At 38.5% G+C, this 60752-nt stretch overlaps 2 protein-coding genes and 2 long non-coding RNA genes across 5 annotated transcripts; 1 reads left to right on the forward strand and 3 right to left on the reverse strand.

Annotated features, from left to right (window-relative positions):
- Positions 1 to 298: 298 nt before the first annotated feature.
- LOC110016058 (uncharacterized) lies at positions 299 to 3341 on the reverse strand. The gene is made up of 3 exons (XR_002874902.2): positions 3132 to 3341; positions 2758 to 2885; positions 299 to 421 (listed from the first exon to the last, which is right to left on the reverse strand). It is a non-coding gene; the product is annotated as an uncharacterized LOC110016058 (long non-coding RNA).
- Positions 3342 to 3722: 381 nt separating this feature from the next.
- Positions 3723 to 17110, forward strand: calcrlb (calcitonin receptor-like b). 2 transcript variants are annotated; one of them, XM_011481346.3, is made up of 13 exons: positions 3723 to 3885; positions 7753 to 7828; positions 9945 to 10074; positions 11212 to 11322; positions 12745 to 12857; positions 12937 to 13031; positions 13111 to 13216; positions 13285 to 13438; positions 13523 to 13583; positions 13667 to 13733; positions 14904 to 15122; positions 15252 to 15293; positions 16561 to 17110. In XM_011481346.3, exons 2-13 carry the CDS (start codon positions 7778 to 7780, stop codon positions 16765 to 16767), a joined length of 1356 nt encoding a protein of 451 aa, XP_011479648.1. In that variant the 5' UTR covers positions 3723 to 3885; positions 7753 to 7777; the 3' UTR covers positions 16768 to 17110. The 2 variants fall into 2 exon arrangements, with proteins under 2 accessions (XP_011479648.1, XP_011479652.1); XM_011481350.3 differs by having other exon boundaries at positions 3750 to 3885; positions 12940 to 13031; positions 16561 to 16767.
- On the reverse strand, positions 16905 to 23010 carry LOC144988670 (uncharacterized). The gene is made up of 2 exons (XR_013652641.1): positions 20225 to 23010; positions 16905 to 17084 (listed from the first exon to the last, which is right to left on the reverse strand). It is a non-coding gene; the product is annotated as an uncharacterized LOC144988670 (long non-coding RNA).
- Positions 23011 to 33793: 10783 nt separating this feature from the next.
- On the reverse strand, positions 33794 to 59521 carry LOC101172057 (uncharacterized). Its single transcript, XM_011481336.4, has 55 exons — positions 59221 to 59521; positions 52914 to 53132; positions 48188 to 48412; positions 48090 to 48106; positions 47977 to 48009; positions 47875 to 47907; positions 47654 to 47707; positions 46258 to 46350; positions 46091 to 46165; positions 45970 to 46014; positions 45817 to 45870; positions 45674 to 45727; positions 45529 to 45582; positions 45401 to 45454; positions 45275 to 45328; positions 45047 to 45091; positions 44909 to 44962; positions 44772 to 44816; positions 44059 to 44112; positions 43031 to 43129; positions 42757 to 42801; positions 42540 to 42638; positions 42378 to 42431; positions 42183 to 42290; positions 42053 to 42106; positions 41875 to 41973; positions 41624 to 41677; positions 41462 to 41560; positions 41297 to 41350; positions 41151 to 41204; positions 41014 to 41067; positions 40022 to 40075; positions 39856 to 39900; positions 39667 to 39765; positions 39485 to 39592; positions 39354 to 39407; positions 39220 to 39273; positions 39032 to 39085; positions 38889 to 38942; positions 38696 to 38803; positions 38514 to 38567; positions 38358 to 38411; positions 37280 to 37441; positions 37093 to 37200; positions 36883 to 36990; positions 36573 to 36626; positions 36362 to 36469; positions 36231 to 36284; positions 36014 to 36121; positions 35810 to 35863; positions 35628 to 35735; positions 35112 to 35469; positions 34839 to 35029; positions 34525 to 34767; positions 33794 to 34447 (listed from the first exon to the last, which is right to left on the reverse strand). The coding sequence occupies exons 1-55, from the start codon at positions 59312 to 59314 to the stop codon at positions 34301 to 34303; spliced, it is 4770 nt and encodes a 1589-aa protein (XP_011479638.1). The 5' UTR covers positions 59315 to 59521; the 3' UTR covers positions 33794 to 34300.
- Between the last annotated feature and the right edge of the window lie 1231 nt (positions 59522 to 60752).

The raw sequence follows: 60752 nt of genomic DNA on the forward strand, positions 1-60752 counted from the left end.
CTTATTTTTTTAAATAATTTTATGTCACTTCCTGCGTCTTCTGCTGTCTAATTCCTCAGTGAATGATTGTTTTTCTCCCCACAGTCGCTGACTGCTTTGTTTGACGACGTCAACGTGTCTCTGCCCTTTTTTTTTAACACAAAAGTGTGTATTGGCCTCCAAATTTAAATGGACAAAAACACCAAATGAATGTCTCCATGTAAATAACACATTTCTTTGTGCACCAAACCACAACACTACAACGTACAAAACAAACTATGAAGTACCACAGAAACTACAGCAAAACAGGTGGAGGAGAGCGCCAAGCTGCAGTGGAGACTGGTTGTAGCCCCGCCCCCTTCTCATGGTCTGCTTTTGTGCATTTTGAAGGTCGTCTCCATCAGTGTGGGTCCAACGGCAGCCACGCCTTCATGCACCACACCTGAGAATAGAGGATTCAAGATTCAAAGGGTTTATTGTCATGTGCACAGTAAGAAACCTTAGCTTTTTCTTATTTCCTTTAAATATTTTTACCCTAACTTTTCCTCTAACTTTCCCCTTGCTTTTTTTACCTTATTCTGCCTTAAATTTATTTAATGTTCTTACATTTTTTTTACCTTATCTTAATGTTTTTTAATCTATTTTTTACCTAACTTCATTTTTTTTTACTTTTTTACCTTAACTTTATCTAACCTTAACATATAAGGTAGGGTAAAGAACTATAAGGTAAAGAAATATATTTATTTACCTTAACTTTTCCCTTAACTATTTGTTAACCTTTCTTTACCTTAAATTTTTCCATTTCCCTTAACCTTTTTTTTTTATATTAAAAGTTTTTATTTTATCTTAGATTGTTTTTACCTTACCTTTTCTTTACCTTTCTTTACCTTAACTTTTTCCTTTTCCCCTTAACTTTGTCTTAGCTATTTCTATATATTTTTTTATTTTCATTTTTTCTTACTTTTTTTTAGATTAACTTTATGTAAACGTTCTTTTTTTTCATTTAATTTTCCCTTAACTTTTCTAATTTTTTACCCTTACTTTTTCCTTAACTATTATATTTTATTTTAAAAAAAAATTTTGCCTTAACATTTTTTCCCTGAAACTTTAAACAAAAGTAAGGGTTAATTTTGTTTAACCCTTTTCTTAACTTCATCCTTAACCCCCTTAATTTTTATCTTAAATTTATCTAATCTTTTAACGTTTTTTTAACTTAATCTTTTTTATTTTTTTTACCTTAACTTTCTCTTAAGTATTTTTTTACCCTAACTTTTACCTTGCCCTTTAACTTTTCCCTTGATTCTTCTCTTAACTACAGTGGCCCTAAAGAGCAAACCACTTTTAAAAAATCCCTCAGCGAAAAAATATTGTAAAGATCAAGAAGAACAAACTGGAAAAAAGTAGTGCTGTTGTTTTTCTTTTTCCCCTAACATTTCTGTGAATTTTTTCCCTTCACATTTTTCTTAACTTTTCCCCTTTCATTCAAAAATGATGACTTTACATAAATAGAAAAATGTATGTAAATGCATGTTAAAGGCTTCTGCTTGTAAACCTAACATTTAACCGTTGACGCCATCAAAGTTAATCAGTTGATTCTGACGAGGAGAAAAGCAGCTTTTCGGTTTGGCTTTGCACCGACATGCAGCGCATAAATACGTAAAGTCTTGCTTCACGGTGCAAAGCCACTTTTCTCCACTGAAATGAAGTCCCTTAAAATGGACATTTTACCCTAGCTTGTCCCCTTTAACATTTCCCTTACCCTTTCCCCTTGACATTTTTTTCCTTAACTCTTGATTGTTTTTACCAGATTTTATTGTAATTTATCTTAACTTGTTTTTTACCACATTATTATTTATTAATATTTTATTTATTTATTTTTACTTTAATATTCTTACATTTTTTTACTCATCTTAAAGTTTTTTTATCTATTGTTTTCTTAACTTATTTTTATTAATTTTTTGTACCTTCACTTTATAAGGTAAATAAATAAATAAAACATTTATTCATTTACATTAACTTCTTCCTTTTCCCTTAACTTTTTCTTAGCAATTTTTTCATTTTTTTTACTTTAACCTCTATCTCACTTTTTTTTTTACCTTATCCTTAACTCCCTTAAATTCTACCCTAAATTTATTTAATCTTTTTAAAAAATTTGAACCTTAGCTTTTTCTTATTTTTTTCCCTTAACATTTCCTTTAATTTTTTTTACCTTAACTTTTTCCTTTTCCCCTTAACTTTGTCTTAGCTATTTCTAAATATTGTTCTATTTTTACTTTATCTTACTTTTTTGCCTTGACTTTATGTAAACTTTCTTTTTTTCATTTACTTTTCTCTTAACCTTTCTAATTTTTTACCCTTACTTATTCCTTAACTGTTATATTTACCTTTTTTTATCCTAACTTTATCTAAACTTTTTATATTTGTTTTTTTACCTTTACCTTGTCTAACTTTTAATTTTTTTTTACCAAAATCGTAGTGTTGTCTACTATTTTGAATTGTTTTTAATTGTTTTTAACCTTTTACTTCATCTTAACTTTTTTTTCCCTTTACTTCTCAAATGTTTACCCTTTTCCTTTTTACCATTTTTTAACTTAACTTTCCCCTTAAAGTTTTAAGTTTTTTTTTTTGCCTTAACTTTAGACAAAAATAAGGGTTAATTTTGTTTAACCCTTTTCTTAAATTTATCCTTAACCCCTTAATTTTTATCTTAAATTTATCTAATATTTTAATATTTTTTAACTTAATCTTTTTTACTTTTTAACCTTAACTTTATCTAACCTTAACTAATAAAGTGAAACTGATTGTAGCCCCGCCCCCTTCTCATGGTCTGCAGGTCCACATGGTGCTTTTGAAGGTCGTCTCCATCAGCGTGGGTCCAATGGGGGCCACACCTACATGCACCACACCTGAAAATAGAAGTTAGGACGTGTACAGGATACTGAAATTTCACACATAACATAAATTTACATATAACTATGCAAAATAAAGACGTTGTGCAAATTCTAAATGTGCAAGAACAGTAATAATAAACGATTATTAACAATAAGGATGCAGTTTGTTGTTCCAGACTCCTGTCAGCTGTTAAGGTGTCTGATGGCAGACGAAAGAAAGAGTTCCTAAATCTGGTGGTCCTGCACTTCACACTCCTGTACCTCCGTCCCGAGGGGAGGAGAGTGAACAGTCCTCGTTGCGGGTGGGTGGGGTCCTTTATGATGGAGGCAGCTCTCCTGCAGACTCTGCGTTTGTAGATGCTCTGCAGCGATAACAATCCCAAACAAACAGACACACAAAGATGCACAAGAACACAGAGGTCCCACTCTGATGGAAACCAAATGCACAAAACACAGAATAAACAGAACAAGCAGAACCAAATACGGCCACAGGCGGAACGCTCTGTAACCATGGTAACAGCATTGTTGCAGGGAGGGGTCTTGGCCAGCAGAGGGCGCCGTTGCTTTAGCTTTGAAGCAGACAGCCCCAATAAAGTAAAACATGAAAATGACCAAATTGGTGACTTTTAATTAAACAAAATGAACTTTTTTGATGTGATTATGACAAATATATGCAAAATATAGACATTTAAGTACATTTTTCTGTGTTTTTTTGCTCACCTTCCAGTTTTTATGTCATGTTGTGGCCTGCAGGTGACAACTTCTCATCCCTTTGTGCATCATTTCCTTGTTTTGATGCTGGGCCGTGGGTTGAGCCTCATCATTGGTCCAGTGATGTCATGCACCGCCTCTGTTGGCTTTTTATCAGCTCTCCTCAGGCTCGGCGTCGCCTCTCGCCTCCTGTGTCAAACACACACAGAGGAGCTCCTGCTGAGGAAATCGGCGTCTGCCTGGCGTGATTTCCCCGCAAAGATCACTGACGGAATACTCAACAGGTTTACCCGCTTCTGTGAAGGTAAGCGTATTACAAAAACACAATCAAATCCATGTTTTTGCTGCAGGAAAAATGGCTAAATTTCTGTTTTTGTGTATATTTTTGAGCACAAAAACTGTATCAGGACAATAGTTATCCCACAGCAGAACAGAAAGGCCTCCAGCAACAACATGTTTCTAAAAAAGGGCAACTCAGTTTTTTTATTGTCTCATTTGGGACGCTTCACTCAACGAGGCGGCATTCGTTTCTGTCAGAGCCTTTTGGGAAGTCCAGCGGCGCGTGTTTGGGTGTGTTCGAGTAGATTTAATCTGCAAGAAAAGTGCCAAAAACTTCCTGAATAGGTTTTGGAACAGTTTAAAATAGCCTCTGCGCCAAAAGAACGACTTTTCATACAACTTTACATCATTTCACAAACATTTTCTTTGCATAACTGCACTATTGAACCCTTTTTATGCCCCCAAAACAGCACAGGATTGTTTGCTGAGTAAATAAATGCAGGCTGCAGATCATATCAGACTCTATTCTATCATTAAAGCTCCTTCAGGCCCTTCACCGCCCTGCTTCTGTCAACCTGGTCGGAGCTGCACTTGACAAATTCATGAAAACGGTACTTTTCACAAAATAGCTCCTTTTCTATTGCTTTTATCTCCATAGCAACCATTTCATCTTTTGGTCGCCTGGGGGGGACGAACACGTTGATGTAATTATTAGAGGAATCGGCAAAAGTACATTTTTGGATTTCCTTAGCAACCAAGGTTTTTTGTTGACCACGGCCACATTCCTTATATTTTTATATCGTGTGTCATATTGTTTCATTCAGCTTAAGCCAGGGATTCGAGTATTCAATTTTCAAAATATGTGTAAAAAATGTGCAAGCAACAAGGAAACGCCACTCTTTCAAGCTAGCCGCGCTAACGCTGTTCAAACTGTACAAACTGGAAAACAAAAAGAAGCTTCCTAATGATGCTCAAGGAGTTAGGCAGTGATAGACTGAAATTCTGAGGAGGAGTTTTAATTTGTAGACTGTGCTAAAGGAGATTTTTTTTTTTTTTTTACATTCAAGATGGCGGCCTCTTCTCGGGGTCAAAGGTCAACAAAACTTCAGTTGGGGTTTTAAACTTAACGTGGTGCTGTGTGTGTGTGAAGTTTTGTGAAGATTTCCCAAATGGAGGGTTTTTTTTTTCCATATTGTGGGAAAACATGAAATGAATTTCACAATTTGCAACAAAATAGCAGAAAATTGTATTGTGGCCATCCCATAATAATTCAGTTCTTTTTAAATTCCCTGATAAATATGTTTTGGTTTTGTGAGTGGATTTTTTTTTTTTAAGTGTCCCTTAAGAGATTTTAGCCCCGTTAATTTTTTTTTTTTGATAGTTTCTCCCGCTGTGATGTAATCATTTTTGTAGGGAGGGGTTGTTATCGGTTTCCAAAATTTATTTTCATCAGATACTAGGTGTGTGCAAATTTTGGTCAGTCTTTGACGGGGGTGGAATTTTTGCTCAAAGACGAAAATAGAATTGTGAAAACATAAATATCGTATTTCCGTGATAGCCAACCTCCAACTCTCTTAGCAGTAAAATAAATTATTTCAGATTTTCTTTTTCTTGTTTTTTTTTAAAGCAGGTTTTTGGCTTTATTTACAGCGTGCTCTTTTTTTCTTTTCTTTTTTTTTAACTTCCTGGTTTCTAAAATTGCTGACGGGATAAGTGTTGTGGGGCGATGGGGGAGGGGGCGGGGTTCCCTTTCTGACATGTTGATGCGTTTCGACTAAATCTCAGTGAGACTTGCTCAGCATTCACCGTGCAGGAAGGAAGCTGCGGGGAACAGAGGAAGCTAGTGGTCAAACCGGTGACCCTGACATCCCCAAAAAAAAACCTGCCCCGGAGAGTTAAAAAAGCGCTGACTCGCTTTTGGCATAAATAAACCTATTTTAACGTAAATCATCTGGACGTGTTAGCTGGGCAAAAGTAAACTATAAAAAAAAAATACAGCTATTGCAAACAACTGTAGGGATTTTGCAGTAGGACATAAACGTGAAAAATTACTGAAAAAGAAAAAAAAAAAGCATAATTTGACTATCAGTTACAATAAAAAAACATGAATCAACAAAAATTGTATAAACAATAATTGTGCTCTTAAAAAAGGAATCCCTACCTCATTAAAAAAAATTGTGAAATTCCCAGATTTTTGACAACACATTTACGAGATTCATTTAAAAACACTAAAAATATGATGGTATTGTTTTTTAAAAATGTCTTTAAAAACATTAGAGCACTAGATATATTTATTTTCACTAATCCTGAGATTTTCAATTTAGTCAATCTGAGGTTAGAAAATTATACAAAATGATTAAAGATTTTTTTTAAATCAGTGTGTGACAACTTTATTGCGCTTCTTAAATGAATCGTAAACATTCTCAAATGCACATACTGAAGCAAAAATGTTTTTATGAAAAAAAGTGTCAATAAAAAGTCAGGAGGACCAATATTTTTTCAGGATCTTTAAAAAACTTGACTACAGCATTGCTTTTTGTTGCCACAAAAAAGTGCCTCTACTTACGAACTTACATGGAAAAAGATATTTTGGGGAAAAAAGCTTTACATTCTCTTCTTCCACAAAAATAGACCATCATGTACTACCAAGAATTAGAGTCAAATGTCGATTTACAGGGAAAAATAAAAAATACAAAAAGATACTATAACAGTGTATGTTTTACAGTGGAAGTGATGGCTTAATTAACACCATAGCGATCCAACCCGTTTTTTTAAACATTGTCTTTGTTTTAAGTTATAAAAAAAACGATGAAAAAGTAACTAACCGTTCCGTTTTTGCTTATTTGTTAAATCTTTTTTTCACTGTAGATCAAAAGAATAAAGAATTAAAAAAAAAAAGCAGCCCAGATCAGGTGCCTGGTGGTACGCCATGAGTAATTGGGGTTATTTGGAGGCCACGTGATTCATTGAGAGGAATACACATAAAAATTAAAAAAAACATAACATTTTTATAAATTCATGTGTAAACCAGGACTATATTAAAGTTGAAACATAATTACTGTTCCAGCTGTCTGTGGGAGGGGCCGAGTCTCAGGCTGCAGAGGCGCTGTATATTAAGAAGTGTTAAAGTTGTTGTATTTGTCCAAAAATGTCTGATTCAGGCAGTTACTGTATAGTCAGCCACTTTAAAATATTATTTTTATATTGTGAAAAAGGTGTTCAGTTATAAATAAAACAATAGATTAAAAAACAAAACAGATGAAAGAGACTTCTTTCAAATATAAAATTAAAAAAATTGTTAGGTAACCAGAAATTGCCCAAAACAATCTATTTTAAAGTTTTTGAGGCTTTATCCAACTACACTAATCTTCAAAAATTAATTGATTACCAAAATATTTTTGCTAGGTTAGCATAAATACGAGGCCTTTAGCATTAGCCCAACATTTGTGGTTCTCCTATGTCTGAAAGGTTTTTAAAAGTTCTTTAACAACATAAGTAAGTTAGAGTCAAGAACATAATAAAGTGAGGGAAAAACTGACAAATAAAAGCTTCTAAAAAACACTTTCAGAGATTGCTCTAAGCTAGGCTATTGTTTGTTAGCTCAGTTTTTGTGATGTTATTCTTTAAAAGAAAGTACTACAGTTTTTCTATGTTGCACAATAAAATGGGATTTATTTAATAGAATACAATAGAACTCACAGAGCTGAAATAATATAATATAATATAATATAAAACAAACCCAATTGATTTTAGTACAATCCAAACAGAATCTTGACCGTTTCAAATCTTTTTGGCGGGTGGAAAAAAAAACATTTTTAATTTTAAGAAATTCAACCTGCATTGAGCATTTTAGAGATCTAGAAGTAATTGGATGTTTTTTGTTTTTCTTTAGGACCTGCGTGAAGATCAGAGCACAAATGGATCTGAGCTGCATCGTCTACCTCCTGGTCCTCTGCTCCCTTGATAAGGTAGGTGGTAGCTCCCATTATAGCTTTAAAAGATGTCAAATTTAGTTTATTTATGAAGTTTTGCAAGATTTCAGTTTAGTTTTAATTAAAATGCCTAAATGTCTGTCAACAAAGTCATTATACAAGAGTTCAGGTATATCTATTAAGAAAATTGATACACTCAGAAATAGACTGCAAGAACAAACTGAATTCATTTGTATTAAGAACAAATTGGTAATCTAATGGTTCCATCCATGACTATATACTAACAGGAACGGCTTTGTTTGATTTTTATGGATATTGTTAGTATACTGGTGCAGAAAACACAAGAGTATTTGGTCGCTAACAAAAGTTCATTTCAATATTTTGTAACGGGACCGTAGTTTCAATGATAGAGGTCAGAGGTTTCTTGTACATTTTCAACAGGTATTGCTGGTATTTTGGTCCCTTCTCCCATGCAGATCTTCTCAAGAGCAATCGCCAACTCCCCTGACAATTTGTCTTTTGGATTGAGGTCCAGAGACTGGCTGGAACATTACGATAACTTGAAATGCTTTTTTACCTAGTCACTCCTTGGTTGCCATGGCGACTTGTTTGAGAATAATTTTCTTGCTGGAAGATCCAGTTTCAAAGGTCTCACTGATGGAAGGTGTTTTTTTTTCAAAATCTCTCCATATTTGGCACAATTTATCCTTTGCTTCATAAGGATCACCTTTTCTGCCCCCTTTGTAGAAAACCAGCCCCAAACCATGATGCTTGCACCCCCATGCTTCTCTGTGAGTATGGTGTTCATCTTCCAAACACGGCAAGGGAGGTTTTTATTTAAGAGCTACATTCTGGCCTCATGTGACCACACAACTTCCCAATCCTCCTCTGGATCATCCAGATGGTCTCTGGAGAAGACGGACGTGGACATGTGTTGGCTTAAGCAGGGGGATGTTTGGAGTACTGCAGGACTCATGTTACTGTGGTCCCAGCTCTCTTCAGGTCATTGATCAGTTGTTGGCCCATGTTTGTTCTTGGCTGTTTCTTCATTGTTCACCATATCCTTTGTACACCAGGGAATAACTTTCATGGAGCTCCAGGTGGAGGCAGATTGTCTTCATGCATTCATCTTCTGAACTGTTTTGTCTCTTTCGGGGTCACACTGCTGGAGCCTATCCCGGTCACTTGTGGGCGAAGGCAGCGGACATCTGTCATCAGTCTGCCGCAGGGCAGATTGTCTATGAACTTATATTTCAGTTAATGTCTTCTCTACAATCAGCTTGATTGTTGTCGATTGGTTCATCCCAGTCTTCTGCAGGTCTAAAATCTTGTTTTTGATGTTCTTTGACAGCTCCATCAGGTTGTTTCTGTTGTCCTTTGACAGCTCCATGGTCTGATTTCTAATGTACTTCGGCAGCTCCATGGTCTGATTTCTGGTGTCCTTTGACAGCTCTATGTTTGGTTTCTGGTGTCCTTAAACCCAGCTATATGGTCTTGTCTCTGATGTCCATTGACAGCTCTATGGTCCTTTCTATGGTGTCCTTCGACAGCTATATGGTCTTTTCAATGGTGTCCTTCGACAGCTCTATGTTTAGTTTCTGGTGTCCTTCTACAGCTCTATGGCTCTTTTCTGTGGTGTCCTTCTTTGGTCATGGTGGTGACACTGCAGTATGACTCTTCAAGGGTATTGATAGGTGTCTTTATACAGATACCCAGCTCAAACAGGTAACATTAATAGAGGTAAGTAGATGAGGACAGAAAAACCTCTTGAAGAAAAATCACGGCGCACAGGTCGGATATACAGTGAATACTTATTTTCTCCACCAATATTAATATATTCTTTTAAAAATTTAAACAACAGTTTGGTTTTAATTGTCCTATAGTCATTAAAAGTGAAAAAGAAATTTAAATGAGATTCATAAGTAAATTTGAATCTAACCTAATTTCAACAATGTCAAATAGTTTTGGATTTGTAACTTAATCCATTACAAAGAGACAGATTAACAAAAGTAAAATTATTTGATGATTGAATTCTGTGAAAATTACAGAAATATATTTTATTTCTTTTGAATTTCTATATCTAATCTACAGTCTTTTGTGCATCCTGACATTTATTTTTCTTATTTTGTGTTTGTCAACTTTCCTCCATTAGTTGGTAGAAGCCACACCTCAGGAGCCTCTAACACATTTGACTGAGTGGATGCACAATCGCATTTCTAAAGCGCAGTTCCAGTGCTTCCAGAGGATTGTGAAAGAATCAAACACCAGAGCAAAAAGCAACGGTGAGCAAGCAAATGGACGTACAACCTACACTAACTCTAACGCAGATAACGTGAAGTGATGTTGTGTGTGTGGGTGTGTGTGTAAGTGTTACTAACAAGGTTGTAAGTAAGTAAGTTAAGTTATTTTGTAAATTCTATTTGTACAGCATCTTTCACAGACAGAAGTCACAAGGTGCTTCACAGGTTATACATATATACATATAAAAACATAAAAGACATATAAAACAATCATCTCGAGCTTTGCAAAAATAAAACGTTTTCAGTTGACTTTTAAAAGAAACCAAAGGTTGGGAGTTAGCATAGTCGCAGTAAAAATTGTTCTAGCGTTATGCGTCTGTTTTTTTACATGTCAACACGTTTGGGAGTTAGCATTGTTGCAGTAACATTTGTTTTAGTGTTATCCGTCTGTTTTTTACATGTCAACACGTTTGGGAGTTAGCATTGTTGCAGTAACATTTGTTTTAGTGTTATCCGTCTGTTTTTTACATGTCAACACGTTTGGGAGTTAGCATTGTCGCAGTAACATTTGTTTTAGTGTTATCCGTCTGTTTTTTACATGTCAACACGTTTGGGAGTTAGCATTGTCGCAGTAACACTTGTTTTAGTTTTACCTGTCTGTTTTTTACATGTTAACACATTTGGGAGTTAGCATTGTCGCAGTAACATTTGTTTTAGTGTTACCTGTCTGTTTTTTATATGTTAACACGTTTGGGAGTTAGCATTGTCGCAGTAACTGTCTGGTGTTTTACATGTTACTAACAAGGTTAAGAGTTACAGGTTTTGCAAAAATGCTAAAACAGCTAACAAATTTTTTAACCTGGCTAACATGTTGCGTGTTATAAGCTTTAGAGTTACTCTGAACGTCTGACTGACTCTTTTAACTCGCTTACTGCCCCTTATTGTTTGATGTGTCTAATAAATGACATAAGTTTCAAAATAGACAATTCATTAACGGTGCGAAATGGAATCTGCTGCACCCTTTAGTATGGAAAATGCGATTGTCAACGTGAAACTCTACATTGAAGAAAACACTATATTGTTGTTAAATCAGAAATAAAAGCAAAACAAGCTTAAAGACAGATGGTTATCGGAAAACGTCACTTGGTCTAACTGATCTGTGTGCTTTGTTGCTGGAAGTGGGACCGGTGTGCAACATGACGTGGGATGGATGGTTGTGTTGGGACGAGTCTGAACCTGGAGAAAAAGAACAAAACTGTCCAGGCTACTACAAGGACTTTGACACGCAAGGTGAGCTTCTGTCACTTTGTGCAAAAACGTGCTGCTCTTCTACAGATGCTACTAAATATAACAAAATAAAGTCCAAAAGAATAACTTTTTTTTAAGTAAAAATATAGTTTAGGTTTTGGTTTGTTGACATGATGACATTGTTTCCAATTGACCTGTGTTCATGTTATATTGGCATTTTTAGAAGAGAGAATTTGACCTCTGTGTTGATAAGTAGTTCCTTTGCACATCATTTAGCAGAATTTATCAAGTCTGAAAGTCAAAACGTCACCAAATAATGTTTGGTTTTGCAATATTAGAAGGCACAAGTGAATACCTGTAAGATATTTTTTGTCAAAGGTTTCTTAGCTAGCTGAGCATTAAATTATTTTACAATACAGAATAAATTAAAAAAGTATTCTAAATGAAAATAATGAAGTAGCAGAAAAACATTTCAAAAGCAGTGAAAAGAAGTTTAAAAAAAAACGAGTCTAGCAGTGACAGGTTTTTATGCTAGGCTAGGTTACCTCCTCTTTTAAACATGAGTTAATTAAGTTTTGCCATATTAGATTAAGTCAAAGAATCCCTTCATTTTTTTGTACGAAAGTGGCTAGCTTAGCATTAGATTACAATTATCCCAAAATTACATTTAAACAGTATAAAAAAAATTTGAAAAAAGATTTGACTGAAAAACCAATGATATTTTCATGTTCAAACGACTCTCTATGGCAGGAAAAAGAAGCTTTAAAAAAACGGCTAAACCAACAGTGAAGGGGTTTTATGCTAAGCTAACTCCATCCTCAAAATCTGGTTTTGCTAGATTACTTACAAGATTTAAAAAAAAAATTACTCACAAAAATCCCTTAAAGATTTCTTTCTGGTCAAAGTTTCTTAGTTAGCTTAGCATTATATTATATACATCTAAAAATTACATTTAGAAACAATATTTTGGCTGAAAAACCAAGCTAGCAGTAAAGGGTTTTTATGCTAGGCTAAGCTAACACCTACATCCAAACATAAGTACCAAAAAGCTGGGGGAAAAAATTATTTTGGTCGCAAGTAAAACTTAGCAATATTAAGATATATTTGTACATTTTTGATTCGCACAGCATTTGTATAGTCAAATCTCATTTTTTATTATTCCAAGCGCAAATTACACACTAGCTTTCAAGTTAATGTATTTATCGAAAGTTAAGTAGCAATCCTCCATTTGCAGTTTTGAAAATTATATCAGGACAATTTTACATTTAAATGAGATAAAAACAGTCATGAAAAAATGTGTGAAATAATCATTTAATGTCCAAAAGATTAAAAAATCAAGTAAAATCAAAGGATTTTCAGTTAATCTTGTAACTGTAATTCTTTGTCATTGTTTACGTTTGACTGCAATAAAAAAAAAGTGTGTTTTAATGCTCTTCTAACCTCGAGTTTAAACCTCTTGAGCAGCAATGGCAACCAAGGTCTGCACAGACACTGGAGAGTGGGGGCGCCACCCAACAAGCAACCGAACGTGGACGGACTTTAGGAATTGCCAAGCTAACGTTACACATCACGGGGCCGTAAGAAGAAAACAATCTCAATTTTTTTTTCTACAAATAGTAAATTATTTAGTTGTCTTTAATATTTGTTTTATATTAGCAGGCTGCAATGACTCACTTCTACTTGATCATGATTGGTCATGGACTATCACTTGTATCGCTGCTCATGTCTTTAGGAATCTTCTTCTATTTTAAGTAAGTTAAAATGGCACTAAGACTTTGGTTGCAATGTTAAAAGTAGTCATTTCAATGTTTTCCTCTCTGATGTCCACAGAAGTTTAAGCTGCCAGAGGATAACGCTACACAAAAACCTCTTCTTCTCGTTTGTGCTGAACTCAGTGGTGACCGTAACGTGGTTCTTGGTTCAGAAGGAGGACACTGTGAGTGATCGGGCTAACAGTGGACGTCGTACCAAATTCCGCCGTATCATTTCCTGTTCTCCTTCCAGGCTAGCTGCAAGCTGCTCTCCTTCATCCAGATGTACACCATGAGCTGTAACTACTTCTGGATGCTCTGTGAAGGAATTTACCTGCACACCCTGATCGTCGTGGCGGTGTTCGCCGAAAAACAGCACCTCCTGTGGTATTACCTGCTAGGCTGGGGTTGGTGACGCTTTGTTTCAGTTCAACAATAACAAATAAAACACTTCACACGTCTCACAACCCACTCCAAACGTACTTTTGCAGGTTTCCCACTCGTGCCAGCGGTCATCTATTCTATAGCGCGCCAATGCTACTACAATGACAAGTGAGTCTTTATGACTGACATTTATCCCTGTTTTAATTGATGACTGACTGAGATGAGTCAGCAAATTTCTCGCACTTTTACAGATGCTGGGTCAGCCCTGCTACATCCCTGCTGTACATCATCCACGCTCCCATCTGTGCTGCATTGGTGGTAAGTGGTAAATGGGTTTAGATGATTGGTTATTTTTGGGGCTGGTGCGACCTTACTTTACCTGGGGTTGTGTCAACCCAAACACGGAAACATGAGAAGGAAATCCCTTACTTTTATTGTCTTTAATCAATCAGGTACTTCATTTACAGTGGCTCAAAATCGCAACACACCTAGTCTAGTTATTTCCTGTGCTACATCCCCAAGGCTACGAAAAAGGATGCCACCTTTATTTGTTTTGAAATTGTTAACCCTTTAACACCTAAGTCGTATACGCTTACAGATGTTTACATGATTAAGGTGAATCAATAGGTTGTGGCGCGAAAAAAGCGGCTTTTAACATTGACTTGGAGTTGATATGCGACACTTTACTAGCGGAAAGTGTTGTAACATTGACTTTGCACTGATATGCGACCTGTTACTTGCGTGAAAGGTTCCAGCCTTGACTTGGCGGCGATAGATGACACGTTCCCAACGTCCAGTTTTGTAATGTCGACTTGTTGTCGATGTGCTATACCTGACTAACGTAAAGTGTTGCAAGATCGACTTGGTGCAGATACTCAACACATTGCCAACATTAACTGTTTCAACATTGACTTGGCGCCCACATGCAACACGTTACACACGTAAAGAGTTGTAACAATGACATGGCAACGACGTTAGACACGTTACTAATTTAAAGTGTCGCAACATGGACTTGGCCTTGACATGCGACAACAAACTAATAACCTGATCTTTCATGTCTTCTATACATTGACTTTATATGAGATGTAAAGATAAGCAAGTCTGTGGAGCAATAAGGCTAAAAAATTTTCAAAGTAGCTCCTCCCACACGCATCAAGAGTGTCAAGTTCCTTTTTTTGGACACATCAAGCTCCTAATTTGACACACGCCATAAGACACAAAGTAGACGTAGGTGAATTTAGTATTAGAGATAAATCTATACTTGAAAAGACCAGAAAATATTTCCAAATACCTAGTGACTTTTTTGACACATTTAGTCATCTGTACGACATTTCTATGAATTGAATTTTTGCTGCCGTAATCGTCAACCTCTACTCAGAATGTAGAAATTATAAAATCCCTAGTGTGATCTCATTGAATACCATGTTGGTATCAAAAAATGAATTCCATTTTTTGGTTTGTCATTTTGCTTGTTTATTTTTTTTCCAGGTGAACTTTTTCTTTCTGCTAAACATCGTTCGGATTCTCATCACCAAGCTCAGAGTGACGCACCAGGCGGAGTCCAGTCTGTACATGAGAGCTGTGAGAGCCACCCTCATCCTCATCCCTCTGCTTGGTATCCAGTACGTCCTGCTGGCCTACAAGCCCCACGATCACTGGATCGCAGAGATCTATCTGTACATCATGAACATCCTTATGCACCACCAGGTCAGTACACTCAACGAGAGCAGCTAAAGGACAGGAACGGCTCTGGACGCAACATAGCTACCACAGGGCGATCTTTATTCATAACCTAAATAAAAAGTGTTTACTTTTCTTGCTTTCTTTTAACTACAGGGTCTTTTGGTTTCCACGATATTCTGCTTTTTCAATGGAGAGGTGAGAAATGACTTAATTGGTTGTTTTGTAAAATCTTTTTATTGTCTAGTGCTTAAAGTAGTTAGGCAATTTAAAAGCCCCATATGAAAATATTTGTTGGGTTATTTGCCTCTTATTCTGAAATTTTATTTCAAATGTATGCAAATTTAGCATTTAGGAATCATGGGATGCTAACGCTAATATTCTCATAATCTACTCCGTATTATTGGTTGTGTTGTAAAAGTCTTTACATAATGCTAACATTGTTTTAATTATTCAAAATTTTTCCCCTAATATTGTGCCATTTCAAATCGGACTTATTTAGATTTAGCAGTTAGCTTACATGCTATCATTCTCATAGATCATCCAGTTTCAAATGAATGTTTTCAGTCTAAGTTTGTTGCTGACTTATTTTGTGAAATATTCATATCAACAAGTGCCAAGAAAAAAATTTAAAAATTGTTTTTTATTCTTTATTCTATACTTTTAACTTTGATTTATTAGAATTTAGCATTTAACAACTATGGGATGCTAACACTAACATTCTCATGATACATTTCCGATTTATTATTTTTTGGTCAATTTTTATTTGTCAGATGTGTTATGATGCACTAAGATTGCTTTGATTTTTTTTTTTAAAAGCTCCGTCTGAAAGTGTTGTTAGTGCTTGTTGGGTAATTTTTGTTTTTTTTCTGAACATTTAATTTTAATTGTCAAAATTTGGCAGTTAGTAATATCGGGTTACTAACACTAACATTCTCATGATCTACTAGGGTATTCGATTTTAGTCTAATTTTATTAATGGTTGTGCTGCAAACATCTATGTATTCTACTGCTATACTGTCATTACTGTTCCTGTTTTTTTCTCATATTTTGACCTTTCAACTTTAACTTATTAAGATTTTTTTTTAAATTAGCAGTTAGCTAACATGCTATCATTCTCGTACATCATCAAGTCACTTAATATTTATTTGCTTTAAAAGATACAAAGATGTATTCATTCAAATTTTTAAAATAAGTTTTAAAATAAAAAACGTTTTGTAATTAAAAATACATTTTTATTCCTTTTCTTGTTGGTACAAAAATAATTTATAATAAATTTTACATTTTTTTTAATTCCCTTTTTTTATAATTAAAATAGAAATTTTAAATAATATTAACTAGTTTTGACCACTATTGTGTTTGGATTTTTTTTGCTGTGTCATGATGATTTATTTTAAGAAGTAAAAAACTTTATTAACCATATCAAAAAGTCCAATAGTATTGACAAAACGGCCTTCTCTTTCAGGTTCAGACTGTCCTTCGGAGACACTGGAACCTGCAGCGGATGCAGTTCGCCGGAACGTTCGCCAACGCCGACATCTTCCGCTCGGCCTCTTACGTGGCGTCGTCGCTCACGGAGGTCCACCGCTGCTACAGCATTGAAAGCCACACCGAGCATATAAACGGCAAGAGCTACTCAGACATTTTCCGATCAGATGGCCCTTTCGTGTGAAGAGAGCGGGACGGCGTCTGCCACTTTCGGCACTTTTAAAAATCAGGGCGTTCCCTGATAGGTTTTTCTACTTTCAGAATAATCTCCATATTTGGACAAACATGATCATAAGCAAATGTTTGAAGAGGCGGTATGAATCCAAGGACGTCTATTTTTTTATTTGTTGCTGACATGACAATGCAAAGATGGTTGAGGACTTGACGAACAGGAAGTTGTTGAGTTGAGCATTTCCCGCTGTTTCCGTGTTGTTCGTATCTATGTTTTTTTTGTCATTACTGCGATGTTGGTGTTTGTATCAAAAAGGAAAAAGGGCTAACCTAACGAAACTCTTCTTTCTCTTTCGGCTTTTCCCATCAGGGGTCGCCACAGCGAATCATCCTTTTCCACCTCACTCTATCATGGACATCTTCTACCCTAACATTAGCCAACTTCATGTCCTCTGTTAAGACGTCCATGTATCTCCTCTTTGGCCGTCCTCTTGCCCTCCTGCCAGGCAGCTCCATCTCCAACATCCTTCTACCAATATATCCACTATCCCTCCTCTGAACATGTCCAAACCATCTCAGTCTGGCTTCTCTGACTTTGTCGCTAACACAGGCAACATGAGCCGTCCCTCTGATGTACTCGTTCCTTATCCTGTCTAACCTGGTCACTCCTAAGGAGAACCTCAACATCTTCATCTCCGCTACCTCCATCTCAGCCTCTTGTCTCTGTCTCACTGCTACCGTCTCTAACCCATAGAGCAGAGCTGGTCTCACCACTGTCTTGTACACCTTTCCTTTGAGTCTTGCTGGCACTCTTCTGTCACACAACACTCCTGACACTTTCCTCCAACCGCTCCAACCTGCCTGCACTCGCCTCTTCACCTCTTTTCCACACTCCCCATCACACTGAACTGTTGACCCCAAGTACTTAAACTCCTGCACCTTCTTCACCTCAGCCCCCTGTAGCCTAACGCTTCTGCCTTGATCCCTCTCGTTCAGACACATGTATTCTGTCTTACTACGACTGACCTTCATGCCTCTTCTTTCCAGAGCAAACCTCCACCTCTCTAGCTGTTCCTCCACCTGCTCTCTACTCTCACTGCAAATTACAATGTCATCCGCAAACATCATTGTCCAGGGAGATTCCTGTCTTACCTCATCTGTCAGCCTGTCCATCAGCATAGCAAACAAAAAAGGACTCAAAGCTGATCCTTGGTGTAGTCCCACCTCCACCTTGAACTCCTCTGTCTGACCTACAGCACATCTCACCACCGTCATACTTCTCTCATACATGTCCTGAACTACTCTGACATACTTCTCTGCCACTCCAGACGACCTCATACAGTACCACAGCTCCTCCCTCGGCACCCTGTCATACGCCTTCTCTAAATCTACGAACACACAATGCAGCTCCTTCTGACCTTCTCTGTACTTTTCCATCAACATTCTCAAAGCAAAAATGGCATCAGTGGTGCTCTTACGGGGCATGAAACCATACTGCTGCTCACAGATCTCCACCTTCTTCCTAAGCCTGGCTTCCACTACTCTTTCCCACAGCTTCATTGTGTGGCTCATCAACTTTATTCCTCTATAGTTGCTGCAGTTCTGCGTGTCACCCTTGTTCTTAAAGATCGGGACCAGAACGCTTCTCCTCCATTCCTCAGGCATCTTCTCACTCTCTAAAATCCTATTGAACAACCTTGTTAGAAATTCCACTGCTGCCTCTCCTAAGCACTTCCATACCTCCACAGGAACGTCATCAGGACCAACGGCCTTTCCGCTCTTCATCCTTTTCAGAGCCTTCCTAACCTCATCCTTTCCAATCTCTGCTACTTCCTGCTCCACAACAACCACATCTTCCTCCCTTCTTTCCCTGTCATTTTCCACGTTCATCAGCTCCTCAAAATACTCCTTCCATCTTTTCTGTACACTCTCCTGGGTTGTTAGCACCTTTCCATCTCTGTCCTTAATCACCCTTATCTGTTGCACGTCCTTCCCATCTCTGTCTCTCTGTCTGGCTAGCCTGTACAAGTCCTTCTCTCCTTCCTTTGTGTCTAACCTGTCATATAGCTCATCGTAAGCTTTCTGTTTGGCCTTTGCCACCTCTCTCTTCACTCTACGCTGCGCTTCCTTGTACTCCTGTCTACCTTCCTCAGTCCTTTCTACATCCCACTTCCTTTTAGCCAACCTCTTCCTCTGGACGCATTCCTGTACTTCCTCATTCCACCACCAAGTCTCTTTACCGTCTTTCCTCTTTCCAGATGACACACCTAGCACCTTCCTACCTGTTTCCCTGATAATTTCTGCTGTAGTTTCCCAGTCATCTGGAAGCTCATCCTGACCACCCAGACCCTGTCTCAACTTCTGCCTAAATTCCTCACTAGTTTCTTCATTCTGTAGCTTCCACCACTTGGTCTTCTTTTCTGTTTTCCCTCTCTTCTTCTTCCTGACCTCCAGAGTCATCTTACACACCACCATGCGGTGCTGTCTGGCTACACTCTCTCCTACCACCACTTTGCAGTCAATAACCTCTCTCAAATGACCTCGTCTACATAGGATGTAGTCCACCTGGGTACTCCTACCTCCACTTCTGTATGTCACTCTATGTTCCTCTCTCTTCTGGAAGTAAGTGTTGACTACAGCCATTTCCATCCTCTTCGCAAAGTCCACCACCATCTGTCCCTCCAGATTCCTTTCCTTCACACCAAACCTGCCCATCACCTCCTCATCACCTCTATTGCCCTCCCCAACATGCCCATTAAAGTCTGCTCCAATAACAACTCTCTCTCCTCTGGGAAAACTCTCTATGACCTCATCCAACTCACTCCAGAATCTCTCCTTCACTTCTAACTCACAGCCAACCTGTGGCGCATACCCACTGACTACATTCACCATCACCCCTTCGATTTCTAACTTTAAGCTCATCATCCTGTCTGAGACTCTTTTCACCTCTAGAACACTGTTTACAAACTCCCCCTTCAGAATCACTCCTACCCCGTTTCTCTTCCTATCAACGCCATGATAGAACAGTTTGTATCCTCCTCCAATACTACGTGCCTTGCTGCCCTTCCACCTTGTCTCCTGCACACACAGTACATCTACCTTCCTTCTCTCCATCATGTCTGCCAGCTCTCTGCCTTTCCCTGTCATTGTGCCAACGTTAAGAGTCCCTATTCTCAAACCTATGTTCCTGCCTTTTCCCTTCTCTCTCTGGCCACGGGCCCTTCTGCCTCCCCTCTTTCTTCGACCAACAGTAGTCAAATTTCCACCGACACCCTGTAGGTTAACAGCATCGGTGGCGGTCGTTGTTAACCCGGGCCTCGACCGATCCGGTATGTCTAAAGTGTTGTGGATGATTCGCATGGTTATTTTGGCAATTTTTACGCCGGATGCCCTTCCTGACGCAACCCTCTCTATTTATCCGGGCTTGGGACCGGCACAGAGGCAACTGGCTTGCAACCCCTGTGGCTAACCTAACGAAACTGACCAATAGTTAAGCCGTTAAACTAAAAATTAATTCAACTCGGCTTGACAAAATGTAAAATAAACAAATACAAATGAGGACAAAATATCTTATTTCTAAGTCAAATTTCTTTGGAGACTTAAATTTGTATATGTTTGTACGATTGCGCGACGTTAGCATCAACCTTAACATAGCCTATGTACTATTGCACGAGGAGTAGAGGACTTTTTAATTATTTTTGCCAGTTTTTGGTTTTTGTTTTTTAATTCCCAATGCTGGAGAAACAAAAATGATTCTGGTTTGAATGTTACAGTGGGAAAGACCCGCCATCGCAGCCAATAAAAGTAACCGTGCAAACAAAGCTAAAGTAACTCTACAACTTATAAACAAAATAATGTCGCAACTAGAAAGAAGCGCTGCTGCAAATAAAAACAGCCAAATTCACATTCTTTCAGCTTATTGTTACCCACGCCTTGGATTATTGTTAGCATCATTATTAATGATAAATGGTAATCAGCTGCCATAGGCATTTAGTTGTTGGCTTTTCCAACCTGATGTGTTTTGGTTCTAGGCTCTCACGGAACAGTGTTTTACTCCGATATGCAGCAAAACAGGAAAAGTAGTTGTTTTGAATATCGTTAGCCACAGCTAACAATAAACCGGCATCTTCCAGTTTATCTTCAAGCCTGTGGCTACATGGCCGAACCAAATACACATTAAATAGTGACACTGAATACTAAAGACCGTGTGTCGCACATTTAGAGCATTTTCCATTTATGAAAATTAGGTCTTTTTCGATAAATGCGTGATTAGTGTTTCTTGCTTCTGTCATTCGCCAACGTCCGCAGATGTCCGTCGACGGTTTCGGCCGACGGATCTTTACATGAATTCGGTTTTGAGCTTTTCAAAAAAAAAATCGAAAATTACGCAGCTTAAGCATATTTTACGTAGTTAAACGCAGTCAAATTTGTGTCTTTCCACGACCGTTCCAACTATGTCTAACAGACTTTTCACGGATGTACCACCAATGTATAACTTTTATATCGCGTACACGGCGCACACATTGGTTAAAACTATGTATTTGATGCCCGAATCACTAATGAGTTGCATGTAAACAGCACAATAATCACTTACGGTTCATGTTCTACGTTTACATGTTCTTTGCGTGGTTTATTCGTGATACATCTGGGAAAATTTCACGGAAAGACCACAACTTTTCTGACTTTTTCTACAGAGATGCACGTATGATCAATTTGTGCAATATGCACAAATTTGCGCGATCATTCCTTTTATATTTGCAGTTTCTGTTTACACTGTTACTTTTTTTTTGCCGCTATTCACTGATTTATGTAAATACATAAATATATCTAATTGATTGTGTAAATATGTAAATGGATGAATTGTATGATTTTGTATATAATTTTATTTTATATTTTTCGTAGGTTTTTATCACCTACACTACATTACTAACACATAAACACACATAAGACATATAACAATAGTCCACTGTTATTTTGACCCACTCTTCCCCAAATTATTGATGCAAACTCTAAATGCAAAGTTATTTAATTTTGGAATAAAGTCAAATTGGGAATAAATTGCCTTTTAATGGCCAGCCTTTCTAACCTATAGCATTTTGTAGGTCTTCGGTTGTGTGTAGGGGTGTAAGCAAAGGAGAAAAGAAAATACAATATTAATAATATTAATAAAATGCAGTAATAATACATATAATGGTTTACATTGGGATTAAAAATTACTTTCTAAAGCCGGAAAGTGTCAGTCTGATCTTAATGTTAACCATTACGATCATAAAAGCTAATTGCTAGCCTTCATCCCAGATCCAGGGACCTTAAGCTAGCAACATGCTAAAAACTGTCATATCTTTTTCAACATATATTTATTAAAAATGTTTAGCTTAAGTAGGCTAATGACGCACTTCAAAGATATAGCTAGCAGGATAAGCTAACATAGATAGTGGATATTTGGAAATAACTGCTGTGTCTACATAAAAACATAATTTAAGGATAATTGTTTTATCAGATTTTTTCTAATGTGATGCAGCTATTGTTATGCTAAGCTAACACCAGCTAGCTTAAAATGTTTTTTTTCTAGAAAGTGGGTTTTTGCAAATAACTGCTGTCTCTAAATAAAAATTTCCTCTTGAGCTTTTAATTTTTTCCTTTTTATTCAGACTTTTTTAACATAAGATGTGGCCACCAGGTGTTATGTATAAATGCGATTTCCGCCTCTACAACTGCTTAAAAATCTACTACTGCTTAATCAAGATATTCATATTTTTGCAGAGATACGGCAGGAAGTTATGAAGGAAAGTCACGTCTAAATTCTCATTGTTTGGTAGTAAAATATTGTCAGAATCTCGTTTTTTTTTTTTGTCACAAAATTTTTAGGAACTGTTTTTTGAAAACACAAGTGATAAATTGCTAACTAATTAATCGATAGAAAATATGACTTTTTATTTTCTGTCTTTGGCTGTTCCCCCATGAGACAGGCTGTCTTCATTGTCTCTCCGACATATTTATGGTCATTTAGGGTGGGACTTCCTTCTCTGACCCGAGAAGTTGTTAGCCGGTGTAACGAGGCTAATTTCTACACAAAGCAGGGTGGGTTTGCTCGTCAGCCAGAATCTATATGCCTCTAAGAAGCAGGTACTGCTGGGAAATCCCACAGGAAAACAGCTATCTATATCAGTCAGTTCAAGAGGACGCCAATGAAACTGTTGGCGGATACCACGTGTGGCTTTTCTCCAACACATCTGCCACCAAAACTAATAAAAAATATGCAACGACTGCCATTGCAAGTTAACTTCCCTATCCACTTTTATGGTTTCCAGCCATAACCTCCATCTGCTTGGGACAGTCCTGTCCCCCGTTTTCCCCTTTGTCCTGCTTCATCTGTGTGACAGCTGGCGCCACTTCCTGTGAGGATCACAGTGGCACGGGTTTCCTTTCACAAAAAAGAAGTCGTTCAGCTATCGCAACACCGTCCATCGCCTGTTGTTTACCTCAGCCGAAACCTGGAGCAGTGGACGAATCGCAAGTTTCCTGTTTCTAAGAATACATTCCCATTGAACCCTTGGTCCGTGGACTCCAGTGCACCGGGTTGCAAACACTTCCTCAGCCTGGTGACTAACGTTTGTTTACTGCTTTAGCTTCCGCTGAAAGCCTAAAACGTTTAGCCGATGCCGCCATATCCCAGTGGATTTTAAACAGGCAAGCCGGTAGCAATTCTGTGAAATCTGTCAAGGCTATTTCCACAGGACGCCACAGAATAGGACCAGCCATGTACTCAGCTGCTCAGGGGCAGTCCTACAGATCCCACAAAGAAGTGATATTTTTGACTTTTTTGGAAAGGCTTTAGACACCAGGATGTTTCGTAGACAGATTTTAAGCATATTTATTTCAACTTATTGCTGAATAATAATAATGAGTATTGTGACTTTTTTGGATCAGACGTATAAATCATTATATCATCTACAAACATTTTGCGTTTTTAAGTTTTAAGATTTTGACACATGACATTCATGACATATATATATATATATATATTCGTGGATTTCTGGCTGGCTTGATCGTGTTACAGAAGCATAAAAGAGTTAATGTTAATTTATGAGGCAAACTATCAAAGAAGTTGGTTTTAGATGAAAGATACTTCCAAAGACACAATTAAAGCATAGCTAATTTACATTTCAATTTATGTGCACTAACTTTTGCTTAATTAGGGTATGTTTTGCAACGTAGGACATCTTTAGATCAGTAGAATAAATCATTATTTCATCTGCAAATGTTGACACTTTGAGATTTTTCTGTTCCTGTTACCTTGATGTTTGATACTTAACAAGTTCATCTGTCGCATTTCAAATCTTCATTTTTGTTGACAAATGACATTTATGGATTAGTAAATAAAAACATTTCTGGCTAGCTTGATCATTTTACGAGATCATAAAAGTTGCTTATGATAATTTGTGAGGTAAAATCTTATAGATGTTGGTTTAAGATCAAAGAAGCTTTAAAATAGTCCCAAAGATATATTTTGAGAATATTTAACTTATAAAAATGAATGTATGTGGATTGACATTTGCCGACTATTGACTATAGATCAGAATTATTGTCATATTGTCAGCAAACTTTGACACTTTGAAATTTGCTTGAAGTGTGTTACTTCTCAAATTGAACTATAACTTTTGTTAAGAAGTGACTTTTGTGACTTCGGAAGGAAAAAACCTAATAGATTTGAGTAAAAATAACAATTTTTTAGAGTGCCATTTCTGTATTTTTATTTTAAGTGTTAAAGATGTTGTCATTTCTGGCTAGCTTTATCCTGTTACAAGATCATAAAAGTAATCATAAAATGATAATATTGACTTTGGTTATTTATTGCTAAGTGAGTGTTGTGCTGTCTTTGGATCAGAGATAAATAACTATATCATCTGCAAATGTGGACACTTTGGGACTTTTCTGTTTGCTGAAAGTTTGTGATTTCGCAAATTAGACTTTATCCGTCACATTCGATTTTTTTTTTGTTTGTTTTCCTAACTAATGATATTCATGACTGTGATGAAAAAGGACTGATTTTTTTCATCTCAAACATTAAAGGCGCTTCAGAATTTCTTGATCGCATTACAAGATCATAAAAATGTTTACAACAGTTTACAGGCTAGTATATCAAAGAAGCTGGCTTCAGATGAAGTGGTGTTTGGGTTTGCGGCTCATTCCTTTTGCACTTTTGTATCCTGTGCAGGGAAACTCCCTTTTTCCCCTTTGTCTCTTTTTAGAGCATCCTCAGAAACCTCCTCCTTTTTGGTAGCAAACTCTGAGATCTGTGGACAAAAAGACAAAAATCTGTGATGTGTTCAAACTAATGTAGGAATAATGAGTTGAGCATCTATTTAGAACTGTAGTCAAAGCGAGAGTTTCAGTTCCATACCACATGTGTAGGAGGATCTCTTAGCATTCAGAACAATGGAATGAGCTCTTGGCCGCAGCTGAGGGTGTGGATGGCGAGCGGTTGAAGGGTTCTGCTTGGATTTGACACAGGCTTGGGTGGGACGAGGGGAAGTCTGCGATTCCCTGCACTGTATTTGTGGCCGCTGAGGGGTCGTGAACCATCTGGGCTGCTAATCGTCAACATTCAGCCGTCTGCCTTGGTGGTTTGGTGATGAAACCTGAGGATGCATCACGTGGGATTCAGCCAAAGCCAATACAGGAGAAAGTCCTCAACAGTCCTTCTAAGCTTTCAGTTTATTGCAAAACGTTTAAAAAAAAAAAGATACATTTTTGATGGCTCCTGTTTAGGATGTCTCAAAAAACAAAACGTGGACTTTTCTAAGGACCATGAGAGGATCCATGTATGGAGGGTTGACTAGTGCAGGTGCTTAGAGTTTTTTGGTGGTCCAGGCCTTTGGGGGGCTGTAGACAGGAGTGGCCACATTTTAAGGGGTCTTGCAATTCCCTGGAGGCATGCAGGGACACCTCAAGGGTCTTCACAAAAACGGAGTGTACCACTGTCGCGTGTGTGGTAGGTGTATCGCAAAGTATTCGTGAGGCTAATGAAGTAGTGCTTACTTAAGACATATGGGTGATGCTGTCGTACAGTGTCCTTACACCGCACTCTGGTGGTTAGTAATGATTTAGTCGCGTGGATCCACACGGTGGTTGACGGGGGTGCTGCAGGTTTTGTGGTATTAAGGGGCACACAGGTGTGCTTTGCGGTTCATCGTGAAAATGGAGCGTACCATTGTCGTACGTGTGGTAGGTCTATGGTAGGTATATGATAAAGGATTAGCAAGGCGTAATATAAGACTTATGATGTACGGGTGATGCTGTTGTAGGGTGCCCTTACGCCACACTCTAGTCCAGTGGTTCTCAAACTGGGAGGCGGATTTTTTTTTTTGTGGCGGAACATAAACATACCGCACTTTGCGGGTGTCTTGCGTCACTTACATAAACCTAATCCTAACTGTGACATTTAAAGACAAAATCATTGTTGTTAGGGGTGGTTTTAACGTCTTAAAAGAACGGTAATGCCGCCGTTAACAGCAATAATTAAGTCTTCAGACGGTAATCCCGTCCGGACGTTGACGCATGCGACCGGTACGGATTGGATACCTACACCTGCCTTTCTCTGCAACTGTGATCAGATTTGTTGAAGAATGGAGAAATGCATGTCTAATGGATGTAATGCCTCCCCCCACCCCCAGGGAGGCGTGCCCCACAATTTGAGAACATGTCAACTGAATGATCCTTTATTATTTAATTTATTTATACTTTACAAAGGATCCTTCCCTTTGCACATGTCTTCCCTGCGAGGATTCTTTCTCAAATATTTCCCAGACATCAGAGCTCAATACAACTGGCTGAGAGATCCATTTAATACAGCAGCATCTGCTGATGTGAGCTCTGCTGAGGAGGATCAGTTCATTGAAATCACGTCAGACTCCACCCTGAGGATGAGGTTTACAGCTCAGACACTCCCTGAATTCTGCTGAGAGTGGAGAGGGAGAATCCACTCATAGGGCAGAGGGCTGGGGGCATTCTGTTTCCATTCTACGTCCTATCTTTGTGAGATTTTCTGCCGTTGCCTCTTTGAAAACAAAGAACAGAGCCAGGCTCAGTATTGAGCAGGACTTGAGAGTTGCAGTAACAAACCTGCAACCTCGTTTGAAAAGATGTGCAGCACAAAACAGACACATAGCAGTCGTTAACACAATTTTGTGTTTCTTTTTGCACAACAAATCCTTTATTTAAATTTTTTCTAGTTTCGAGCAGCAGGAATGTTTAAGATTTGGTTTAGGGTTAGGGTTTGTAGCGTCTTTGGATCAGAGATATACATAACTATATCATCTGCAAATATCGACACTTTGAGATTTTTCTGTTTGCTGAAAAGTTTGTGATGTCGCAAAATAGGCGTCATCCGTCACACTTGAATTTTTTTTTTTTTTTTGCTAGCTAATGATATTCATGACTGTGATGAAAAAGGACTGATTTTTTTCATCTCAAACATTAAAGGCGCTTTAGAATATCTTGATCGCATTACAAGATCATAAAAATGTTTACAACAGTTTACAGGCTAGTATATCAAAGAAGCTGGCTTCAGATGAAGTGGTGTTTGGGTTTGCGGCTCATTTCTTTTGCACTTTTGTATCCTGTGCAGGGAAACTCCCCTTGTGTCTCTTTTTAGAGCATCCTCAGACACCTCCTCTTTTTTGATGGCAAACTCTGAGATCTGTGGACAAAAAGACAAAATCTGGAATGTGTTCAAAATAATGTAGGAATAATGAGTCGAGCATCTATTTGGAGCTAAACATTTTCCCGCTACGGGTGTGCCCCGTTCAGGTTTGACCATTATTCACCTGCAGACAGCCCGTATCCAACTTTAAGTGCAATTGTGACTTATGGTACGTTCCCACCCGCCTCGGCAGCGTGCGTATTGCATCATATTCCGCCTTCGGAACTCTTGTGCTTGCAGAAACGCAAAGTTTGTAAGTCCGTTTTGGGCTCTACGTACAAAACGCGTAACCATTAAACGCACTTCGAAAGTTGAACCAGTGAAACTTTGACCAATCAGGGACTTGAATTTGGTAGTGATCCATTGGCAGGGTTAGCCCTTGTGCTATCTTGTGGGGTCAAAATGACCCCACCCTTACATTGACGTGTTCTCCCTGACAAAGGTGGATAAAGGTGAAAAGATTTCATGTAATCCATGGACACCAGTGAGGTTCACAAATCATTGAAGAAAAAAAGTTCAGAGCGCTGTCTAGTGGGTCTGGATGACCCAACTCCCAACATTAAAGTGTCTTGGATAGCACAAGGATTATAACATTGATCGCTGAGGAGAAATTAACGATTTGAAAAGAAAAAGAAAAAACAATCATAACATTTAAGTGGTGGTGAGTGGATCAACCATTTATGCTCAGTTTGAAGCCAACTTAAATGTTTGACTTTAAAAAGTCAATGTCCTTTAGCCGTCTTCAAAACATGTCCAGTAAGAGGCCGCTGTACCAGTTCTGAAGTGCCCAGTTCCTCCTGGCGAGGGCGGCGGGCGGCTCTTCACTTGTTTGAGGCGCGCCGTGGCTCTCGTCTTCGGCGTCCTCCTGCCAACAGGAATTGACTCGCTCCTCTCCCAGTTTCCTGGCATTGTTCTGCTCGCTGCCAGCAGGCCCAGACCCCTCCCAGGATCTGGGGAAAGGTGGGATGTTAAAGTTCCGCGTTTCCCTTTGATCAGCCTCAGCCTCAACCGGCGGGGGAGGGGTGCGTGTGAAAGAGACGGGCAAAACTGTGTGATGCAATTCTGGGAGTCTTTATCCCATCTTGTGTGACACTCGGACAAGGAGAGGATGGTTACGTTAACAAAAACATACAAAAACAATTTTAAAAATTTCACTCCCTGTTATTTTACTGAATTGCTCATTCATTTACGGCTTTTCCAAAGAAAATTGTAGAAGAAAAAAAACAGTAAAGGACCAAATCAAATCCTGTCCCATCTTTCCCACGTTTGTGCATTTTATCTATTCTGTTCTTTATTCTGATTAGCATGTCTTTAACATTAGCTAGTTGAACACATAAAAAACTAAAAACAAAAAAACACCCCTCTCACCCTCTGCGGGTGGTTTCTCCTCCAAGATCGGGTCCTCTACCAGAGGCCTGGGAGTTTGAGGGTCCTGCAGTATCTTAGCTGTTCCTAGCACTGCGCTTTTCTGGACTGAGAGGTCTGAGGTCTTTCCAGGTATCTGTTGTAGCCACTCCTCCAGCTTGGGGGTTACTGCCCCGAGTGCTCCAATCACCACTGGCACCACTGTCACCTTCACTTTCCAGGCTTTCTCCAGTTCTTCTCTGAGTCCCTGGTATTTCTCCAGTTTCTCATGTTCCTTCTTCCTGATGTTCCCATCGCTTGGTACTGCCACATCCACCACAACGGCTTTCCTCTGTTCTTTATCCACCACTACAATGTCTGGTTGGTTTGCCATTACCATCCTATCAGTCTGGATCTGGAAGTCCCACAGGATCTTTGCCCTCTCATTCTCTACCACCTTCGGAGGTGTTTCCCATTTTGACCTTGGGGTTTCCAGTTTATATTCTGCACACATGTTCCTGTATATTATTCCAGCCACTTGATTGTGGCGCTCCATGTATGCTTTCCCTGCCAGCATCTTACATCCTGCAGTTATGTGCTGGATTGTTTCAGGGGCCTCTTTGCACAGCCTAAACCTTGGGTCTTGTCTGGTGTGGTAGATCTGAGCCTCTATCGCTCTGGTGCTCAGGGCATATATATATATATATATATGTAGTGACATGAAAAGTTGCAGAGGTCTATTATTTTCATATACCTCAAGTGGCCGGATTCACTGATCTGATTTTTATTGGTTGCACCACTGAAAAAGTTCCGTTGCTTTTGCTACTAAATTGGTTGCCCTCTCGAGCCAAGGATCAGAAATCAGGAGAGACTCTGAATAGTTTTTGGAACGGTCATTGTCGACATCCAATTGAATTGGTTGTTTTTTTTTATATCAGAATCAGAAAGCCTTTATTGTTATTGTTACACAAGAAACTTGTGACAACGAAATTCCGGTGCACTCCAGCTGCTTAAACAATATAAATAAGTAATGTACTAAAGAACAATAAAGAATTGTTTAACTGATACTAATATACATATGTACATAGCTACATAACTTTCTATATTGCACTACATTGCACATGGGAACTGTTTATATTGCATATTGACTTCAATATTGCATGAGTTACAGATTTTTGTGGGATTCACATTTGTTTAGGATATTATTCTTTCATTGAATTATCATTGTCATTATTGAGTTTTATTAATATTTGAATAATGGTGCTGTTAGTTCTCTCAAACAAAAACGTGTCAAAATTACTTTGAAAAACCCAAAAAGGCTATTGGTTTTGGGTTCTTTTAGGTTAACAGTTATTTTGTGTTTGGGTCAAAATGAGTAAAAACGGGTCAATTTTGACCCAAATGCTATATGAATGTTAAATTTTGTAGTTGTTACTTAACCATAAAGAACCAAGAGGGTCAAATTTGACTGTTGATTTTTTTATTTTTTTTTTATTTTGTTATATATTATTATGAATGTATTAATATTATTGTAATTGTTGTTATTAGTTAACCTTTTTAGCTGTTGTTAAGTCTGAAAAAGTCTGAAAACGGGTCAATTTGGACCCCAAACCCGTTTTCACACTCGAAACAGGTATTAGTATTATACTATTATTTATATTGTAGTATTGTTTAGTATTGTAGTATTATTTAGTTTTGTAGTATTGTATTGTATTGTAGTATTGTTTAGTATTTTAGTATTGTTTTGTAACCAGGTTACAATACTAACCTTTCCACACTTAAAAAATGGGTCAATTTGGACCCAAACCCGTTTTCATACTTGAAAACAGGTATAAATATTGTAGTATTGTTAGCATTGTAACCAGGTTAGCATGCTAACGCTTTCACACATGAAAACAGGTCAATTTGGACTCAAAAACAAAATAAGGCTTAAAATGGCAATACATTAACCCAAAGTTAGGGTACAAACAGTTAATCCACTGTGTCTTGATGAAGTGAGCGGCACCAGCGCATTAATCTGAGAACGAACAGATAAAAAATATAGGATAAGAAACCCAAACAACGTTTGTCACTTTCTGACACGATCCTCCACTCGAGTGTTTCTTTCCCAGCTTCAGGGATGATAATCCAGGCCAGCAGTTAGATCTTTTCTCATGATTGCCTGATCGTCTGCGTTCGTTAAGTGTTTTTCGAGGGCCCTCGTGAGGTGGGGTTGCAGGGTGCACAGGAAGGAAAAGGTGTAGCTGGGAAATCTAATGGAGGCTCCTCAGTGAACAAGAGACACCCCATTCAGGATCTGGGCGTCGCTGCCAAGTCATCTCAGGGTCGTAGACAGCTGTGGCACGGCTTTGTGTTCAGAACAACGAGCGCAACCCGTCTTAGAATGTTATAAAATATGCCAGGTTTGTGGAAGGCGCTAGCAAAGAGGACACAATTTTATGTTTGTTTTCTCAAACAAAGACGTTTTTTTAAACCGGAAATACTGAGAGGTAATTAAAGTGAAGAGCCCCCAGGCAGACCTCTTCTGTGTAGCAGCTCCCCCACATGTTCATCTGCAGCAACAACAACTTTGACACGTGTAGCTGTTAGCCACATCGACCAGGTCTTTGATCATTTTCCTTGACAAGTTTTCTTAAATCTCATTTTTTTTACAATAAATATGACCAAAAACCTTTATTATTATTATTTTAGCATGGTAACCAGTTTAGCATGCTAACACTACATGCTAGTACGTCAATGGCGCATATTAGTATGCTAACAAAGCTTGTTATACTGAAAATAGGTGACTAGCGTAATGCTATATGTATGATTCAAAAACAATTGCATGTTTTCAAACCGCACCAAAGATTTTGGGTTTTGTTTCATTTTTTTTTGCCACTCACTGCTTATTATGAAAATAATTTTAAATCAAACTATTAGTCACAGAGGGAAAAAATAAGTGACAATTGTTTTTTTTGCATTGTAATCACAATATGGTAGCATGCTACTAGCATGCTAACTATGTATATTATCACAAAGACATGAAGAAACTTGTTGCTCTTTCCATGATCATAGTAAGTAAATAAACAAATATCTCTATCTATATAAATATAGATATATATGTATCTATAGACAGATAATTTTAGGTCAAATCCCACAAAGATTTAGCGACACACGTTCTGTCCGTCTTGTAATTTTAAGCATTTGCAAACTTTTGAAATACAATTACTCACAGATTTGGACTTGAGGTTTGGTTTTAACCCTTATAATGTGTCGGAGTTAGGTATATTATTATTCCAATAATTCCATAAATGATAAGATTTTGAAATGGTGCAGAAAATAATTTTAAATAAAGGATCATTTTATCCAAATTATTGAATTTCCATTTTTTTAATGCCTGGACAGTCGAACCACATGATAATTTCACACTTGAAATAATAGAATAATTATAAATAATAATAATATAGCAAAAGAAAATGTCATTTATGTTTTTTATAGAATAATTGCTACATTCTTTGTTATCTCTTTATGTATTTAAACATTTATGAACTGTAATAAATGACGATGTACAGAAAAGAGGTGTCATGTCTATGTCCCACATATGTCAAACATTCATTTAATTATTTATCACTGTACTGTCAGGATTGTATCTTTTTTTTTTCAATATGGTCTTTAACAGGATAAACCAGATCCTAAACATTACTTGATAAATAGCACAAAATCCTTCATTTTTACAAGCACAAGCAATAAAGCTTTTTTATAGCTTTTTTTTTACCTGTATAAAGAGAACAAATACATGACACCGTCATAAATTTAAATAATATCCCTCGTGCTTTGGTTGTTCAATTTTTCCAGGTTCTAAAATAGAAGCGGCGGCTAAAAATGACACCACTCCACAGATGTGGGGCGAGCTCGGCCTGTAGGAAACGGCGAGAGTGTCACGTCTCTCAGCGAGCGGGGAGCGGGGCCGACCCAGAAACATGTGCTGCTTGAACTCTGACTCATTTTCTTCCTGAAGCGACTACAGCCTTTTCTTTTCTTTTTTTGGTTCAATCTCACACCCATCAGCTGCACTGAAACACACGATAATAATTAGTCAAATAAAAGAAAAAATGTCACGCAAATTTGATTTGATCATCTGCATAGTTTCTGTTTAACCCTTGTGCTATTCTAGGCACTCTAACATTGGGAGTTGGGTCATTTAGACCCACTAGACAGTGCTCTGAACCTTTTTTCTTCAATGATTTGTGATCTTCACTGGTGTCCATGGATTACATGAAATCTTTCCACCTTTATCCACCTTTGTCATGGCAGGGAGAACACGTCAATGTAAGGGGGGGGGTCATCTGAGATAGCACAAGGGTTAAGGCAACAACATCTCTTGTCCAAGAGCCACTGTGTACTTTTTTTGCATATTACACGGATGAAAATTGATCATACGTTAAAACCACGGAAGAAATAATAATCAAGCACGCAAGGAATCAACATATAACATGACCATGCGTGATTATTGCGCTGTTTATATGAATTTCATTAGTTATTTGTGTGTCAACTACTTGATTTGAATGTGATCTGTGCGCCGTAACCACGATCTAAAAGTGATTCATCTGTGGTTCGTGCGTCAGACATACCTAGAACGGTCGTGGAAAGCCACAAATTTGTGTATGCATCTCGCAAAAATCACATACAATTGAGTAACATTTCCTTAATAATTGCATATAACTATGTAAAATACATGTAAACTGCATAATTCTCACACTTTTGATCGGCTCAAAACCGAATTCACGTAAAGACCCGTCGACTAAAACCCTTGCAGACATCTGATATCACGCATGTGTCACGAAAGACTGACTTTTCAGACGTGGAAAACGTGCAAAACATATATAGTGGCCGTTTGACACGGCCTTAAGGTCATCTGACTTTAGTTGAAATGATTGGACACCTCAAATGAAGCACCTTGTCTCCCTCTAGTGGCGACGTTCGGTAAAGGAACTGTTAAAGCAAAATCTGGTTTGTAGAAGGAATTGTACCCAAGACAAACGTTTATTCCACAACAAACAAACAAACATTCAATTTACAGTCGTGTTTTTAATTTACAGTTTAAGCGTTAGAGGATACAAGGTCTTTATTTTATTAATAATTTAGGTTCAAGCTTGATGGTTTTTCATAAACTAACAACCACGGTCGCTTCTTTGTCTTCTTTTGCTCCGTCGACGTAAAAAAACAAGCTTCTATTTAATACATAACATTGAACACAAATGGTTGTGGTTTTTCTCCGGTTGACTAAAGTCCATCAAAAATGGGCAACTCTAGGCCCTGAGGGCAGCTGTGTCTGAATGATTTCCAGATACCCAGCCTCTACTCATGACTGATGACCTGTTTCAGGTGTTTTCAGCCGATTACAATACTCCAGCCAGAGCGGGGTTCATTGGCAAACATGCAGTCCTCGACGCCTGCAGTTGCCCATTCCTGCATGGGTGTACTCTGGTGTGGTTGTTCCGAGCTTTACTCTTAGATTTTATAAAAAGCAAACCGGCCCGATGTCAAGGCCGAACTCTTGATCTGCTTGTCCAATGTCCATGGGGGCCAAGTCCACGATGGGGAGCCTGGTAGAAGTTTGAGTCCTGTATTCGATCACTGTCTTGGCCCATTGTCCATTTGATTTCTGTAGAAAAGAAAAGTAACTAATTACAGCTATTAGTCTTTTATTAAACAAATCGGTTGGGCAGGTGGAGGACTTACCGAACAACCATCCTCGATGACGGTGTATCGCAGCCGGCTGTTGCCGTGCGCTTTAATTTCTTGGCCGTTATAGCCTTTAAGGACGAGAGCCTTCTTGAAGTTGCTGCTTTTCTCATCTTTGACGGCGACGCTGTTCTTGCAACGGTAGGTGACGTTCTGGTGCGACTCCCTGGACAAGAGCTGTAGCAGCTTCAGCTGCACCGTCACTGCGTTCTGTCGCTCCTCTTTGTTGCCGTAGAGGAACTGCACACGTCACAAACCAGGGTTAACGAGAAATGTTTGAGTCAATAAAAGTTTCCCGGACGGACTCTTACTTTAGTTCCGCCGTTAATGTCTGCGCCGAACCAGACTGGTTTGTTGGGGCTCGGGCTGGATTTTGTCCACCAGGCCTTCCCGGGAATGACGGCCTGACTGGCGGAAATGCATGTTTCATCAGATTCCATGTTGCAGAAAACCTTGATGGCATCTTTCGTGCTTCCTTGGTTTGGATCCAACCAGTACTCCCCTGTGTCAAAAACAAAAAGACGAGGTTGCAAACGTTTTACAAAAAGATGAGGCGTAAAGGAGGAACGGGAGGAGCAACAAACCGCTTTTCTTCTCGGGGTAGCACTGTTTGATGTCGCGGCATGTTTTGGCAGGGTTCTCCTTGCTTCCGTCTGGACTGCGCATGACTTGTAGGTTTCCGTTGAGAGCCTTCAAGGTGACCTTGATGCCCATGTCTGCGTTTAGAACTGCCAGGTTTTTGTTGGGCAGAGCCTCATCTCTGTTGAACTTTGGCGACGCAGGAGGATCAGCCGCCAGATCATATTCTACGTTCCCGTCTGATTCTGGATCAACAAGGTTCTCCTCGTAGTCGACTGAGTGACTAAAGAGGTCGTTCACGTTTGCTGAAGGTGGTCCTGGAGGACCGGGAGGGCCTGGAGGTCCAGGTTCACCAGATGGACCCTGATAAAGAAAAAGATTTGAATTTGTTGAGCTTTCTTCTGATCATTTCTACAAATTTTTCCTTGTCACAGTTGACCCTTTATGAATGAAAGGGCCCCACCAAGACGAACCAATCAATGGAAGTTGAGCAACTTAGACTTCAAAGAATACTAATTCACCTGTTCTCCGAGGTCTCCGCTGCTTCCTCTGCTCCCTGGAGGACCCATCGGTCCAGGTTGTCCAATGATGCCCTCATTTCCTGGAGGACCTGTGACTCCTGGGGGCCCCTGTGTGGAAATAAGAAAATGGATTTATTTGAAGATAAGTTTTTTGTGGGTTTTAGTTTTTTTTGATGAATTACCCTAAGTCCAGCTGGTCCGACTATTCCTTTTTCTCCTGTGTCTCCTGTAGCTCCCTGAAACAGAAAAGTTTCCATTTTGATACTTTGACACAATGTTCAAATGCACTAATCTAACCGCTCTGATCAAGAAGAGATGACCAATACAAAAAAGTAACTAAATTGAACATGTCTGATATTATGTGTCAGTTAAAAAAAACGTCTTACAGTTATTCCTGGCAGACCTTGAAGTCCAGTGAAGCCTCTGTGTCCTTTCTGACCTCTTTCTCCTTGCTCTCCCGCTCCTCCTTTCTCTCCCTGTGGTCCTTGAGGGCCCTAGAAGCAGACAGTTTGGTCAGAACAAGATCCTAGTTTAACCTTTAACTACAAAAAAGAAGGAATTGTCTTAGAAAATTTGTTTAGTTAGAAAAGAAAACTGACTTACCACTTTGCCCCGCACTCCTGGTTGCCCCTGGGATCCAGGAGGGCCTCTGGGACCCTAAATAAAAAAAAAACATGGAGATATTTAACTGACAGTTCACATGAATACACAAAAAAAGGGATTTGGAAACATACTTTTTCGCCTCTTGAACCTGGACCACCGGTAGTTCCCACTGGTCCCTCGTTACCTGGAGATCCTGGACCACCAGGAAGACCCTCTGGGCCAGGTTCCCCTCTTTGTCCCTACAAAAGTATCAATTATCAATACATGTAGGAGCAAACCTAGTGTTGGAAGGGAGTATTAAAGTGAAAGGAAAGGTATTTATAGATCACATGCAGGCCTCACCCTTTCTCCTACGAGACCGTCTTTACCAGGGGGTCCCTCTGCACCAGCAATACCCTGTATGAGCATAAACGCCATCCAAAATTTATCAGATGATCATCATCTAAAACATCACAGCACAATTATCTGTAAATTATAGATAAGAATCTTAACAGTAGAGTGCTGTGTCATCTGCAAAAAGGATTTTCTACATTTTTCAAGCTAACGTAGGTAAATGGGTCAATTGCTCCATGCATGGGTCACAGGTGTCCCCGAATTATGTGCTTTATACCTTCACCAAAGCCTAGGACCAAGCACATTTGAAATTTCAAACCTCAGAGCCAGCGTCTCCTCTTGGTCCACTAGCTCCAGGTAAGCCGATTCCACCAGCTGGGCCCTTACCTCCTGATGCCCCAGGAGTTCCTGGTTTTCCTGGAGGACCCTGACAGGCAGATAAACAGAAAAGTTTTCTCTCCTACTTAATTTCAATGATGAGTTGAGATTGAGATGTTTTCTGGAAAAAAATATTCGACAGAATACATACAGCAGGACCAGGCAGTCCCACTAGACCTTTCTCCCCTCTGGGTCCAGGTTGACCTACAACTCCTCGCTGACCTGTGGCACCAGGGGGACCTGGAGGCCCATCAGGGCCCTGACATAAATAGACATGAGCAGATGAGTAATGGAAAATGTACTTCCTGAATAAAAGTTGCTTCCTTTCTGTGTTTTACCGGAGGTCCATCTTCTCCAGACTCTGCTTTTTCTCCTGGGCTGCCCGGTAAACCTGGAGTTCCACTCTCTCCCTTACGTCCTGGAGCTCCATTTTCTCCTCGAACACCTGAAGGACCCCTTTTTCCTGGTTCACCGATTGGTCCTGCTGCACCAGCAGCACCCTAAAACACATAAATGCACAGAACTCAGCAGAGTTAATGATTGAGTTTGAACAAGAGTTGGTAGACGAAGATGCTCTTGGCAGCAATTTAGCTTTATGTCATAAACTGCACCAACACTCCTTGTGTGCATGACCTGTTTGTATTTACTATGATATAGATGTTTGTTTTTTACCAGTCATTTTTCAAGTCCAAACCCAAGTGTTTGGTTGTAAATTAAGTCTCTAGTTTGGGCTCAAGTCAACTACAACCAAATACCAAAAGAACTAGTATGGTTCCAGGAAGGTCTCAAGTCTTAGGTCCAAAGTTCAAATTAAGTCTGAAGTTGTGAATCTAAGTCAAGTCTCTGGGTTTTATGTCATAAGCCTAAGTCAAGTTTGATGTCCTTGGTTGTTAGTTCAAGGGAGGGGTCTTAAGTCTTGGGTCCAAGTCCAAACCAAGTCTCAAGTCCAGAGTGGTAATTGTAATTCCAGTCTGGGGTAATTGACATAAGATTGAATCTCAATTCTAAAGACTTTATTTGTTGGTGTAAAGTGGTCTCAAGTCTTGGTTCTCAAGTCCAAACCAAGTCTCAACACTTAAGTAATAATTCTTGAGTCATAGTTCTAGGTCATAAACTCAAGTCAGGTCTCACATCTTTAGTTGTTGGGTAAAAGAGGATCTCAAGTTTGAGCCACAAGTCATAACCAAGTCTAAAGCCTAGAGTCCTAATTTCAAGTCAAGTCTCCGGGTTTCTTTTTTTAAATAATAAACTCAAGTCACGTTTGAAGTCTTTAGTTGTATGTTCAAGGGGTCCCAAGTCCTAACCAAGTCTAAAGTCTACTTGCTGACACCAATTTTTTAGAAAATGTTCCTCTCCTAGAATAGTTCGAACATGAAAGGTAAGACATGTTCTGATCTAAGTTCCAAACCAACTCACAAGAGCACCGGGTGGCCCAACTCCTCCAGGCAACCCAGGGAAACCAGGAGATCCCTGTAGAAAGACCACACTTGTGTTAGAGTAGCCAGGACCATAACATTTGTTTGTGAAAATGTCCTAGAACTGGACTGTTCAGGGCTTCAGGTGGAAACTCACAGCTTGACCCTGCGTGCCTCTGCCCCCTTTTAGCCCCGTCACACCAACAGGTCCCTTAAAAAAAACAAAAGAACAGTTTCATTGGCAAAATTAACGTGTCTTTCCTTAATGTTTCTTTTAAACAATTTTCAACAACTTGTGATCCATAAGGGGAATTGGGTACTTTTGAGTTTTTGATCTACCTGAGTCCCTGGTTTCCCAGCCATCCCCTGTGGTCCAGGTGCTCCTGCTTCTCCCTTTAGACCAGGCTCTCCTGTTTCACCTTTCACACCAGGTTGACCATCCGGACCCTAAAAAAGGAATAGAGTAAGAACTTTTTCCAATCCTTTGGTTTATCTTTTTTATATTCCTTTGGATTCTTTGTCTTTTACTTACAGGAGGTCCAGGGAAGCCAGCTGGGCCAATTGGACCCGGTTCACCAGTAGAACCCTGTTTATTTCACACAAATGATGAGACTCAAGAAAAGGGTGGAGATAAGATAAGCCACTAATATTATTGCAAATTCATATTCTACTGACAGGAACTCCTCTTGTGCCTCGACGACCTGTAGGACCCGGTGGACCTGTTTCCCCCTAAAACAAAAAATGAAAAAACCCAATAATATGGTTTTAGTGTTTCAACCTCACCTAACGTGTTTCAATGAGATGAAAAATAACTGCTATGTCTTTGCGCTAACACTAGTTTTTACTCAGGGTTGAAGTCAAACCTTGTCTCCGTTTGGTCCACCAGGGCCAATAGGACCGACAGAACCAGGAAGACCCTATTTTAAGGAAACAAGTGCATGAATGTTATGACCAATTTGGAGAAATAGAAATGTCTTAATAGCAGGAGTCAACTCACTCTTGGACCATCAGCGCCTGCTTTTCCTTCAGGTCCCTTTTCTCCAATAGAACCCTGTTGGAGAGAAAATTATTTTAAGTCCCTATTTATCTTGTCCACCTATGAAAAAGCTGCTCTTTTCTCAAACGAACCGCATCTCCTTTTGGACCTGAGGATCCTGGTATCCCTCTTTCCCCTGACATCCCCTGAAGCCCCGGTGCTCCTGGCTCTCCATCAGCCCCCTTGGGACCTGGGTTACCCTGAAGTTGAAAGAAAACGTGTTACAAGACTCAAGTTTTCCTTTACTAAGTCAGTGGTATCATCGCTGTGACACCTTTGGACCATCTGGTCCTGGTCCCCCTGGACTCCCTTTGGGTCCCTGCAGTCCATTAGGTCCAGTTTCACCTCGTTCCCCTGATGGTCCTCTTTCTCCCTTTAAGGACAACCAAGATGTAAAGACAGAATTGCACAAGGAAGTTTTTCTATCCTGATGTGCAAAAACCATAAAGTTGAGTTGACTTACTCTTGGACCAGTGGCCCCTACAGCACCAGCTTCTCCAGCAAGACCCTAAAAAATAAACAAAATTTAGCGTAAGATGAACTTCAATCCATTGGAAGACAATTGGATGATCAGTGGGACCATTTAAATGAAAAGAAAGACAGGATTGATATGGGTTACTGCATTTTACCTGATCACCAGGTTTTCCAGACTCTCCAGGGGGTCCTGGTGGTCCAGGCAAACCCTAAAAAATATCAACCAAATTTTAGCGAAATAATTTGATCTTCGTATTAATCCCACTGATTTTTTTTTTTGACCATAGGATTGTAGAGCACGTTAAGCAAAACAACTGTCACAATATGTGTTATAACTACACTACCCAAAATATCAAGGGACCTCCTAACTCCTCAAACATCATTGGGAAGCTACTTGGGAAAAACTGTTGGTATTAGAAGTGTTAGATTTTGAAACGCATTAGCATCGCAAGCCCGCAAAAGTGACATTTCTCTGTGGTTTGTACATTTTTTAGCCAGAACATTGTGACAAATTAAATACATGAATGAAACGATATAACATATGATATGACTATATAAGGAAAATGGGCAGGGTTAACAAAACAGCCCCGTTGTCAAGGAAATTCAAAAATTTACTTTTGCTGATTGTTCTAATGGTGACACGGACCTGTTCGTTACCCCTAGGTGACCAAAATATAAAATGGTTGCTATGGAGATAAAACCAACAGAAAACTCGCCATTTTGAAAAAAGTACTTTTTTCATGAATTTGTGACATGCAGCTCTGACCAGGGTGGCAAAGGCAGGGGGGTAGAGTGAGGGGCCTTAAGCAGCCACTCAGCCGGTGAGGGTGTGGTAAAGGGGGGGTGGCAAAGGTGGGGACTGGGGCCATTTTTTTGTCTTTACTAAACAATTAATGTTATCATTCAATTCAGCTAATCTAATTGACGTTTTTTTTATCCTTTTTTCAGTTTCTTTAGGTTTTTCTGATTTAACTCTTTGATTATGCCTTATTTGACATGACTTGGGTTCTAGTTTAGTTCGAGTCAGTTAGTTCTGAGGCAAGATGATAGTCATTATTCAGTTTAACATCTCATTTGTTTGAAATATTCCTGAAAGGGTGATTCGAACTCCAATCGGCGACACCTTGAGCTCAAGAGGTACGTCTACCTGGAAACCGCTGATCCCTTGAGGTCCTTGTTCGCCTCTTTTTCCCGCAAGGCCCTGGCCAAAAATAAACATGGCATAATGTGAGCAGACCATTCCAAATTTATATTAAAGAGATGCTCTAGCTTGGTAGCACTTACAGCAGGACCAGGTGGACCAGCGGCACCTTCCTCTCCATCTTTTCCATTTGGTCCCTTAAGGAAATAATCGATATTCAGTACGTATTGGTATGTTTTTATGTTGGTAATAGGAGCAAGACTAAGAAAAACCACTGAATGTGAATCACCCTTTGACCTGGAGGTCCTGGACTTCCAGCTTCTCCAGCCTTTCCGGCGTCACCCTACATTAAAACAGGTTCATGGACACGGAAGTCTTTCTACAGCCTTTTTGAAAATATTACCCCCAAAAGGGAAATTTGAAAGAATCTTAAACAGTTATCCTGTATACTGACTGCAAAGCCCTTTGGTCCTGGCAGGCCCATCGTTCCAGCAGAACCTCTATTTCCAGCAGCTCCAGCCGGGCCTGGTTTACCATCTTCTCCTGCCAAACCCTGAAAGATGGGAGTCGGAATAAAGGACACTGAAAAAATCTCCTGGCAAATGTTTCTGCGTACCATTTGTCCTGGTCCTCCCTCTGCTCCCTGAGCTCCAATTGGGCCTGCCAGACCCTGTAGAATAGAAAGTATTAAAAATCAATGTAACCAAAACCTTTATTTAAAAAGGTTTGTCTTTTCTTATTAAAAGCAAGATAAAATGTCTTAAATAAAAACATAATTTACATTTGTGGCAATTTTAAGAGTTTGAGATTCTTATTTAAACTCGATCACTTTGTGTTGACAACTCTGAATTTCTCTGTCAGTTATACCCGAGCTCCAGTTAAACCTGGCTCTCCATTGCGTCCCGGGTCTCCAGACAGGCCTTTGGCACCACCAACTCCTGGCAGCCCTCTTTCACCCGGGGCTCCCTGTTTGTGGCAAAATCCAAACACTCAATACAGCACAGAGGGACCGCGACAAAAATTTGAACCACCGACCGTTCCCCACCTTCTGGCCTGGTAGACCATCGGAGCCGGGGAAGCCTCGATTTCCAGGTGCTCCCTGAAACAAACCAAATTACCTGGGTCCGGTTTGACGCTCATAGTCCATAAATACCTGTGAAAATCAGTTGACTCACAGTTTCTCCAGCTGGTCCTGGAGGTCCAATGGATCCAGCATCACCTCTAGGACCTCGTTTTCCATCTTCTCCCATTAGACCTATTGGACCAGGAGTACCATGCTCCCCCTACATCAAACGACCAATTCTTCAGTCATTTACCGAATAAATAGAACATGTATCGTAAGTTTTTGCTGGGGTTTTTTGCGTCCATACTCGTTCTCCCTTCATTCCTGGTTCTCCCTTCAATCCGGGAACTCCCCCATCACCCTATGAATAGAGATCAAAGATCCTGAACTTCAAGAACTAATAATATTTGAAATTCTTAGAAAAGTTTTTCCCACGGGAGAAAATACGTTAAAAGGAAACAATAACTACCAATTGTCCTTTTGCTCCTGGTGCTCCAGTGGATCCTTGAGGTCCAGGAAGCCCTGCAGCGCCCACCAATCCTGGTGGACCCTGGACACCTGCGATACCCTTTGTAAAAAATATCAAGCCCCTTTGTTAATATCAACTAAACACTTTAGTAAAACTCAATCGGCAACAGGTTTAGGAACTTGTTTGTGGGTTTTACTCAAAAGTGCCAAAGACTTACCGATGACCCACGTGGACCTGGAGATCCATCAGCCCCGGCAGCCCCCTGTGCAAAAGCAACAATATCAACCATTCATTCATTCATTCATTCATTCATTCATTCATTCATTCATTCATTCATCTTCTTAACCGTTTTATTCCCTTTCGGGGTCACGGGGTTGCCGGAGCCTATCCCGGCCACTTGGGCGTAGGCAAGGGCATCGCCTACGCCCATATCAACCAAATGAGCAAAAGTCCTCCATTTTGGCTGGTGAAATAATGAAACTGCTACACACTCGCTGCCCCGTTGGTCCTGATGGTCCGACCCGTCCAGCATCACCCCTGGGTCCCTGTGGTCCCAGAATTCCTCTGACTCCTGCAGGTCCTGGTTCACCCTGATGACAATGGGATCACATTTAAAAACCATCAAGTTTCCCTTCAAAATAAAAAAGGTTTCTGTTTTTTTGTACTTGTATGGTAACATTATGTGTATTACTACATTTGATGCTGTGGGTATGTCTGTTTATGATTATGAGAAATTATAATGTCAATAAGATAGCATACTTCCCTTTTGTTTATTTTCTAATCAATCTTTGAATACATATCTTAAATGAATCTGATATAAAATATATAATTATTTTGATAGAGACAATTGTGACAGTTATGGGTAGAACTGGGATGCTAATGTCTGTTAGCTAAAAAAGAAAAAGAAACCGTGGTTGGAATCTGGATGCTAATATTGGTTAGCTAAGAAAGAAAAAACTGTGCTTATGGCCAAAGCGGATGTTATTTAGCTTAAATGGTAAATGGTAAACAGCGTACACCTGTATAGCGCTTTCTACTTTCCTCAAATAAATAAAACAGTCCATTGCTACTAATGAGGATGGAGCAAGCATAGCACAAGGAACTTTAACTAGATTTTAGTCAATTTTGGTTTAGTACGTATGCCCACAGTTAATAAAAAAAAACGTGAAGATAAAATAATGTCGCAAAAGGAATTAGCTTGAAGGTTAGCTAACTGCTAACACCAAGTTGAACAAAAATGCCAAAGCGCTGGACGTTTTTAGTCTACCTGCCAGACATGTTTACTGGACATCTTGGCTATGATGCAAAACAAAGACTCTAACAGACTGGTGTCTTTCCTAGATGTAGAGTTTTTTGGTTCCAACAGTTTACTGTGTTAGCACAGCTGGTACCACAAGTCAACAGAACCAAACTTGTGCCAGTTGGGTTGAGCAAATGTTTTACAGCTATGAAGAAATTGTTTAAGCCTGTATTGTAAACCCAGAGTACAATAACTTTGAATCAAAGTGTAAACTCTCACCTTCATTCCGGGGTTACCGGGATATCCTGGCAGACCTGGGATTCCAATTGGACCCTGGAATTAAATTGACTTTAAGGAAATATAATACATTCTTGATAGTTCCTGGGTGTGGCACACAGAGTCCTGTAGGCATCGGGACTCTGTGTGTTGAGCCTGGGGACCGTGCACTGGAGTTGCAGGGATTGTGTCCAGGTTCTGACATGACCCATCCATTACTTATTCGTGGTGTTACAATGCTGTTTTAACCCTTTTGCTATCTTATGGGGTCCAGATGACCCCACCCTTACATTGACGTGTTCTCCCTAGCATGACACAGGTGTATAAAGGTGAAGAGGATTTCATGTAATCCATGTAAACCAGTGAAGATCACAAATCATTGAAGAGAAAAGGTTCAGCACACTGTCTAGTGGGTCTAGATGACCCAACTCCCAATGTTAAAATGCCTAGGATAGCACAAGGGCTAATTGGCCAGACACACCTGAACCATGTAATCAGTCATGGATATCTGGAGATCATGCAGACACAGCAGTCCTCGAGGCCTGTAGTTGCCCATCCCTAGTCTTAAGGGACATTTGTCCCAAATTTAGTACCTTTTCTTGGACAATCAGAGAGAACATAAGACCTTTGCTAATAACTTGTTTTTTATTTTGGTTTCCGACAAAAATGAACACACTTGTTGTCTGTTACATAGAAACTTTAAACAAAGTTCTTACCATTGGGCCTGGTTTGCCAACATCGCCTGGTGTTCCTTGTTTACCCTGAGAGACGAGTACAAAAAGTATCTTCATTCCAACAAATGTTTGGACATTTTTTTGCTTTTCTTTCTCCTGTATTATAATTTCTTTCATACCACATGACCAGTTGGTCCGATTCTCCCTCTTTCTCCCTGTAACCCAGGTGGTCCCTAAACAAGAAGGCAAATTTATATCATCTATGAGGCTAAATAACAGCTTTGTCATAAGTGACTGGTCCTCGGGCGGTTCCTTACCTGTGGACCAGGGGCTCCCATTGTCCCAGGGGCACCAGATTTGCCCTACAAATCGTGAAAATATAAGTCTATAAATGGACGTTTTCATAGGTTTGTAGATCTTGTCAAGCCCTTTGATTCTTTTATAAAAGAAAATCACTTGACGTCAATGGAGGATCTTTGCGTTAACATAACTTTGAGTACTGAGAGTCAACAAAACTTCATGACATGAAGAGACCAGCTCCATACCTTCAATCCCACCACTCCAAGTTCACCTTTTGGCCCTTGAGGTCCAGCATTTCCCTGTTGGTTTTAGTTGAATTCAGATCGTGGTGTTTCTCCGTGTAGCTCTATTCTTGACAAATCTGGACTTACCTTAGGCCCTTTCAGACCTCTGTTGCCTGGAAGTCCTGGGAAGCCTCTAGGACCCTGCGTTCACACGAAGAAATCGTGTTGGGGTTTGTTTGATTTGACTAAAAAGTCCACAATTACCACACAAAAACCTGGGATCCGGGATTTCCTGGTTCTCCTGGTGCACCATCAGGTCCAGGCTCTCCCTGACCAACAAAAATGAACATTTTTGGTTGTCAAAGATTCTCTTTTCATATGTAAATGAGGCTTGACTGTGTAGATGAGGTTCAGACTCACATCTCGTCCAGGTTTTCCTGGTGCACCATCAGGTCCTCGATGGCCTGGTTCCCCCTACAAAAGGAAAATAGTAAAATGACTTTAAGTTTTTCCTTTGTTGAGAGGTAAAGAGGCACATTTCTGGCACAAAATAACCATTGTACCATTGGTCCAGGTTCGCCAGCTTCTCCAGGAATTCCCTGACCCCCAGTTGGACCCTAACCAAAGGTATCAACAATATTTCAATTGAAGTTTAAGAGCTCAATGTTAAAAGATCCTGGGAAACTTTGGGGAAACTGAGAATTTTTCATACTTACAGATGAACCGGGTTCACCTGGAGGACCTCTTGGTCCCGCCTCACCCTGCAACGCAACGCTGTTGGTTATGAAGAAACACACAAGCTTTGAAGGTGGGAAATTTGTTTGTGGCTCAACTCACTCTTGTATCAGTTAGCATCCCAATTGGACCTGACTTCTCACTGAAGCCCGACACCATCTGCATCGCAACGTTACCCTTGTAGAAAGACATTATCGGAAACCAGCTTAAGTCTTCCCTTTTTACTTCTTTGGAGGGTATTTGTTGAACAGACAGTAAAAGTAACTCACTCCAGGAGGCACATGTTCACCAGGGGATCCTGGTCTTCCCGGATTTCCTGGCACACCGGGCTCACCATCAAAACCAGGGGGTCCTTGAAATCCCTGCAGTTTTCAAACAAATCCAACAAAGATGAGTGGGGAAAAAAAGAAATTTGCTGAAAAATGGTAGGTAATTCACAATTTAGCACCGCCCTTTTTTTGAAATTGAGGTTTGAATTTTAAAATATTGAGTAAATCGGTTTATTTTTCTATTTTAAATATTTGGCCTTTTGATAACTACCTTTTAAAACCAGCTAAGTAGATTGTGGGTTCAAATCCTTGTTTTTGACAAAGAATTTCTCAGAAGACCACTGGAGGCTTTTATGACAAGGAAGAAATTTCCCCCTTAAATCATGCTTTCAAAAATGTTACGCTGTTTTTGTTCGTTTTTTATAAATTTTACGTGTGTACTCTCTGATGTCACAACTTTTGATTATTTTTTTTCTAGTTATTTGTTTTTTGGTTGCAAATTTTGCATTTTTTTATAGACAGGTAGGTGGACCCATGAGCAAATCCAACAAACACCAACTTCACAAATGTTTTTAAGTCCCGCCCATTTTACAGTGCAGATTCCAAAGAGTGATGTTGACAATGTCCAGTTTACATAGTGGGTGTCTGTGGATCAGACTATGTTGTCAATATTAAGTAAATACATTTTATTTTACTATATTTGTAAAGTTGTTGTTTTTTAATTTAAGAATATACTTTCCAAAATATGCAGTGGGGGATTTTGTAAAGTATGCAAAGACCTAACTAAACCAGATTGCTGCAAAGGTCAAATAAACCAGATTTTTACTGAGCACATTGTATTTGTAAAGGTTTTTTTGTGTGTGTGTGTGGAAAATTTAGAAAAATTCTCCAAAACATTTAGAGAACAAAATTTTGTAATGTTTTTATTCATTTTTTAAATTGACGCACATTGGTATAAAGGTCAAATGAAGCACAATTCGGTTAAGTCTGATGTTTGTGAATATTTTTGTTATTTTTTGTAAAATTAAAGAATATTCTCAAAAAGTTTTTTTTTTATTGCTATAAAGGTACAAAGAGGGTTTGCTGTTTTTTTGTTATTTTGTTTACTTTGGCATGGTTAGCAGCAGAGGCGGAGTTTCGGAGAGGCAAGGGAGACAGCTGCCCCCCCCTCCCCCACTTGTCAGCCTACCGGTTGAGTAAAACTTAATAAAATTAATGTCAGATTTAAAAAAAAGGCATTTTTTAAAGCATTTTACAGATAACAAAAGCAATATTCATAAATCAAATCTTGAGCCCCTCTAACCTTTGGCTCCGCCCCTGTGTTGCTTTAGCCAGCCGATCTGGGCCGTCAGCGCCACGGCCTTAGCCAAAATCCGCACTGTTGTTCTAAACTCACCCGTCTGCCTTTGAAGCCTCTTGGTCCGGGGTGTCCCTGAGATCCCGGAGGACCCTGAACAGTGAAAGAAATCCTTTCAAAATAAAAGCCTAAAAATTTAAACCCATTTTAAATCTGTAAAATGATTAAGCAAAGTTCAATTTAGTCCAATCTTAAAGAGTTCTTTTAAATATATATATATACAAAATTAAACCACATGAACAAAAGAATTGGTGACTAACCTGAGGTCCTGGAGACCCGGGGTTCCCCTCCACCTACAAAATAAAGTTGTTTATTTCTGGACTATGAGCCTCAAAATACTTTCCTGCATAAGATATACTTACATATGGGATATCACCGGGTTCTCCTTTTTGCCCCTACAAATACAACGATCAATTTAGTGATCAATTATCTGGTTTCACATCTAAAAATGTTGTTGTGAAAATCAGCCGCTTACCTTAAAACCCATTAATTCTGGGACAACAGAAGGACAAAAAGTTCAAAATGGGTTTGGTTGAACTCAAAATGTTCCAAAGTTACTTATATTTATCGTACCGATCCTCCTGCTAGCGCTGGCAAAGTTCTCACACACCGGGCAGCACTCGCCCTCCGGCGTGACGACCTTTTCGCAGCCCATCACCCCTTCACACTGGATTTCATCGCAGATCGCGACGCCGTGGTCACAGATGCAGACGCGACAGGGCGACGGCTTCCAGATATCGTTGTGACTGAAGACTTCCCCGTCGACGGTGCAGCTTTCCTCTCCCCTCTCATCTGCACCTAAAAAATACGGTGAAATTCATAAAGAGGGTCCTTTGCTGCTCAGTTTAACTATGTTAATACACAGAAGGGGTTCTATTTTAACGTAATGTAAGTGAATCTTTTAAATACAAAAACATTTATTGTACATTTTTTTGTCTTTAAGGGGCCGTGTCTGGGTCTCCCTGTGCCTGTCCCCAGCCCGGATAAATGTGTCAAGAAGGACATCCGCAGTAAAAATCCGGCCACCTTTCAGCTTTTCTGATTCGCTGCGGCGATCCCTGAAGGGACAAGCCAAATGACGAAAATGTGTATTTTTTGTTTTTTTGGATTGCCATACATCGTCAAAAAATCTTTTTGCACCTTTTTGTTATTGTTAATTGCAATATTAATAATAAATTTGGTGTTAAAAGATTCTATAAAAATTATAAAATTGAACTCCACCGATACACAAAAGCCACTTTTTTTTTTTAAAATAAGAATAACAAAAATTGATCAAAATAAAATAAAAGTGTTAATCTGTCTCCTTTAAGTTTGAATTTATTCTAATTTGGAAAATATTTTGTCAGTTTTTTTCAACGTTTTTCTTAAAATGTTAAATTTGTGCAAATGGTTTAAAGAAAATAGCCCTAAATTTGATTTGCTTTAAACCTTTAACACCTGAGACGTCGCCGGCGACGCCTAAATACCACACTTTGACGTGGCCGATATGCAACACAAATGTCCTGTAAAGTGTTGCACAAAGACACAAAGCCTCTTCCCTCTACGACAAATCCACTTGAATTACGTTAATTGCATCAATGGTTGTAGAGTTACGGTAGCTGAAAGAAAGTAAACACTGAAGCTAAAGCTCTGGTGTAAAAGGGTTTAAAACCTGTGGGCTGAGAATTTCATGAAATCATCTTAATTTTTCTCAAGATTTATATTTTAACAATAGTTTTTGTTTTTGATGAGATGGTAAAGTAGTGAAGCAGTGATTCAAAGAAACAGTAACTGTGTTTCCATCACACATATGAGCAAAACTTTATGGAAATTCCAGAAAAGTGGCAAAAACACAATTTCACTATTACACTGTTTCCAATATTAATAATAATAATTCACTTTATTTCAGACTCAGATGCGGTCCATAAAAGAAGACACATAGATAGTTAAAAAAGGAATAAATAGATAAACAAATAAAATTAAAATAAATACAGTTTACACCATTAAAAAATAGTAAAATCTCTGTGCCCAGTATTTCCTCAAGGTGGAGGTTTGGCAGCAGGAGCTTCTTTTGAGATCAGACAAAGACCATGATCAACATTTTCTTTAGTCACAAGAGGTGGTATATTTGCCTCATCTAAAGAGAAGACGGCTGGTATGTGATCTGAAGTAGTCAGATTACACAGAATATCTATATTTCTCAGAGAAGCACGAGCATCCGCAGTACAGATACAGCGGTCCAGCCATGAGGTGGAATGCCAGGCATCAAGGATATAAGTAAAGCTTGTATCAGGGAGAAGTATTCTGCTTGATAAAGTGAGATTATTTTCTTCACCAAAGAGACTAAATGATTACCAAATATTGATGAGTTATCTGAGAGATCAGCATTAAAATCTCCCATAACAAACACACATGCAGAGCTACTTTCCTCAATAAATGATTCTGTAAATGCTATTTGTGGAAGAATTCATCTTTCAATAGATTACACTCACAGGACATGTCAACATTTAGTGTTGTACATTTCATACCATCCATGTTCATTTCCAAGCCAGCAGCCCAATCAACATTAAGTCTCACAACATTAACAACAGAGTCATACTTAACATTCCAGAGGATAGCCACGCCCCCAGGAATTCTACCACGAACAATTCTTGTGCTCAGATCAGTGGTGGATTCACCAGCACCATGAAAATCAGCAATTCAGTGAAGCAGTGATTCAGTGAAGCAGTGATTCAGTGAAGCAGTGATTCAGTGAAGCAGTGATTCAGTGAAGCATTGGTTTAGTGAAGCAGTGATTCAGTGAAGCAGTGATTCAGTGAAGCAGTGATTCAGTGAAGCAGTGATTCAGTGAAGCAGTAATTCAGTGAAGCAGTGATTCAGTGAACCAGTAATTCAGTGAAGCAGTGATTCAGTGAAGCAGTAATTCAGTGAAGCAGTGATTCAGTAATTCAGTGAAGCAGTGATTCAGTGAAGCAGTAATTCAGTGAAGCAGTGATTCAGTGAAGCAGTAATTCAGTGAAGCAGTGATTCAGTGAAGCAGTAATTCAGTGAAGCAGTGATTCAGTGAAGCAGTGATTCAGTGAAGCAGTGATTCAGTGAAGAAGTGATTCAGTGAAGCAGTAATTCAGTGAAGCAGTGATTCAGTGAAGCAGTAATTCAGTGAAGCAGTGATTCAGTGAAGCAGTAATTCAGTGAAGCAGTGATTCAGTGAAGCAGTAATTCAGTGAAGCAGTGATTCAGTGAAGTAGTAATTCAGTGAAGCAGTGATTCAGTGAAGCAGTGATTCAGTGAAGCAGTGATTCAGTGAAGAAGTGATTCAGTGAAGCATTGGTTTAGTGAAGCAGTGATTCAGTGAAGCAGTGATTCAGTGAAGCAGTGATTCAGTGAAGCAGTGATTCAGTGACGCATTGGTTTAGTGAAGCAGTGATTCAGTGAAGCAGTGATTCAGTGAAGCAGTGATTCAGTGAAGCAGTAATTCAGTGAAGCAGTGATTCAGTAATTCAGTGAAGCAGTGATTCAGTGAAGCAGTAATTCAGTGAAGCAGTGATTCAGTGAAGCAGTAATTCAGTGAAGCAGTGATTCAGTGAAGCAGTAATTCAGTGAAGCAGTGATTCAGTGAAGCAGTGATTCAGTGAAGCAGTGATTCAGTGAAGAAGTGATTCAGTGAAGCAGTGATTCAGTGAAGCAGTGATTCAGTGAAGCAGTAATTCAGTGAAGCAGTGATTCAGTGAAGCATTGGTTTAGTGAAGCAGTGATTCAGTGAAGCAGTGATTCAGTGAAGCAGTGATTCAGTGAAGCAGTGATTCAGTGACGCATTGGTTTAGTGAAGCAGTGATTCAGTGAAGCAGTGATTCAGTGAAGCAGTGATTCAGTGAAGCAGTGATTCAGTGAAGCAGTAATTCAGTGAAGCAGTGATTCAGTGAACCAGTAATTCAGTGAAGCAGTGATTCAGTGAAGCAGTAATTCAGTGAAGCAGTGATTCAGTAATTCAGTGAAGCAGTAATTCAGTGAAGCAGTAATTCAGTGAAGCAGTGATTCAGTGAAGCAGTAATTCAGTGAAGCAGTGATTCAGTGAAGCAGTAATTCAGTGAAGCAGTGATTCAGTGAAGCAGTAATTCAGTGAAGCAGTGATTCAGTAATTCAGTGAAGCAGTGATTCAGTGAAGCAGTGATTCAGTGAAGAAGTGATTCAGTGAAGCAGTGATTCAGTGAAGCAGTGATTCAGTGAAGCATTAATTCAGTGAAGCAGTGATTCAGTGAAGCATTGGTTTAGTGAAGCAGTGATTCAGTGAAGCAGTGATTCAGTGAAGCAGTGATTCAGTGAAGCAGTGATTCAGTGTCCATTTCAAACACTTAAAGTGCAAAATGGTTGTATCGATAGCTTTGGCAAAGTATTTTAAACTGTTGATTGTCCATTTTTATGCCTTTTCTGACAATACTGACAACTGGACATAAACTCACAACTTGTTGATTATGTGTGCACTGCTCACTGCTTCACTGAATCACTGCTTCACTGAATTAATATTTAATTGAATTACTGCTTCACTGAATTACTGCTTCACTAAACCAATGCTTTGCTGAATCACTGCTTCACTGAATCACTGCTTCACTAAATTAGTGGCAAAAGATGATATTAACACAGAATACAATAAAAAATCAATGTGAATGTATAAGAAAAACCAGCTTCAGTAAAATATTCACCTCCAAATTCAGCCAATCTTCAAAAGTCAGGTTGCTCAAATAGAAAGGATTTAAAAAACAGAAATTATGACCGAAAAGGCTTTGATCTTGACAAAAACACCCTTTTCATTTAATGTTCTTGGCTTTCCAAATTTTTAATGTTGACCTAATCCTGGACATAAATATTAACCCACTCAAGTAATGGCTATTTGAGATACTTCCAACACAAAGGTTTAATTCACACATTTAAACTTGTTTAACTAACCTCATAAGGACATTGTCTTTTGTGAACTTTTTGTTTTTTCTCAAAGGTTTACAATTTAATTTCTAAATATCAGTCAGTGCTCTAGAGTATTGTTTTTCTATCTACTATTGATCCTTGTGTGTGTGTGTGTGTTTTAGGTTCCCATAAGGTCAGTTAACCCAGAACACGGCACACTGGCAATCCTCCACCTGATCCAGTGTGAAACCAGCTCAGTCTCAGGACCAGTTAATGTTTCCTTCTAGCTTTGGATTTTTATGATTAAAAATTAATGTTTTTATTTAGTTCACTTTGTTTTGTGACAGTACATTGCATTTTTATCAATACCACTAAGCCATCATTGTTGGGGTCAAAATATCCAAGTGACGTAGCGGATTACCTCCCGTTGGTTCCACGCTGGGAGGAGACGTGGGGGCACCAGCCGTGCACACAGGACAACACTCGCCATCTGGTACCACCGTGTTCTCGCAGTCCCCGAGGTCATCACACACCACATCCTTACACACCGCCGTCCCCTTATCGCAGTAACACAGCTTACACGGCTCTGGACTCCACGTTTCAAGGTCGGAGTAGACGTTTCCATTGTCTGTGCAGACGTCTGACAGAAAACAGAAACATGTTAGGTTCGTTCACAGAATGTAGAAAGTTTCAACCCTAAATCAGATAGTTCATAGTTGGGTTGGGTCGGTAGATTTCAAATCTAATGCCTTAGTCACGAGCATCCGTACAGGTACTGTGGGTTTTTGGCTTGTCTGGGCCCATAGACGGTTGTACACAGGTGCACAGGTCTGTCTTGCATTTCCCTTTAGAGTTCTACAGATGCCTAAAGAGACGTCATAAAAATGGAACATACCCTTGTTGTGTTTTTGGTGAATGTATCAGAAATTATTGGATCACTGAGCGTCATGCAGGTGGGCCGTATCCACCCACAGAGACAGTTGTGACTAGGGCATACATGTTTTGGTTTCTTTGCAAGTGAACCCTGGTACAGATTGCTACAGTGTGTGTATGTAGCGGACCAAAGAGTTCTAACAAGCATGAATCACAAAAGGTTTGGCAGTGAGATTTAGATGCTTATTAACCATTCAACTCCGAAACTTTAGCTCAAGTGTTGACATTCTTTTAACTGACGACCATTTTTAACTGATAATTTTTTTATTTTTAAATGTAAAAAATGTTTTTAATAAAAAATTGAAATGAAAATGAAAATATCTAATTTTTGACAAGAAGAAAAAATGTGCTGATTGGGCTTTTTTTTGGTTAATATTTACAATACGAGTTAAGTTTCCATCATTAGATTTAAGCTAATTTACTATCTTACCATTACACTAATTCACTAGCTTAACTTTGTGCTATTTTACCTGCTTCACTTTATGCTAATTCAATGTTTTACCTTTGAACTAACTCACAATCTTAATTTTAGGCAAATAACTAGCTTAACTACATGCAAATTAAGTTGCTTCGAATTTGAAGAAATCATTACTAATGGTGGAAACTTCACTTGTACGGTAAATAATTTAGCAATGAAAATTAAAAATAAAGATTTCCCAGGGCTGTCATACAGCCTGAGGCCAAACAAGGGGTCACTCAGTTCTCATCCAGGCATCAACAGAGTTCAATCTCAGTAGATCAGAAGTCGGAGACCCCTTTACTTAAGTGTCTGTCAGAGACCAGACTGCGGTTAAACTCGACAGCTCCTGGCTGTCCGTTTATCTGTCGAAGTGTCTGTTTCCAAGTTTGCAAATCATTCCTACAAAATAAAAGCGTGCCGGTTATTGCCTGACAGGAAAAGTAGACTAGGATCCAGCATTCGTGACCGCCTGCCTGTGCTACGGTAGGCACTGATTATGTAGCAGCAGTTATTTCCGGGGAAACCGCGGCAGCTGAATTATATGTTGGGTTTGGGAAGAAATTGTGGTTTGACTTTGTTGGGTAGAGCGCTTTGGGGCCACACCCCGAGGCGGGGGGCGTACCTACTGACTGCTGCTTTTTCAAGTGCCAGCCTGTGAAGCAGGTCATTTCAGCTTCAATTCACATTTATAGCGCTCTATTATCTCCACGGTAACGAGACCACTCAGAACATTATCAGATAGATGTGGTCTAAAAAAAACATTAACTATATTTATAGTGCGACTAATAATATTTTTAGCCTTAACACAAAAAAACACTAAATCCTGCTGAATAAAGAAAAAAAGGTACAGGGAACTATTTGGACCACCAAAAAAGAAAGTAGATATATGAGAGTAAAGTCATCAAATGATGAGAAAAATTCCATAAAAAATATCTTGTTCAACCCTTGTGCTATCTTAGATGACCCCACCCTTACATTGACGTGTTCTCTCTACCATGACAAAGGTGGATAAAGGTGGAAAGATTTCATGTAATCCATGGACACCAGTGAAGATCACAAATCATTGAAGAATAAAGGTTCAGAGCACTGTCTAGTGGGTCTAGATGACCCAACTCCCAATGGTAAAGTGCCTAGGATAGCACAAGGGTTAAACACAAAACATAAAACATTTATTTTCTACGTCTATTTCCTTGTGAATTTATGACATTTTGAAGCATATTCTTGTATTTTGTTAAAATTGTCAATTTTCCGTCTAATTATATACTCATAAACATTTACTTATTACTCATAATTTTGCGACTTTATTAATGAAAAATTGACTTTTTCAAGCAGTTATACAGCTTTATTCTTAAAGAACTCTGATTTTACGACTTTATGTACAAAAAAATGTCTTTCTCTCATATTTTTTCCAACTGTATTCTCAAAAAAATGTTGCCTTTTTTCTTATGATTTCACAATTTTGTTTTTTTCGAAAACCATTGACTTTTTTCGCATAATTTTACGACACAACTTAACTCTAGGAAATGTCTGTTTGTTTTTTACTGTTTTTTAATCATATTTTACAGATTTACTCATTTTCATGCATATTTATTCAAAAATACAAACAATTATTAAAAGTGATTCTGCGCTTTAATTCTCAAAGAAATTTGACTTTGTTATCACAAACTTTACATTTAAAAAATTTGACTTCTTTAACACATTTATGACTTTACTTACGGAAAACCTCAAATCTCCTGATCTGAAGATTGTATTTATGAAAGGCTTAGAATTTTTTATACATAGTTTTACTACTTTATTCTCGAACAAAGTTAACAATTTTATTAGATTTTACAAATTTGTTCACAAAAAACAGAATTTCTTTCATAATCTTACTAAGAATTGAAACTTTTTCTCATATTTGTAGACTTTATACTAAAAATAACTTTAATGAATGACTTTTTAATCACATTTTATGATTTATTTTCTTAATTTTACTATTTCAGCTTTTATTCAAGGAAAAATGTAATTTTTTTATCATACTTTTAAAACTTTATTCTCAAAAAACCTTTTTTAATAGTTGATGAATTCATTCACGGAAAACTTGGCATTTACAAAAACAATCATTTTACGCTTTTATTCTAAAACAATTTAGACTTTTTCCTCATAATGACTTTATTCAAAGTGGCTTTGGCTAAAATACTTTGTTTAAAAAATTAAATTAAATAAAAAAAAACTTGGAATATATTATCCTAATTTTACAATTTTATTAATGAAATGCTTAGAATTTTTTTCACATAGCTTTACTACTTTATTCTGGAATAACGTTAACCCTTTTATTACATTTTATAAATTTAATCATGAAAAAACGGAAATTTTCATAGTTTTACGCCAATGTTCTTGAAGAACTTTGACTTTTTTCTTATATTTTAGGACTTTATTCTAAAAAAAACTTTGACTTGTTAAGCGTATGTTACAATTTATTTACGAAGACTTGGAATGTATTCGCCTAATTTTACGAATAAGAATTTTCATTCATGAAAATCGTAGAATTTTTTTGTCATAGTTTTAAAAATGTATTCACGAAAAATTTTACGCTTTTATTTTTACATTTTTTTGACTTCTTTTATATAATTTCCTGACTTTATTATGAAAAAACTGGACTTTTTTTCTCATAATTCACGACTTTATTCTGATATATTCGTTGTTTAATATTTAAACAATATAATATATATATATAATATAGAGAAAAGTGTCATAAGTTATTTTGTAGGTTTGTCATACTTTGTTTTTCAAAAGCACAGCAATCAAACAAACACTTGAACAAAAGAAAGAAGTGAAACTACTAGATTCTGACTATGTTGTTTTAGACTTTCGACATACCCTGTTATCAAAACAGTGGGAACTGCTGGCTTATAGTGGGATAGTGGCGGTTTTCTGAGGGGATGAAACCTTTTTCACTAAAAGGTATCATAATATGGTTCTACAAAAGGATTAGTTATGCAAATGTATTCTCATTATGCAAAAAATTTAAAGAAGCAGAACCTATCCTAACTGTATTCAAAACTCTATGGAACATCAAAGACGATTGCATTTCCTTTCTTTCGATCTGAACAGTGTTTTTTTAATTACATAGAATGATTTGAAATGGCCCCATGTGTAAAGCTAATTATTAATGTTAAAATTAAGCTTCTGTGTTGAAAAAATTTAATTCAACAAGAAAATGCCACAAAAGCTTATTTTAAAATAGTATTTAAAGATAAAAGGAAAACCATTCATCTATCTTATAGAGAAAATAATTAAAGTAGTTTCCTTTTTAAATAAATTACAACAAATAAAATATATATATATTTCAGCGACATGTCAAATAAAATAACTTACATTTTTTAATACAATTGTTGACGGTTGATTTTGCTAAGCTTAGCTAAAAGCTATGCCGTCTTGTAAAGTTAATTTTATAATGCTGCCTGTAATCATATGGTAAAAATACATACAGTTGAAAAACTGTAAGCGCCTTAATAAAAACAATGACGCTGCATTTATCCATCTAAATCAACTAAACTAAATGAAATAAATTAACTCAACGTTAGCAACAATTAACATGTTAGCGTCATACATTTTTAAACCACCAAAAATGTATGCATCTCTCCTGTTGAAAAACTAAACAATTGAAAAAAATTATTATAGAAGTAGTGATTTAAATATAAATAAATCATAACATATGATCACCAAAAGGTATACGTTTGGGTAATGGTTAATTTTGTTTGTTAAGGTAATTCAAAGCTATTAGCTATCTACTATTGTAAAAAGAAAATGTATGCTTTATTTAGGAGTATTTTACATAATAAACAATAAGGGATCATTAAAAAAAGAGTTCTGCTGTAATTATCTTTTTAAATCATGCACTTAAACGTTGGCTCAGCATATGCTTGGAATTAGCTTGCTAGGTCAGACTTTTTTTAAATCATTCCTATTTTTATTAATAAATTTTGCCCAATCAGAAAAGACAATGCAAGGTTACAATTAGTGAGTGAATCACAAATGCATAATTTTCACTAGCAGACAAGCAGAATTCCCTTGTTTTTAAACTAAACAACTAAGCTAACCACTTTTGCTCATCAAAGGCCTGAAATTAGTTTGTTAGCTTCTTATATTTTTCCAACGATTCAGTTTCTGTTCTTAAATTCATCCAATCAAAAAATGATGTCAACAAAGAATTTTTACAATTAGTAAATGAATTACGAATGTATCATCACTTTTACTTTTATTAGATTAGCTGGCAGACTAGCAGATTTTTCTAGTTTTTAGAATGACAATCTAAGCTAACAACATTAGCATGATGCTCATTAGCCCATTAAAAGCTTGAGATTATCTTTTCATACATTTTTTACCGATACCTTTTTTTTATATTCTATCCAACGCAATCTAAACAAAGAAATATTACAATTAGTAAAAAAGCTATGAATGTATTATAACTTCTAGACCACGACTTTTCTCACTTTTTCCACGTATATTCACGTATGACCAATTTTCATCTGTGATGTATGCACAAAAACTTTGTAGGGGCTGTAGGACACGACCTTTTGAAATAACACAGTTTGATATTCTTTTAATATTTTGTTTCTTTATTGTATAAATGTCTTTTTATTCCATTTTTTATTGCCAGTAAACTTGAAAAACTGCATGTTTTGGCCCAATCAAATATCAGATTGGGAGCCAGATGCTGCCGCGTTTGAGGGCTCCGGCTGGATGAAAGCCTTCCACATCCAGCATCCTCTTCCCTCTGGGTGTGTCTTGTCTGCCTCTGGCCCAAAGTACGACCAAAATTAGTGGCCTGCTTTTGTCCATCCCATCCACAATGCCACATCATTATAGCCGTGGCACACAGAACCCCTTCATTCAGTCCCTGAAATAGACCGAACCGACCTCGCTTCTTCGTCACACTGAGCTGAAGCTCGCAGTGGAAAAAGTATTTTTGACTTCCGTCCTCCAGGATGCTTGAAAAAAATGTTTAGAATTTTTTTTTTTAGTCCGACCCTTTCGAATTGGGCACTTTAGGGTTTTTTTTTTAGCGTAAATATGCAATGCGAAATTAACCTTCACTTTTTCGCTGCTGCAGAAACTGGAAAGTAGGCTGTAATGAGGCCATAATAAAGCTCTGTTGGAGTGATTTTTATCTTTCTGGGCTGAACCACAAGGCTGGAGAATGTGGTTCTGTTAGAAAAAGGAGGTTTTTTTCTCTATTTGCATAAAAGTAGCATAAATTTTAGCAATAAAAATGACTTTTATTGCCAAGAAAAATGATTTTAAGAGCTGATTCCAGCAGGCCAATCCTGGACTGGATGGGTCGGACACTCACCGTTTTTGGTATCTTCTTGGCAGGTCACAGCAATCACCTGAGCCAAGGTGAGGGCCAGACATAAAGCCATCCTGGAGCTGATAGAGGGGCCCATGTCTGCACGCCAGATGTGCAGCGTCCTCAGGCGCAGCCGCCGAGAACAAAAAAAATCACAGATCCACCGACTCTGAGCTACAGCATCCAGGCTGAGGGGAGCTATCCTAGATGTAGAAGACGATGAAGTAAAACCAGGTCCCGCTTTGAGCTCCTCCGCCAAACCTCTCCCTCCTCCCTGACTCCCTCCTTCTCTGCTGTATTTGTTTTTTTTATTTTTTTTACCTCCTCCTCTGGCTCCTTTGGCTCAGAAGATGAGGCTAATTAGAGGCTGCGCGAAATAGACTGATGTAAAGTGGGAAGGAGCTTTTTTTTTTTTGCATATTCAAGGCGTCCTGTGGACAAACGTTTAATCGTAGCTCCACCTTTTCAGGTATTTTTGTGGTCTTTTTGTCACTTCGAGCAAAAAACAAGCAAATCTACGGAGCTCCGTTTCGACCAAAACTCAACACCTCTGCTGTTGGCGGTTGAAGAAGATCTGCCGAAAACCTAAAAAGTAAAAGCTTAAAAAGGGTCCAACCTATCATTTTTAAGGACTATTAAAATACATTTGGAGCCTACCTGATGTAGAGACTCTCATTTAAGTGACTTGCAAATTTTATAGGTTTAGTTTATTGCCACAAGTCGAAAGAATTTAACTTGTCGACCCATATTAGGTGTGTATCCGTTTGATGTGTTTTCCAGGCCAGACTTCTGCTGGGTCCATATTTCAGAAAGACCCCAAAATCCCGAAGGGGCTGCCCTCACAGAAGTTGACAAATGAACAGAAAAAAGCGCCAGAACTGGTCTTTCGTGGTTACGTTTCGGAGAATGCTGAGTCATTTTAGCCTCAGTTGGGTTTTTTTTTAATCAATCCCCTGTTTGAGTGAACATTTGTCTCTGTGGATGGCCTGGATTTGCCTCGCCGAACACGACAGGAAGTGTTTCAGGTGCTTCAGCAACAGACGGTGTTGTCATTAAGGAGTCAGAGAGCCATCTGGGGACGGGGCAGATGGGAAGGCAGTTCAAACAGCACTTCAACTTTTAGGGACTGCGGGGAAGAGAATGCTGGAGAACAGAGTTTGAACCACAGATCCTAAAAAAAACAACAACAAAAAACAGTGTTTCCTCGTTTATCGCACTAGTTACACTCTAAAAATAATTCTCGACAGATCCCATCTTAGGGCTAGGGGCTACAATGCACAAAAAATAAATACACATATGAGGACAAGGTCTTTTTTTTATTAAAGACTTAATTAGATTTAACAATTTACAAGAATAAATGGGTAAATTTATGCTTTGGAAAGTTGAAATTTTGCAAAAACAAGTAAAAATTTAAGAGGAAAAGTTTAATTTTGTCTAAACTAAAGTTGTACAATTTTACGTGATTAAAATCATTTGAGAAAAAAGTCTAAATCTTATTTAAGAAATCTGCACATTAATTTTCTTTATAGTCAAAA

The sequence above is a fragment of the Oryzias latipes genome, chromosome 2, assembly GCF_053564925.1.
Source record: "Oryzias latipes strain Hd-rR chromosome 2, Olatipes_Hd-rR_3.1".
Classification (NCBI taxonomy): Eukaryota; Metazoa; Chordata; class Actinopteri; order Beloniformes; family Adrianichthyidae; genus Oryzias; species Oryzias latipes.

What these genes read in the sequence shown, in the direction of transcription:
- calcrlb (XM_011481346.3), top strand. Translation starts at nt 7,778, where the DNA reads ATGGATCTGAGCTGCATCGTCTACCTCCTGGTCCTCTGCTCCCTTGAT. An exon ending in CAAGGACTTTGACACGCAAG is followed by an intron (nt 11,323 to 12,744) that starts GTGAGCTTCTGT and finishes CCTCTTGAGCAG; the next exon opens with CAATGGCAACCAAGGTCTGC. An exon ending in GTATTACCTGCTAGGCTGGG is followed by an intron (nt 13,439 to 13,522) that starts GTTGGTGACGCT and finishes GTACTTTTGCAG; the next exon opens with GTTTCCCACTCGTGCCAGCG.
- LOC101172057 (XM_011481336.4), bottom strand. Translation starts at nt 59,314, where the DNA reads ATGGGCCCCTCTATCAGCTCCAGGATGGCTTTATGTCTGGCCCTCACC. An exon ending in TTGGAGTGGTGGGATTGAAG is followed by an intron (nt 45,092 to 45,274) that starts GTATGGAGCTGG and finishes CACGATTTGTAG; the next exon opens with GGCAAATCTGGTGCCCCTGG. An exon ending in CAGGCGCTGATGGTCCAAGA is followed by an intron (nt 39,274 to 39,353) that starts GTGAGTTGACTC and finishes TCCTTAAAATAG; the next exon opens with GGTCTTCCTGGTTCTGTCGG.